Source organism: Hemitrygon akajei, unplaced genomic scaffold (genome assembly GCF_048418815.1).
Source record: "Hemitrygon akajei unplaced genomic scaffold, sHemAka1.3 Scf000033, whole genome shotgun sequence".
Classification (NCBI taxonomy): Eukaryota; Metazoa; Chordata; class Chondrichthyes; order Myliobatiformes; family Dasyatidae; genus Hemitrygon; species Hemitrygon akajei.
In genome coordinates this window covers 4,609,709-4,670,656 of record NW_027331919.1, presented here as the reverse complement: position 1 = coordinate 4,670,656, position 60,948 = coordinate 4,609,709, and the positions used below count along the sequence as shown (strand labels likewise).

The window sequence follows — 60,948 nt, the reverse complement described above, 5'->3', positions numbered from 1 at the left end:
TGGAACGGTGTGGAGGGAGATTCACTCTGTGTCTGACCCCGGGAGTGTGTGATGGGACGGTGTGGAGGGAGATTCACTCTGTGTCTGACCCCGGGAGTGTGTGATGGGATGGTGCGGAGGGAGCTTCACTCTGTGTCTGACCCCGGGAGTGTGTGATGGAACGGTGTGGAGGGAGATTCACTCTGTGTCTGACCCCGGGAGTGTGTGATGGAACGGTGTGGAGGGAGATTCACTCTGTGTCTGACCCCGGGAGTGTGTGATGGGACGGTGTGGAGGGAGATTCACTCTGTGTCTGGCCCCGGGAGTGTGTGATGGGACGGTGTGGAGGGAGCTTCACTCTGTGTTTCACGCCGGTATTCCATCCTCCATCCGTCTTGTACTCGGGACCTCAGTGAATAACGTCTGATATTCCAGCCGATATTAACTGTCTGCGGGGTACAGGAGGGGGACGGTTAGCCAGGAAGGGGGTTAATTTGAGACGAGATCCTGGGCACCCAGACTCTGCCAGCCCGACCTCCCTCAGCCTGGAGCTGAGACGCTACTGTGTCAGTGTGAGGAGCTCCGACCCACTGTTACAGTGCACAGGGTGCGGGGGGCAGCGGAAACCTCAAACAAACTCAAGTCCGACCCCAAGGCAGGAAGTTACAGCGGTTTATTGATTTAATCATGATAAATGTAAATTAAACTGTTTGTGAGCAGCTGACGTGCAGGAATAAATAAGCTGTTGTAGCGATGTACTACATACAGAGCTAGAGACAACGACACGCAGTCGGTAAGTCTCTTCCAGACTAGTTTATTCAAACTTCGCGGCGCTGGCGTTTCATCCCGAGCGTCCGCCCTCTCCGGGCGGAAATGACGTCAGACGTGCTCCGGCGCGCTGGCTATTTGTGAGCCGGTGTGCCTGCGCAGAAATTTCATCGCCACACTGTTCCCGACTCACTCACAGTCACACAGAATTAACTGACCGGCGACAACACGTGACAGGTAGATTAATCAGTCCCGTTTCTTACCGTCGCTCTGCATCGCGTAAGCGATGCTTATAAAATCACACTTCAGGGCCGTGTCCGGGATCGCTGCAGATCCAAGGTCATTGCCGAGGTATTTGTCAATTTAACTTCATTGTATCGGCCAGACTTCAGAATGCACCGTCCTCAGCAAAGGGAGCAAAAGGATTCTCCCGGGATAATCCCACCCCACGATACCGGTATCCCAGACTGAGCCCAGGCCCCCGGGCTCCTCCTGTCTTTGTAATTCCCCGGCGTCTCAGCGGGAGAGTCTCGAACCCGCATATCCGGAGGAAGCTGCGCCGCTGGACAACAGACGGAAATACGTCACTGCGGGAACGCTTCCGATATCACCGAGCTCGAGACTGGAGCCAGTTACATTAAAACCGTTGCGAATTACCCCCTGCGCGCGGCCATTAATGGTAAGGGCGGGAGTTAAAGGGGAGGACGAGGAATCTGCCAAAATGTCCCCATCCCGCGGTCGGGGATGTTCAGACATTCAGATGTTCACACGGCCACTCTCAGTCCGGGTCTGACTCCCCGCAGAGATCTCAGTTCCTTCCTCCCGGTCTCACTGAACCGATTCCCGTCCAGACTGAAACAGATGGGAGAAAAAAGATGAAATAAACAGATTACACAACAATGTCAGTAACAGGGGAGTGGGGTTAATGCTTCAACAACATTCACAGATCAATATCACCAGAAAACCCCCGGGTCCGCTGACATTTTATCGCATTGAACATGCACACAAACACACACCAGATCAGCTCCAGACTCGGGAGGGTCGGAATGAGGCGGCGGAGAACGGGGACCGATCGGTCTTTCAGCGAGTTTGATCTCAGGTTCAGCTCCGTCAGTGATGGGTTTGTACTGAGAGCGGAGACGAGATCCTCGGCCCCAGAATCTCTGAGACCGACATCGTTCAGCCTGGAGATGAGAGAGTGTGAGGGTGAAGGACACATAGAGACAGGAGACGGTACAAATCCCCAGTGTTTATCAGAAACACAATTACTGATCACATTAATGTTCAGTGTCAGACACCCAGTGACTGTAAACACAATCTCCCACAGTCTTGTACTTACCCCAGTTTCTGTATTTTACACTCCGGGTTCCTCAGAGTCGCAGACACCAGTTTCACTCCTGAATCTCCCAGTTTATTACCACTCAGGTCCAGATCCGTGAGTGATCGGTTTATAATCAGATTGCTGGCGAAATCCTCGGCACCAGAATCTGTGAGACCGACACAGTCCAGCCTGGAGATGAGAGAGAGTGAGGGTGAAGGACACAGAGAGACAGGAGACGGTACAAATCCCCAGTGTTTATCAGTAACACTATTACTGATCACATTAATGTTCAGTGTCAGACACCCAGTGACTGTAAACACAATCTCCCACAGTCTGGTACTTACTCCAGTTTCTGTATTTTACACTCCGAGTTCCTCAGGGCCGCAGACACTAGTTTCACTCCTGAATCTCCCAGTTTATTACCACTCAGGTCCAGCTCCGTCAGTGATGGGTTTGTACTGAGAGCGGAGACGAGATCCTCGGCACCAGAATCTGTGAGACCGACATCGAACAGCCTGGAGATGAGAGAGAGTGAGGGGGAAGGACACAGAGAGACAGGAGACGGTGCAAATTTCCAGTGTTTATCAGTAACACAATTACCGATCACATTAATGTTTTATGTCAGACACCCAGTGACTGTAAACACAATCTCCCACAGTCTGGTACTTACCGCAATTTCTGTATTTTACACTCCGCGTTCCTCAGAGCTGCAAACAAAAGTCTCACTCCTGAATCTCCCAGTTCATTCCCACTGAGACTCAGACCCGTCAGTGATGGGTTTGTACTGAGAGCGGAGACGAGATCCTCGGCACCAGAATCTGTGAGACCGACATCGTTCAGCCTGGAGATGAGAAAGAGTGAGGGTGAAAGACGCAGAGAGACAGGAGACGATACAAATCCCTAGTGTTTATCAGTAACACAATTACTTATCACATTAATGTTCAGTGTCAGACACCCAGTGACTGTAAACAGAATCTCCCACAGTCTGGTACTTACTCCAGATCCTGTATTTTACACTCCGGGTTCCTCAGAGTCGCAGACACCAGTTTCACTCCTGAATCTCCCAGTTTATTCTTCCCAAGTCTAAACACAGACAAAGTGATGAACAAAGTGATTCAAACCGTGGGACTGAGGGAATTTCTCTCACTTGGATATTTCAGGAAACATTAAACCCTTCGGGAAATGACTGATCGGAGTTTCCATCACTGTCAATGTCCCTCACTGCCCAGCACCAGGGTATTCACCCAATGTCAGTCATTTAGTCTGTCGGAGTGACACTGTAAACTCCACGTATTCTGTCTCATTCCCTGAATGTTAGAAAAGTGTTCCTGACCTGAGAGGGTCGGAAGGAGCAGTGTTGAAGGGTGGGAGGAAGTCCCACAGTGTGAAAGATTTGTGTCGATGGGAGACGGTGGGGGAGATCCCACCTGAGGTAAAGGGATGTGAAGTCTGAAGCTGCAGAAGGAAGGGGGATGAAGTAGAGTGATCCCACAGAAGAAAGGAAAACACATCCGACAGAAGGAAGAGGGATGAAGTAGAGTGATCCCACAGAAGAAAGGAAAGCACATCCTACAGAAGGAAGGGGGATGAAGTAGAGTGATCCCACAGAAGAAAGGAAAACACATCCGACAGAAGGAAGGGGGATGAAGTAGAGTGATCCCACAGAAGAAAGGAAAGCACATCCTACAGAAGGAAGGGGGATGAAGTAGAGTGATCCCACAGAAGAAAGGAAAACACATCCGACAGAAGGAAGGGGGATGAAGTAGAGTGATCCCACAGAAGAAAGGAAAGCACATCCTACAGAAGGAAGGGGGATGAAGTAGAGTGATCCCACAGAAGAAAGGAAAACACATCCGACAGAAGGAAGGGGGATGAAGTAGAGTGATCCCACAGAAGAAAGGAAAACTCATCCGACAGAAGGAAGGGGGATGAAGTAGAGTGATCCCACAGAAGAAAGGAAAACACATCCGACAGAAGGAAGAGGGATGAAGTAGAGTGATCCCACAGAAGAAAGGAAAGCACATCCTACAGAAGGAAGGGGGATGAAGTAGAGTGATCCCACAGAAGAAAGGAAAACACATCCGACAGAAGGAAGGGGGATGAAGTAGAGTGATCCCACAGAAGAAAGGAAAACACATCCGACAGAAGGAAGGGGGATGAAGTAGAGTGATCCCACAGAAGAAAGGAAAACTCATCCGACAGAAGGAAGGGGGATGAAGTAGAGTGATCCCACAGAAGAAAGGAAAACACATCCGATAGAAGGAAGGGGGATCTGGAAGAGATCCCAGAGGATGATGTCGATGGGAAAAGATATTCCGACAAAACGAGCGATTCACAAATAGATTTCACGGGAGGGGTGGGTCTGAACTGAGCTCCACAATCGGCAGAGGAGTTACCCGAATGGGATCTGGGTATCTGCTAGTGAGCCGTCACACGGTTAGACTGATGGTTTGAGTCACACAAGGAAAGGGTGGGGGAGGATAAACTCTCAATGGTATTTCTTTCCTTCTCACCGGGGCAGTCTGCTGATGGTCTCTTGTTCCTGACAGTGAAGGCTGTGTGAATCTCTGACCCATCTGCTGCAGTCCGTGTCGGTCTGGGTGTCAGTAACAGTGAGAAGGAAGATTGTCAATGGACGTGTCACAGGCAGGGAGAAACAGGGCCATTCCTGTTATTTACTACCATTAAACAAACGGCCGTTATTCACTGAAGTCACCAACAAAGCCTATTTATCCTTGGGTAATTACAGACCCAATTACAGTAGTTATTTGTCACATTATTTGATTTACTGCAATTTATATATAACCGTCTAACAATTACAGCACGGAAACAGCCATCTGGGCCATTCTAGTCCGTGCCGAACACTTACTCTCACCTAGTCCCACTGACCGCATTCAGCCCATTAACCTCCATTCCTTTCCTGTCCATATACATATCCAATGTTGCTTTAAATAAAAATACCGACCCTGCCTCTACCACTTCTACTGGAAGATTGTTCCACACAGCTAATGCTCTCTGAGTAAAGAAATTCCCCCTCGTGTACCCTTAAACTTTTGTCCCGTAACTCCGCTTGTTTGAATCTCCCCACTCTCAATGTAAAAAGCCTATCCACATCAACTCTATCTATCTATCCCCCTCCTAATTTTAAATACCTCTATCAAGTCCCCCCTCAACCTTCTACGCTCCAGAGAGTAAAGACCTAACTTGTTCAACCTTTCCCTGTAACTTAGGTGCTGAAACCCAGGTAACATTCTAGTAAATATTCTCTGTACTCTCTCTATTTTGTTGTTATCTTTCTTATAGTTCGGTGACCAGAACTGTACACGATACTCCAAATTCGGCCTTACTAATGCCTTGTACAATTTTAACATGATATCCCAACTCCTATACTCAATGCTCAGATTTATAAAGGCCAACATAACAAAAGCTTTCTTCACCACCCTACCCACAATTTTACCAAATTTGAAACAACACAATAGAACATTTTCATAGTTCAGAGTGAGAGATAAATCAAGTTACCTCAACTCCTGGCACTTGTGCAGCCCGGGTCCCAGCCGCTGTATTCCTTCACACTGAATGTTGCATTTCTCCAGGTCGAGGTGTTTTATTGTATCACAGAGTCCGATGGCATGAGACAGGACCGCGCAGTCAATCGGGGTCAGTGTCATTCCACTGAATGAAAGTGTGTCCACGGTTTCCAGTGCGGCCTGAGCCAGTCCACGATTCTGAGACTCAAACAGGTAGTGCAATGTGTTCAGGAGTCTCCTTCTACCAGTGTCACCCGTGTTTCTACTCTGGCGTGTAACCTCCTCCTTCACCCAGTCAATCACCCGGCAGGTTGTTTGATGAAGAAATGGACCCAGAAACTCCTCCAGGCCCCGAGCTGTCATTGGGTTGGAGAGACCAGCAACAAAACGGAGAAATACCTCAAATCGCCCATCTGTCGTGTTGTGGGCTTCAGTGAGGAATTTCAGGATATCCCCAGGATGTGGATTCAGGAATTGTGCGACTGCCGCTAGAAACTCTTGGATGGTGAGGTGTGGGAATGTGTACACCACGCTCCGGGCAGAATCCTCTCTCTCCAAAAGCTCCATCAGGAACCCGGACAGGAACTGGGAAGGCTGCAGATTGCAGTTCATCAAATCTCCATCTGTAAACACAATCTTCTTCTCGGACACTCCTCTGAAGGCCATTCCACCCACCCTGAGTAACACATCACGGGGGCTCTCAATCTCACGGCCGTGGTTTTTCAGGATGTTGTAAATATAGTAGGAGTACAGTTGAGTGATGGTCTTGGGAACTCTCTGCGGGTCCCTGACTCTTTGTGTGAAGAAGGGACCCAGTGCCAGAGCGAGGATCCAGCAGTAGGAAGGATTGTAGCTCATGGTGTACAGGATTTTGTTCTCCTGCACGTGTTTGAAAACAGCTTCCGCCACCGTCTGATCTTCAAAATACCTGATGAAATATTCCTTCCGTTCCTCACCAACAAATCCCAGGATTTCAGTCCAAACACTGATCTCAGCCTTTTCCAATAAATGTAACGCAGCGGGACGGGAGGTCAGCAGCACTGAACACCCTGGGAGCAGCTTGTGCTGGATTAAACTGTACACTATGTCAGACACTTCACACCGCCACTCGGGATCTGGGCACTGGTGCCTGGGTTCTGTGCCTCTCCGACTGTCCGCAAAATCGATTCTGTGCTTGAATTCATCCAAACCATCGAATATAAACAGCAATCCCTCTGGGTTCTTCCAGACCTTTCTCAGTGAATTCCCAAAGTATGGATACTGTTCCAGTATTAGTTCCCTCAGGTTTATTCTGCAGTCAATGGAGTTTAAATCTCGGAATTTAAAACAGAAGACAAAGTGGAATTGTTGGTATATTTTCCCTGTGGCCCAGTCATAAACAATCTTTTGTACCAGTGTCGTTTTCCCGATCCCCGGGACTCCGGCCATTGCTACCGAGCATCCCGAAGTTAATCGTGTGAAGAATCTTTTCATTTTGTCCCGAAAACTATGTGAGTAACTATTATGAAATAGATTAGCAATGTGGATTTTCTCCAGCTCTTTACGGAGATGTTTCTGTCTCCACTCCTCGTGGTCTCTGCCTCTTGCCAGCAGCTCATGTTCCACCAGTCTCCGATCTCGAACAGTAGAAATGATCGTGAGCTCAGCGTATCGATCAACCAGCTGGAATACCTTCACCTTCTCCCTCATCAGGATCGTGTTCACTCTGAGTGTTTCAGTCTGTGTCCGCAGACTCTCCATGTGTTTCTGTCGAACATCTGAGGACGGACAGAAGTAGGTGGTCAAAGCGTGATCTGATGAACACGGAACACCCACTTATTTCCCCTAATTTAAAAAAAAAAGCATTGTTTGGGTGAAATCGGGAAATCAGAGATAAGAGTGTGTGAAAATGAACGATGTCCCAGAAACGTCTCTGATCCCATTCAGATCCGCTGTTCGTGTTTGCAGGTTCCCCGGTGTTCCAGCGAGCACCAAGTGGATACGTGATTCTGGAGAGGAGAGTGTTGTGTGGAGTTGGTGGTTTCACTGCTTTGACTGCTCAGCTTCTGCTGTACTCTGCAACACCGCAGACGGTAGCAGTGGGTGCGGGGGGGGGGGGGCGTACCGTTTTGGATACTGTTTGTGGGGATGACCTACCAGCTACAAGTTGCAGTGGTTGCGGCTCTGGCACCGAGACTGGATCCTCAGCTCAGAAGGGAAGGAGGGAAAAGAGGAGAGGGTGAGTAGCCGGTTGTCGTGGTCCAAGTAGGGACCAATGACGTGGATAGGAAGAAGGTGGAGGTCCCGCAAAGAGGGTTTAAGGATGTAGCTGCAAAATTGAAGGACAGGACTTTCAGGGATGCAATCTCAGGATTAGCGTGCTACGTACTAGTGAGGCTAGAAATAGGGAGATAATGCAGCTAAATACGTGGCTAAGGAGTTGCTGTAGGAGGGAGGGCTTCATTTTTCTGAAAGATTGGGCCTTGTTCCAGCGAAGGTGGGTCCTGTTTCGACGGGACGTGTTGCACCTGAACAGGAGGGGGACTAGCATCCTTGCGGCAAGGTTTGCTATTGCTGCTCAGAGGATTTGGACGATACTTTCAGGGGGAGGATAACCAGAGTGTCAGAGCACATCCTGAGGTGGAAGAGGATACTGGTCATGCGAAAGCTGCAAATATAGTGCATGGTGTAAAGCCAGATCTAACATATAGAGGCTTTGATAAAGAGAAGCAGGATAAAGTGTATAAAGGTAGCAAGGCAGAAGGGCTAAAGTGCGGGTATTTCTTTGCAAGAAGCATGAGGAGCAAAGGTGATGAACTGTGAGCTTGGATACACACATGGAATTATGATGCAGTGGCCATTACAGAGACTTAGCTGGCACCAGAGCAGGAATTGTTTCTCAATATTCCCAGATTCCAGTGCTTTATAAGGGATACGGGGGGTGCGGGGAAGAGGGGTGGCATTATTGGTCCGGGATACTATTACAGCTACAGAAAGTTTGGGTGATGTAGCAGGAATCGCTTTTGAGTCAGTATGGGCGGAAGGCAGGAACAGGAAGGCAGCAGTTACTCTATTGGGAGTATTCTGTAGGCCCCCTAGTAGCAGCAGAGATACCGAGGAGCAGATTGGGGTGCAGATTTTGGAACCGTGCAATAATAACAGGGTGTTATCATGGATGACTTTAACTGCTCGAGTACTGATTGACACTGATTAGTTCCGATGGTTTAGATGGGGCAGCCTTTTTTAAGTGTGTCCAGGACGGATTCCTGTCACAGTGTGTTGACAGGCCGACTAGCGTGAATACCATCCTAGATCTAGTATTAGGTAACGAACCGGGTCAAATCACAGATCTCTCAGTGGGTGAGCATCTGGGGACAGTGTACACCGATTCCCTGGCTTTTAGCATTATCATGAACAAGAATAAAAGCAGAGAGGGGAGGATTTTTTTTTAAATTGGGGAAGGACAAGTTATGAGGCTATAAAGCTAGAACTTGCGGGTGTGAATTGGGATGATTTTTTTTTTGCAGGGAAACGTACTAAGGACATGTGGTCGATGATCAGGGATATCTTGCAGGATGTTAGGGATAAATTTGTCCCGGTGAGGAAGATTAAGAATGGGAGTGTGAAGGAACCATGTGTGACAAGTGAGGTGGAGAAGCTAGACAGGTGCAAAAAGGCAGCATGGTTCAGGAAGCCACGATAAGATGGTTCTATAGGGGAACAGAGGGTAGCAAGAAAGGTGCTTAAGAAGGTGCTGAGGAGAGAAGAAGGGGACATGAGAAGACCTTGGCGAGGAGGGTAAAGGAAAACCCCAAGGCATTCTTCAATTATGTGTAGAACAAAAGGATGACAGGAGTGAAGGAAGGACCGGTTAGAAATAAGGTGGGAAGATAAGATTGGAGGCTGTGGAAGTGAGCGAGGCTCTCAATGAATACTTTTATTCGGTATTCACTAATGAGATAGAAACATGACGGTGAGGACAATATGAGTGAGGTTGATGTTCTGGAGCATGTTGATATTAAGGAAGCGGAGGTTTTGGAGTTGTTAAAATACATCAGGACGGGTAAGTCCCCGGGGTGTGACGGAATATTACCCACGCTGCTCCACGAGGAGAGGAAAGAGATTGCTGAACCTCTGGCTAGGATCTTTATGTCCTCGTTGTCCACAGGAATTGTACCGGAGGATTGGAGGGGGGCAAATGTTGTCCCCTTGTTCAAAAAAGGTTGTAGGGATAGTCCGGGTAATTATAGACCAGTGAGCCTTACGTCTGTGGTGGGAAAGCTGTTAGAAAAGATTCTTAGAGATAGGATCTATGGGCACTTCGAGAATCATGGTCTGATCAGGGGCAGTCAGCATGGCTTTGTGAAGGGCAGATCGTTCCTAAAAAGCCTGTTAGAGTTCTTTGAGGAGATGACCAGACATATAGAAAAGGGTAGTTCAGTGGATGTGATCTACATAGATTTTAGTAAGGCATTTAACAAGGTTCCACACGATAGGATTATTCAGAAAGTCAGAAGGCATGGGATCCAGGGGAGTTTGGCCAGGTGGATACAGAATTGGCTTTCCTGCAGAAAGTTGCGGTGGGGGGAGTACATTCAGATTAGAGGGTTGCGACTAGTGGTGTCCCACAATGATCTGTTCTGTGACCTCTATATTTCTCGATTTTTATTATCGACCTGGATGTTGGGGTAGAAGGTGGGTTGGCAAGTTTGCAGACGACACAAAGGTTGGTGGTGTTGTAGATAGTGTAGAGGATTGTCGAAGATTGCAGAGAGACATTGATAGGATGCAGAAGTGGGCTGAGCATTGGCAGATGGAGTTCAACCCGGAGAAGTGTGAGGTGGTATACTTTTGAAGGACAAATTCCAAGGCAGAGTATAAAGTAACTGGCAGGATTATTGGTAGTGTTGAGGAGAAGATGGATCTGGGGATACATGTCCACAGATCCATGAAAGTTGTCTCACAGGTAGATAGGGTACTTAACAAAGCTTATGTGGTGTTAGCTTTCATAACTGGAGGGATAGAGTTTAAGAGACGCGATGTAATGATGCAACTCTATAAAACTCTAGTTAGGCCACACTTGGAATACTGTGTCCAGTTCTGGTCGCCTCACTATAGGAGGCATGTGGAAGCATTGGAAAGGGTACAGAGGAGATTTACAAGGATGCTGCCTGTTTTAGAGAGTATCGATTATGATCAGAGATTAAGGGAGCTAGGGCTTTACTCTGGAGAGAAGGAGGATGAGAGGATACATGATAGAGGTGCACAATATATTAAGAGGAATAGACAGAGGGGACAGCCAGCGCCTCTTCCCCAGGGCACCACTGCTCAGTACAAGAGGACATGGCTTTAAGTTAAGGGGAGGGAAGTTCAAGGGGGATATTAGAGGAAGGTTTTTCACTCAGAGTGAGGTTGGTGCGTGGAATGCTCTGCCTGACTCAGTGGTGGAGTTGGGCACACTGGTGAAGTTTAAGAGACTACTAGACAGATATATGGAGGAATTTAAGGTTGGGGTTTATATGTGAGGCAGGGTTTGAGGGTCAGCACAACATTGTGGGCCGAAGCGCCTGTTACGTGCTGTACTATTATAGTTTCTATGTTCAAATCTCCCTCTTGAACCCACTCTCCCCTCTTACCAATCACCAGCACATCAGCATTCTTGTAGTCTTGAACAGTGTGTCTGTCTCAGAGATAATATGTATGTGTGAGATCAGAGGTAGAACAGAGGAAGGAGGGGGAAGGGAGGGAGACGCTATTGAATTTGAAGTCACTGGGAGGAAGAGGTCTGAAACCACACGACAGGCCTGCACGCACAAAGAATTAGAAAATCTCAAAAGCGAGAGATAGATATCCGGTTTAAGTGAGTAGAAATAACACCAACGGTGTGGAGGAAGATTCACTCTGTGTCTGACCCTGGGAGTGTGTGATGGGACAGTATGACCATTCGCCGCACAATTATGAGCCGACCCTTAACCCTGCCTCCCATATAGACCCCCACCTTAAACTCCTCCATACACCTGTTTAGTAGTCTCTGAAATTTGACCAGTTAATCTGCATCCACCACTGACTCTGGCAGTGCATTCCATGCACCAAACACTCTCTAAGTAAAAAACCTTCATCTGATATCGCCCTTGTACTTTCCAACCCTTACCTTAAAGCCATGTGCTCTTGTATGGAACAGTGGTGCTCGGAAGAGGCGCTGGCTGTCCACTCTATCTATTCCTCGTAAAATCTTGTATACTTCTATCATGTCTCCTCTCATCATCCTTCTCTCCAAAGAGTAAAGTCCCAGCTCCCTTAATCTCTGATCATAATGCAAACTCTCTAAACCAGGCAGCATCCAGGTAAATCTCCTCTGTACCCTTTCCAATGCTTCCACATCCTTCCTATAGTGAGGCGACCAGAACTGGACACAGTACTCCAAGTGTGGCCTAAACAAGGTTTTACACAGCTGCATCATTACTCCGCGACTTTTGAAATCTATCCCTCGACTTCTGAATACTACAACTTTATAAGATTTCTTAACTTCCCTATCTACCTGTGAGGCAACTTTCAGAGGTCAGTGGACATATACCCCTGGCACACCCTGCTCCTCCACACTTCCAATTTTCCTGCTATTTACTTTGTACTCTGCCTTGGAGTTTGTCCTTCCAATGAGTACCAACTCACATTTCACCGGGTTGAACACCATCTGCCTCTTCTCAGCCCAGTTCTGCATCCTATCAATGTCTCTTTGCAATCTGAGGCAATCCTTTACACTATCCACAACACCACCAAACTTTGTCGTCTGCAAACTTGCCAAACCACCTTTCTACCCCCAAATCCAGTTCGTTAAAAAAAATCACCAAAGGTAGTGATCCCAGAAACGATCCTTGAGGGACACCTCTAGTCACAACCTTCCAATCTTAAATGCACTCATTCCACAACGACCCACGGCTTTCTGCAAGCAAGCCAATTCTGAATTTACCTGGCCAAACTTCCTTGGATTACATGCCCGCTGACTTTCCGAATAAGGCTACTCTGTGGAACCTTGTCAAATAGATAGATAGATAGATAGATAGATAGATAGATAGATAGATAGATAGATAGATAGATAGATAGATAGATAGATAGATAGATAGATAGATAGATAGATAGATAGATAGATAGATAGATAGATACTTTATTCATCGCCATGGGGAAATACAACTTTTTTTTCCAATGTCCCATACACTTGTTGTAGCAAAACTAATTACATACAATACTTAACTCAGTAAAAAATATGATATGCATCTAAATCACTATCTCAAAAAGCATTAATAATAGCTTTTAAAAAGTTCTTAAGTAGTTTACTTAGATACTTTAAATACAATCAACCCCGGCACTTTAACATATCATACTCCTGGCGGTTGAATTGTAAAGCCTAATGGCATTGGGGAGTATTGACCTCTTCATCCTGTCTGAGGAGCACTGCATCGATAGCAACCTGTCGCTGAAACTGACGGAACATTCCCCACGAGGCCAGCAAAGATATTGCGTAGTGTCTGGCGAGGATCTTTATGTACTCGTTATCGACGGGAATGGTACCGGAGGATTGCAGGGTGGCGAATGTTATCCCCTTGTTCAAAAAAGCTAGTAGGGATAGTCCAGGTAATTATAGACCAATTAGTCTTATGTCTGTGGTGGGAAAACTGTTGGAAAAGATTCTTACAGATAGGATCTATGGGCATTTAGAGATTTATGGTCTGATCAGGGACAGTCAGCATGGCTTTGTGAAGTGCAAATCGTGCCTAACAAGCCTTATATAGTTCTTTGAGGAGATGTCCCGTCATATAGATGAGGATAGTACAGTGGATATGATCTACATGGATTTTAGTAAGGCATTTGTCAAGGTTCCACACGGTAGGCTTATTCAGAAAGTCAGAAGGCATGGGATCCAGGGAAGTTTGTCCATGTGGATTCAGAATTGGCTTGCCTGCAGAAAGCAGAGTGTCATGGTGGAGGGAGTACATTCGGTGTGGAGGTTTGTGACTAGTGGTGTCCCTCATGGATCGGTCTGGGACCTGTACTTTTCTTCATTTTTATTAACAAATTGGATGTTGGGTTAGAAGTGTGGTTTGGCAAGTTTGCAGACGACACCACCTTGGTGGTGTTGTGAATAGTATAGAGGACTGTCGCAGAGAGACATTGATAGGATACAGAAGTGGGCTGAGAAGTGGCAGATGCAGTTCAACCCGGCGAAGTGTGAGGTGGTACACTTTGGAAGGACAAACTTCAAGACAGAGTACAACTTAAATTGCAGGATACTTGGTAGAGTGGAGGAGCAGAGTGATCTGGGGGTACATGTCCACAGATCCCTGAAAGTTGCCGCACAGGTAGATAGGGTAGTTAAGAAAGCTTATGACGTGTTAGCTTTTATAAATCGAGGTACAGAGTTTAAGAATCGCGATGTAATGATTCAGCTCTGGTTAGGCAACACTTGGAGTACTGTGTCCAGTTCTGGTCGCCTCACCCAGGAAGGATGTGGAAGCATTGGAAAGGGTACAGAGGAGATTTACCAGGATGCTGCCTGGTTCAGAGAGCATGGATTATGATCAGAGGTTAAGGGAGCTAGGGCTTTACTCTCTGGAGAGAAGGAGGATGAGTGGGGACATGATAGAGGTGTACAAGATATTAAGATGAATAGACAGAGTGCACAGCCAGCGCCTCTTCCCCAGGGCACCACTGTTCAGCACAAGAGGACATGGCTTTAATGTAAGGGGTGGGGAGTTCAAGGGGGATATTAGAGGAAGATTTTTTACTCAGAGAGTGGTTGGTGCATGGAATGCGCTGCCTGAGTCAGTGGTGGAGGCAGATACACAAGTGAAATTTAAGAGACAACCTGGCAGGTATATGGGGTAATTTAAGGTGGGGGGATGTTACATGGGTGGTAAGGTTTAAAAGTCAGCACAATATTATTGACCGAAGGGCCTGACAGTTGTGTACTATTCTGTGTTCTATTTTCTATGCTTCTTCTTTGACTGACGGGAATATCTGTTTAGCAAACTCATAGATTTCTCCAGGTGCACAGCCGAAGACCCGGACGGTAAAATGGTGTTCTGAAAAAAAGCAAATGGTATTCCGTCTGCCAGCCACAGCACAAGGAGTGTCGCCTGAACTCCGACCGTCGCGAAACATGCCTCTAAAGAAGGTATTTAGGCTCTCAGTCTCATGGTCCGGTCCGTGAAATCAGCATTCCGGTTCACGGTCCGGTCCCGTTCCTTATTCCAGGTTTTCCGGGCATCTCCAGTTTCTGTTGAGGCAGCTTATTCTCGCTTGGTCTGGCCTCATAAATAGCTTCAGGATTTAGCCTCTCGCTGCTGGATTGTTCCTGTCCAAAGTCCCCGTCTGTATCCTTTTCTTTAACCTTCCTGCTTGGAGCCTTTCCTTGCCTCGCCAGTGTCTGGAGCCTTGCTTCATCTCGCCTCTCCCTGGAGCTTTGCTTCGTCTTGTCTCTGCCTGGAGCCTTGCCTCGTCTTACCTGTGTCTGGAGCCCTAACTCGCCTTGCCTGTGTCTGGAGCCTCGCCCTGTTTTGAACTGTCTGTCTATGTCCACACCTTCGCTAGGTAGTTTCGGCCGATTTGCGGCTAACTCGCGTTGGGACTCTGCCTCTCAATGTTCACGCCTTCGCTAGGTAGGTTCGGCCGATTTACCACTACCTAGCGTTGGGAACAGTCGCGTCGTGTTCACCGTTCTGCGTAATGAGTCCCGGCCTTGCGTCCTGTACCCAAGGAGGGGTCCAGGCTCTGTGCTTTGTGTAATGAGTCCTGGCCCTGCGTCCTGTACCCAAGGAGGGGTCCAGGCTCTGTGTTTTATGTAATGAGTCCCGGCCCTGCGTCCTGTACCCAAGGAGGGGACCTGCTCTGTGTGCTGTGTGATGAGTCTCGGCCCTACGTCCCGTACCCAAGGAGGGGACCTGCTCTGTGTTCTGTGTGATGAGTCCGGCTCTACGTCCTGTAACCAAGGAGGGGATCTGCTCTGTGTTCTGTGTGATGAGTCCCGGCCCTACGTCCTGTATCCGAGGAGTGGATCTGCACTGTGTTCTGTGTGATGAGTCCGGCTCTATGTCCTGTACCCAAAGAGGGGATCTGCTCTGTATTCTGTGTTATGAGTACCGGCCCTACGCCCTGTACCCAAGGAGGTGTCCCGGCTCGGTGTTCTGTGTTCCTGTCTCTTCCTCGACTAAGGCTCTTGGTTCTTGTCATATCCATGTGCCAACAAACAACCTTGCCAAGCCCGGTGCTGGGGTTCCCTTGTCCATGAGTCTCACGTCCAGTCATGTTTCTCCATCGACCAAGGTTCTGGGTTCTCATCACGTCATATGCCTCGCTCAGCACAAGAGTACCTTGCCCAGCCCTGTGCTAGGATTCTTTCGTCCTGTGCTAAGGTTCCCTTGCCCCGTCCAAGAGTCTCAGGTTCCGTCCTGTGCCTCTCCTCGTCCTGTAGCCTCGGCTTGCCCTCGCCTTGTTTTGGAGTCCGAGCCCGAGGCAAGATCCAGGTTCTGGGTCCTTGTCCAGTCTCTGGCTCGGAGTCCAAGGCCAGGCTCCTAGTTCCCAGTTTCATGTCCTGGTTCCACTAAGATTGTCAAGTCCTAACCCAGGCCCGGAATCGTTTTCTCGTCCGGGGCCTGTGTCTTGTCCAGCGTCCTTTCTGCCCCATTGGCTTTGCTTCCTTCTCACACCTAGTCCTGTTCCTGGTAGTTCAGTGTCTGTGTCTTGCTTTTGGGCCTACTCCCAATGCGCCCCCCCCCCCCCCGTATTTCTCAGAGCGAAATAAAGACTTTGAAATGTCCGCTCCATCGCTTACCTTTCAGATGCTTGGGCACTTCAGATAAACCCCGCTCAGTGTCCATGTAGGCGAACTGGCCGTCACCTGTGCAAACAGATTAAACTGCATGAGGTCTGTAACTGTGTAATACTGTAAATTCAGTAGGATTTACATCTGTAACACACAGTGTATTGTTCACCGTACCACGTTCCCGTATTTCATTCAGTATTCTGCTCAGCTTCGGTAAATGGTGATGTAGTTTCACAAAGGATTCCCACATCACCCTCTGGGCCCCCGAGCCCTTCTCCATCACCAGTTCCAGGAGGAGTTTGGAAGCGCCCGCTCGGTTTCCCTTCTCCGCCAGCTCAGTCACGCTCTGTAATGAACAATGTGGAATATGTTGAGTAGCGGAGGGGTGGGTACAAATCAACCCTGAACATGGACTGACCCACCACATTCTACTCACTGTAGATCACTCACAACCATTGAAGTGTTCATAGCGGGGTAAAGATTTTAAAAGATGCGAGCGGGGTCAGTCAGGAGTTCATGCACGCAACAGATGGCGGGGTAATTATCCACTTGACGGGTTTTAAGAAGAGCACACATAGCGTGAGTGAGCCAGAAATAGAGTGGGGATTTGAGGTTTTGTGTCAGAGAGGGTTCAGTGCGGAGAGGCGGAGGCTTTAGGTAGATATTGGGTAATACTTTACCTCTTTTTCATGATTAGAACAGTGGGAATGCCAGGCAGAATAGTGGAATGCTCTTCCTACAGGGTGCAGCAAGACAGGGGTAGCCCGACAACTGCCCCTTCAGGCATTTCGTCCAGCTGCAGCTTCTTACAGACTGTGCTGAGGAATTGGAGCTGGAGCCGGATGAACCCGGGATCACTCAGAATGCTAAGAGGTTGACTGACAGACTGTTCAGGGACGGAGATATACCCAAGGCGCAGTCCGTAGGTAATTGGGTGACTGTCAGGAGGGGGGGAAGGGGATAGGCAACCACCACCGAAAACTCCTCTCTAACAGGTATACAGCTTTTTGCTTCGGGGTATTGCCCAGCAGAGGAAAGCCACTGCGTTTATGCTTCTGGCACAGAGTTTGGTTTTGCGACTCAGAAAGGATGAGAAGTGGTGAGCTGCACTGACAGGGGGAGTTCAATGGTTAGGAGAACAGACTGGAGATTTTATTTACTAGAACGAGATTTTCGACTGGTGTCTTGTCAATGTCAGGGATATCTTCCGTCGAGTCTGACACATTCTTAGGGGCAGGATGAGTTGCCAGAGGTCGTGGTCCACGATGGCACCAATGACAAGAGTAGGAAATGTGATGAGGTCCTGCAAAGTGAGCTCATGTTGTTAGATGCTAAGCGAAAGGGCAGGAACTCCAGTGTTGTGTTTTCAGGATTGCACGTGCGAGTGAGGTCTGAAGTAGCACGATAATACAGTCTAACGTGTGGCTGATCAGATGTTGCATTATGGAGGGCTTCAGGTGGAGTGGCTGTGTAGGAAAAATGTTGTTAAGCCATTTTCCAGAGTCAGGACATTAAAGGGTGAACATGATGAAACTAATGTTCCGATTTGCGTATTATTTCAATTCAAGGATTATTTTAGGAAAGGCAGATGAGCTTAGAGCGTTGATTAGCACATTGAATTACAACATTGTAACCATTGATGTGATTTGGTAGGAAGAGGTGCAGGTCTGACTGATCAGCATTCCAGCTTTCCTTTGCGTTAGACATGATTCAATAGAGCGGGAAGAATTAAAGAAGGAATTGAAAGATTCTTTGCTGGCTACAGAAAGAGTTTACAAGCTGTGATACTTGCCAGAAGGGGTGTGACTAAGTACTGACCATGCAGGGTGCCCAGAATTTTGCATGGCACTGTATCTATTCAGGATATACACAGAGTTTTTGGAGTGAGCCAATATCGCAGTTAAATCATGGACGCTATATAAATTACAGATAAGGAGGTGTTTGCTGTCTTGAGGCAAATTAGGGTGGATAAATCCCCGGGGTTTTCCTTCGCATCTTGTCTGAGGCTAGTGCAGAGACCGCAGGAGCTCCAGCAAAGAAATTTAAAACGTCCGATGCGAAAGTGTTGAGGGATAGATAATGTTCTGCTGCTTGAGAAGGCTGTAGGAATAAGCCAGGGAATTACAGGTCGGTGAACCTGACACCAGTGGTGGTAAAGTTATTGGAAGGTATTCTAAGAGACTCGATATGAGTATTTGGATGGACAAGGATTGAATAGGAATTGTCATAACTGATATGTACCTGGTAGATCCTGTCTAACCAATCTTATAGATTCTCGGGTCAGTTACCAAGCAAGTAAAGAAAACAAGTCAGTGGATGTTGTCCACATGAACTGCAGCAAGGTCTTTAGCAAGTCCATCATAGGAGCCTGGTCAGTACGATAAGTCGCTTGGCATTCATGACATGGCAGCAAGTTAGTTTAGATATTGGGTTTGTGAGAGAAGCTAAGACAGGTAGTGGAGGTTTGCTTTCTGACTGGAGGCTTATGAGTAAGTGGTGTGCTTCGGGGACCTGTGCTGTGTCTGATGGTGTCTGTCATTTATATCATATACCAACACTCTGGATGATAATGTGGTAAAGAGGGTCAGCAAATCTGTGGATGACACCAAAGTAGGGATAGCGAGGATGGTTATCAAAGCTTCCAGCGGGACTTAGAACATCTGGAAAAGGGTGGATTAAAATTGTCAGAAAGAATTTAATGAGGACAAGTGTGAGGTGTTGCATTTTTTGTGGACAAACCACGACAGCACGAATACATTTATTGGTAGGGCATTGAGCAGTTTGGTAAAAACAAGGTATCAGAATACGTTCGAGGTCACTTTGAAATTTGTGAAATAGAATTTAAATTCCAATCTGTCGGTATTTCAGTGGAATAAAGGAAATTGCAATGGCATGAATGGGGAACTGGCTAAAATTGACTGGAAATAAACACTAGCTGGAAGGACAGCAGAGCAGCAGTGGCTGGGGTTTCCGCGAAAAAAAGGAGGGAAAGGCAAGACAGCTATATTCCAAACAAGAAAAAATAATTTCGAAAGGAAGAAGGAGTCTACCGTGGCCGGAAAGTGAAGTCAGAGCCAAAGTAAAAGCAAAAGAAAAGGCACACAAGGAAGCCAGAGCAGGTGGGGAGATTGGGAAGCTTTTAAAAGCTTGCAGAAGAAAACTAAAAAGGATATTTGGCAGGAAAAGATCAATTATGAAAGGAAGCTGGCGACTAATGTCTAAGAAGATACCTAAAGTTTTTTTTTTAAGTATGTAACGTGTAATGAGAGCTGTGGGTAGATATGGGACCAATAGAAAATGACATTGTAAATATTGTAATGAGACACGCAGAGATGGCAGAGGAACTGTATGTGTATTTTGCTTCGGTCTTCACAGTGGAAGAAGTCTGCAGTATACCGGACATTCAAGAGTGTCAGGGAAGTGAAGAATGTGCAGTTTAAATTACGACTGGGAAGGAGCTCAGGAAGCTTAATGGTCCGAGGGTGGATAAATCTCTTGGAACCGATGGAATGCACCCTCAGGTTTTGAAGGAAGTAGCTGGAGACATTGCGGAGACATTGACAATGGTTTTTCAATAGTCGATAGATTCTGGCATTGTCCACGATGACTGGAAAATTGCAAATGTTACTGCTCTATTTAAGAAGGGTGGACGACAGCAGAAAGGAAGCTATAGACCTGTTAGCCTGACATCAGTGGTTGGGAAGTTGTTGGAATCGATTGTTAGGGATGAGATTACGGAGTAGCTGGAGGCACAGAAAAAGTTAGGTAAGTGAGGACTAGATGGGCCAAAGAGCCTGTTGCTGTACAGTGGAGTTCAATGACTACGACTAGGTCGAAGTATGAGAGGGTCGTTGTTGATTTTCCCCGGGGTAACTGTTGATGAACCACAGAAGGTTCACACTTCACTGCCAGGCTCCATGAGTGGTCCGCTGTCAACCGACAGCTGGGAATTGGCAGTGAGGAGCCGACAGCAAATTCTGGACTTCTGTGCACGTGTGCTAATGTTGAGTAACAAGTTGGGATTGAAATTGTCGGCTGTCTCATGTGGAATGTCGGGATTGGTGTGGTCTGGGTGGCAAAAGGTGAATGCACTCCAGTAGCACAAGAACCACTGGAAAGCTGTTTATTTGTGATTCTGTGTTAGCTGCAGATGCTTGGAAAAATTCCGGTGATACTGATTTTGCACTTTTCAGTGTTTATAGTATATGCGATGGTAGTTACAAACTCAGATTGGAACAGTCACAAGGATCAGAAGGTAACGGAACCATGAGGCATGTTGGGATATTAACCAACAAAACGGTTCAGCAGTTTAACAGAGTCGAGATTCAGCTCTGCCTGGTCAATTGATGATGGGGTTTAAGGTAGACTCGAGAAATAAGCTGAGAAATTAATCACGATAATTTTGATTTGTGAGAAACCCGGGAGTTATCAAGAGAATACAGACTAATGAATGGCCCTTAAGTTCGAGCATTGGGAGCATAATGTGATGTCAGACAGAGAGGGGTAAAGAGGTTCTCTGTCCACTTGCAATGTCCGTCCAGTGTCACACACTAAAGTCACCTGTCAATCATTGTCTGTATCCTAACCTGTCCAAAACTGAATGTGTTCGGAAAACTGGTCAGAGGCTTGTAGTGGTGAATAAAGGCTCAATGTATTCCCAAACGAAAACTCTTTTCTTGATGTTGACCACAGACATTGAAGGATTTTCATAGCCCAGAGGTGCCGTTACACCGGTTCTGTTGGTCTATGATAAATTCAGTAGAATCTACACTCAGTGTACTTCCCTGTCACTTACGTGATACTCTGGCCCGGTGAAGTGATCATCGCCCATTAACATGAAGCCGACTCCCTCCACACCCTCCTCAATCGCCTGCTCCAGTCTCTCCTTGTAGAATCTCGTCAACCGGAACAGATGGTGATCATCACAATTTGACAGGAAGGCGGAGGTGACCGAGTTCAGATCTGTAGTCAGTCATAGAATATAAAACAGTAGATGTACCATGCGCATGCAGACACAATGCCAATTTAAACCAATCCTTTCTTCAGGAACATGGTCAATATCCCTCCGTTCCCGGCCTACGCATGAGTTCAAACGCTTCTTAGATGCTGCCGAGTATCCGTTTCCAGTCCCTCCCTCGGCAGCACATTCCAGAAACTGATCTATCTCTGAAGACAAAATTCTTCCCAGATCCCTTTTGACCTTTCCCTTCTATCCTTAAGCCTATTCGCTCTGGTATTTAACATTTGCCACGAGTTACAGACTATCTAACTTAGCTATGCCTATCATGAATTCACACATTTCTCTGAGAAAATGTCTCAGTGTCCACCGGTTCAGAGAAAGCAACCCAAGGTTGTTCGACCTCTCTCGGAAGCAAATATTCTGTATTCATTGCGAAACACATCTGCACCCTCTCCGGACACCCCACATGATTCTCGTGATGTGCTTATCAGATCAGTGCACAATACTGATTTTTTTTCTTAACCAACGTTTATCCAGCTACAACACAATTTTCAGAAATACATACTCACACCACCACTTGTCGTTGCACGCTACCAATTGTGTTGCCAATTTCAGGAAACTATACACATCCATCACAAGGCCCGTCCGTACATCAATCTTCCTAACGGTCCCAGCATACATTGTGCACATTGCTCGCGAACTTCACCTCCCAAAGTTCAACTCCTCATATTTGCCCTAATTAATTGTACCTGGTGACTGTCTGTTCATATTTATAATTGGATGTTGAACATTTCGACAACAGTCTCAAATAATTTACAAGACACCGCCAATTTATGTAAATCGACGTATCAGTCCACCCATGTGATTATGTAATCGTTTTGCGTAATGCATAGTTTAATACTAATTTATTTACATCACACACGACGCATGGCGAAGCTGTGTCCCTTGCGGACACGGCTAGTCACAGACCTTCACCCAGAGGAATGCTCCTCCAGTCCTGACTCTATTTCAGCAAGACATCTTTGAAATCAATGTACAAAGTCTCTGCTTAACATTCCTCAACCGGAAATGTCGATTGTTGATTTCCCTCTAGAGATGCTGCCTGCCCTGCTGTCCGTCCAGCATTGTGTGCGTTGCCTTCTCTACTTACCCTCTTGTCTCAATTTTATCCCATTCACCATATATTAGTAGCGCACTCAGATTCCCTGTTTAAAATCTCTCCTGCTCGCTTTGTCCTGCACCCAGCCCATTCTCCCACAATATACCGTTCTTTAACTCGGCCACAGAAAACAGACTGTGGGAAACACCCCGCACCTCCACTGTCCGACAACCCAAAAATCCGGGGAGAATTTACCATTTCCCTTTTAAAAGAGAAAACGACATCTGTTTCTCTCACTGGCTGTCGGAGGCGTTTCCCACATCAGGGCGTACCAAATACTGACAGAAATTCCATCTGCTCCCTGGACTGTTACATTGCCCGCTGTTGTATTCCTGTCTGAGTTACCCACACCCACCTTATTCAAGAGCTCCTTCTCCTTTCAGTCAGGTGAAGATTAGCCTGGAGTTATTCAATTATTTCCGTTGTTAGGTCCCTGCGCTGGACCTGATGAATTGCTCCATTGCTCAAGGCCGCTTTACCAGTGCGATCAATGACCCCGTTTGTGCCTCTTTAGTGCCCACGTTTATTACTCTGAATTATTGATGATTTCACTAGACGTGTACCTTGATGACAGAGTTTTATTGAGAAAAAGCCCAGTGAGCATACCTGTGTCCATTCTGACTCTGACTGACGTTGGTCGCTTGTCGTCGGCTTGTCCGCCTTCCCGGTGGAAGAAAGCACCACCTGCTGGCGATTATCTGAATTACACATATAAAACAGAGTGAGTCAGTTACTCTGCCCTTCATAAATTAAAACACTTCTGTAAGGTCGCTGCTCAGTTTCCTGCATTCCAGGGAGTAAAGACATAGAGTAGCATCCTCTCCCCAGCACTGAGGCCTTCTGGCCCTGACAACACACTCGCAAATCTTCCCTGCACTACTTCCACTTTAATCAAGCCTTTTCAAACGGATGGCTGGAACTATAATTTGTACTGCAAACATAGTCTCACCAACGACTTATACAACGGACTTATAGTGGTTAACACAACTCTTTACAGTTGGAACTAGCCGGTTTCAATTTCTGAAAGTTTTTGAGAGTTTGCAGGTTCTCACCGTGATCGTTTGGTTTTCCTCCGGGTGATCCAGTTTCACCCCAGTCTTAAGACGTGCAGGTGGGCAGCTTGTAAATTGTCCTGTGACAAGACTAGGGTTAAATCAGGGGACTTACTGGGCAGCGCGGCTCATGTTATCTCAAAGAGAATAGTGTCCCAACTCCTGCACTCAGTACCCTGACTGCTGAAGGACAGCGTGGCAAACACCCCTTCACAGCCCCGTGTCGCCGCATCGAGTGAACTCATCAGTCCCTCTGGTCTCTGACAATCTCAGACCATGAGCTCCCAACTCCTGCACTCAGTACCCTGACTGCTGAAGGACAGCGTGGCAAACACCCCTTCACAGCCCCGTGTCGCCGCAGTGGGTGAACTCATCAGTCCCTCTGGTCTCTGACAATCTCAGACCAGGAGCTCCCAACTCCTGCACTCAGTACCCTGACTGCTGAAGGACAGCGTGGCAAACACCCCTTCACACCCCCGTGTCGCCGCATCGAGTGAACTCATCAGTCCCTCTGGTCTCTGACAATCTCAGACCAGGAGCTCCCAACTCCTGCACTCAGTACCCTGACTGCTGAAGGACAGCGTGGCAAACACCCCTTCACAGCCCCGTGTCGCCGCATTGAGTGAACTCATCAGTCTCTCTGGTCTCTGACAATCTCAGACCAGGAGCTCCTTGTTGCAATATTCAGAATGAAACTGAAGACCATCAGGAAAAGCTACGGACCAGAAGTTTGATGTTGATCGCATCGCTCAAGAACATGACGTGGAGGTGAAGAACAGATTCATGGATTAAACTTGGTGGAGAGAAAGCCAGAAGAACTATGGATAGAAGTAAGGATCATTATACAAGAGGTGCCAAAAAAAGTATTGCAAACACAATGGAGGCCGGGAAAGCAAATTGGCTTTCTGCGGAGGCTGAGCAGTGAAGAGACTTGAAGGCCAATGGAGATTGGAACAAATGCTTCCAACTGATCACAAAGTTAAAGAAGATATCAGGGAAAGATGCGGACACTTCCTCAAAGGAGCGATGCAAAAAAACTGAAGAAGCCAACATTAGAAAAAAAAACGAGATCTATTCAAGAAGATTTCAGAAATTAAAGGAACATTTCATGCAAGAATGAGTATAGGAAAATACAAAAAAAAGGAAGGACTATATCGAAGCAAAGATATCAAAAAGAAATGGCAGGAGCACATAGAAGAATTGTACAGGAAATATCCCAATAGCAAAGACACCTGCAGTGACTTCCTCGTCGATCCAGAGCCAGATATTCTGGAAAGTGAAGTCGAATTGAAAACTTTGCCAATAATAAGCCTGCAGGATGAAACAGGAGTCCAGTTGAATTGTTTAAAAATTTAAAAATGCTATGGTGTAAAAGTGCTGCGTGCAATTTGCATGCAATCTGGTAAACCTAAAAATGGCCTTTAGACTGGAAAAAAAAAACAGTTTATATCCCAATTCCCAAGAAGGGAAATGTAAAGGAATGTCATATTAACGAACAATTTCACTAATTTCACATGCTAGCAAGGTATTGTTTAAGATCATGCAAGCAAGCCTCCAGCAATACATGGAACGACAACTGCTGGATGTACCAGCTGGTTTTAGAAGAGTTAGAGGCAGTTGCGCTGTGCTCCAAATTGCTAACTTACGCTGGATAACAGAGAAATCGAGAGAATTCCAGAAAAGTATTTATCTGTGTTTTATTGACTATTTTAAAGCCTTCAACAGTGTGGACCACATAAACTGTGGCAATTCCTTAAATAAATGGGGATACCTGGACATCTGATGTGCCTTATGAGAAACTTGTACTGTTACGTATTCGGGCAACAATAATATAGATGAGTTAGGCAAGGGGTTTTATAACAAATAACACGTTTATTAAACACTGATAACAAACCCCCTTCATAAGTAAACAAACCCAAACAATGATCCGAGCTCAGCTGCTCAAACAGTTCTTAATAGCGTTGCAGTCCCAAACAGTCTTTAAAGCGGTATTGAAAAGAACTCAGTTCGTTAAAGCGATATGCCGAAAGAAAACAGTATTTTAAAACGATATGCCGACAGTTCAAAAGCTCACGGTACTTTTAAAAGGAGAGACTTTTTAAAGCGATGTAAATTCTCTTCCACGTCGATGTCCTTCGATTCCCAGCGTCGAACTCCCACGTCGAATTTTATTAAATATAACAACTTAAAGTGACTGACCTTCCTTCCACAATATTCTCAATCTCCCGCTTTTTCCAGCGGAGACTATCGTGAGAATAGTAAACGAAATCCTTCCGAATGAGGATCACACAAGGTCGAAGTCAATCCATCGAAAATCGATTTTTCTCAATTTGTCTTCCAAACTTCACTCTCCATCAGCAAAGAAACCGTTGGCTCTGACCTTTTAAACTTTAGGCATTATATAAAACTTCATTTTTATCTAAACTGCGTCATCACATTAAATCACACAGTGATATGAAGTCATCTTGGCCAATCCAGCCACGAACTGCCCCACCTGACAGGGTGGGTCTTCCTTTTATACCCTGTAGAAAAAACCTGTCACATGACCTCTACTGGCGGGAAAATGACATCACTCCACCATTACCTCATGTCCAGTATAACTTCAACCCCAGTCACGTGACAAGGGTACCACTGTCACGTGTCACGGGTACGTAACAGTACGAAGATCAATAAGCAACAGTCAGAACTGACCACGGAACAACAAACTGGTTCAGGATTGGGAAATGAGTGCGATAAGACTGCATGCAGCCACCCTGCTTGTTTTATTCCTATTCTCAACACATCATGAGAAATGCTGGCATCGAGGACTCAAAGTGTTGGAATCAACAGCCAGATAGACAGACAGACAGACATACTTTACTGACCTCGAGGGAAATTGGGATTCGTTGCAGTCGCACCAACCAAGAATAGTGTAGAACTATAGCAATATTTAAACCATAAATAATTAAATAACAGTAAGTGGAATAAGTGGAATTAGTCCAGGGCCAGCCTATGGGCTCAGGGTGCCGGGCACTCCGAGGGAGGAAATGTAAGACTGCCGGATGAAACATTAACAGCCTCAGACATGCGGGTGATGCGACTCCAATGGCTGAAAGTAAGAAGGATCTGCGGAAGCTTCTAATGAGCTTGAAAGAAGAAAGTGGAAAAGTTGACTTGTTCCTCAATATTAAGTATACCGGCCAGCCCTATCAACTTCGTGGTAATAAATGGAAAGGAAACGGAAACAGTAACAGATTTTGTCGGTTCAAAGATTTCTATAGCTGGTAACTGCAGCCACGAAATTAAATAGCTCTTGTTTCCGGACAGGGCAGCAATGGGAAATTTAGATAAAATTCTGAAACGCAGAGACATAACATCGTCTACGAAGAACCGTTGAGTCGGGTCCTTGGTATTTCCAGTTGCGATGTATGGCTGTGAGAGCTGGACTGTTAGTGAGGCTGAATACAAAATAATCGACGACTTTGAACTTGAATGCTGAAGGAAAGTGTTAAGAGTGCATTAGACAGCAAGAAGATCGGACAAGCCAATACTTGAAGAAATGGAGCCAGACTGCTGACGAGGAGGCTTGAAAAGCTCAAATGAGTTGGCCACGTGTAGTGCGCGCGAGGGCAGTGGGCGGGGCGGCGAGCTGGTGCGCGCGAGGGCAGTGGGCGGGTCGGTGAGCTGGTGCGCGTGGAGCAGTGGAGACTGTGGAGTCAGTAACGGGGAAGGAGGAGCGCGTCCCTCGGTCCAGGACCGTGCTGGCTAGCTCACTGAATTAGTCAAAATTTCGATACGTTAATACAGCTGGGGCACACATTTAACACACAAAGCTGAACGCAATTTTTTTCCAGTCAACGCAAGAAAACGCATAATTGGACCACCCGGCCCCTCGAAACTGCTGTGCAGATAATGAGATCACGGCTGAACTGATGTAACATTGCCTTACCTATGCCTCCATGTGCATTCCTGCAACACGTCAAGCCCGTTGTTTATCAAAAATCTCGGCCTTCAACAGAATTATGGTCTTTGCTTCCACTGGCCATTGAGGAGAAGAGTTCAAAACACCCTCAATCGACACAGGAACAATAGATGTGTTGGTCTGAAATAGGAAATTCCGGAAACAGAGAAGGTGCTTGCTGTTTGCATCTCGCACCCTTGCTTTGAAACTGGTGGAGGCTGATGTTAAACTTCACCTGACCGGTGGAAAATGTCACTCGTGCAAACAGAAAACAGCAGGAACACAAAGAGCACCAGCAGCAGAAGTAGCTTAGAAAACACAAATATCTCCTTGTTCGCTGATCCAAAGCACAGACAACTGGTTAGTAGGAATAAATATGGGAAATAAATATCACAAGTTGAATTGTTCTCAGGTTAATTCCCCAAGAACATACTGACAATGTGGGTACTGTGGGCCATTTCTTAGAATGGGCCCACCGCCCCACACGGAACTTCCGTAACCATGGCAACACACAGAATGCTGGAAGGAACTCAGCAGGTCAGGCAGCATCTATGGATAGGTGTAAACAGGCGGCATTACGGAACCAGACCCTTAATCAGGACTGGAATGGAAAGGGTAAGAGGGCAGATGATTGACTGATTTGGAAGGTGGGGCTTGTTGTTCTGTGAGACTCGGTGCTCAGGGTCTGTGTGTAAGCGGCTGCCCGTCAGTGCGCGTTCCTCAGAACAGGGAGCGGCCGTTCCGCTGAAATCAAATCCAACCGATTGGACAAGACACTGTGGTTCAAATGTGAAGGAAGTTTAATATTGTATTTAACCCTTTCTGCTGCAGGGAAGAGCGGTGGAACCAATGGTGGGATGTTAAGAACACTACCTGTGGCCTCCAAGGTGACTGTACCGTTTTTCCATAGATGCTTCCTGGCCTGCAGAGTTCCTCCAGCTTTGTGTGTGTGTTGCTCAGATTTCCAGCATCTGCTGTTTTCTCTTGTTCGAGAGAGATCGGTGACAGGTCGCTGCCCCGTGGGATATTTCATATGTTTCTACAAGGGTGAAAGATTCTTTCTGCTCGCACTCAGTATTACCCAGCTCGCGTCTTTTAATCCATCTGGACAATTGACTCGTTATCATGAACACGTCAGGACTCCCTTCTCCGACGAAATTCACTCCCGATCCCGAACAGAGCCTCGCCTCGCTGAATAGTTGTGCAGAATAATAGACAACACTTACCTCTGATATCGTAACCGGTTGGTGTTCAGTGTGGTCCCGGAAAAACACAGTCTGATATCCGGGTGTGACGGACAATGGTCCGGGAACCGGTTTGTTCTCCCTGTACGGAGAGTTGAGTCTATGCTGCTGCTCCCGAGGACATTCGGCTGTGAACCGATGGACAGGGCCGGGTGAGCCGGGGTAGAGCGGGACAGGCGTGGTCCGGGTCACAGCAACTCTCACCGGCTCAGGACGGGTCTGACTGCGGGAGGAGGCGGGAGTGGGATCAATGTAGCAACCATAAAGAGGAAAACAAACAGGCTGCGTTAACCTTTCTGTCGGATTTCCGCCTAGATCGCTCCTTTTTCTTTCATCGCAACCAGTGGGGCGGAGTTTCTCTGTTTAACCCAGCCAGTCCCAGGCTAAGAATTTGATCCAGCCCGGGTTCTGGGAGGGGCTGAGCTTCCGCCCCCTGTGTGTAAACAGGACTGCCCGGCGTAGGTAGTTTCAGCTCCAACGTCACTCACCTGTTCAGGTGCGGGGAGCCGCCTTTCTGCTGAAATTAATCCAAACACATCCGACTATATATATTCACACTCAACTGTAATAAATCTGGTCAAAGATTTCCTCAGCGCCTCTCGATTCAGGGGAATTGTTTAACTCTAACACTAGAGATTATTGCAGTTCCATGCGGACAACTATTATTACAAGGAACCCCGTCGCCCACGGTTAACAGCAGGTTTCTTTCCACAAGCAATGTTTGTTGGTTCACACCCCGCCGGTAATACCTGTGGAATTGGTTTCCGGCCATTCCAAATGGCCAGACGTTTTCCCGGGAAAGGTATCCTGGACCGGTTTATTTAAAAAAAAAATCCTTGAAGAATATTTTCAAGCCAACTGCAGATGGTTCGAGTTTGAGATAAACATAAGGTGCTGGAAACTGGCGGCAAACAGGGCAACAACTGTAACTGGTAATGTTGCGCGTTCGGGACCCTGGGTAAATCATGTTAGAGATTATCTCGCTCTTCCCTGCAGCAGAAAGGGTTAAGTACGATATTGAAGTGACTTTCTTTGCGCCTGCAGGAGGGTGTTTCTTTCTTCAGACCCGGTTGCATTTGATTTCTGGAGAGGGGCCGCTCCCTGTTCTGAGGAATGTGCGTGAACAGGCAGCAGCTCACACTCAGACCCTAAGCACTGAGTTTCACAGAACAACAACCCGAACCTTCAAATCAATCCATAATCTGTCCTCTTCCCCCTTCATTTCCAATTTCACTGATGGGTCTCTGCTTGAAGCATCGACATTGTCCAGTTCCATAGATGCTGATCCCTACATCCCCATTCTTGGCGTTATCTGTAAATCTGCTGAGCCAGTTGACCACGTTATCATCCAGATTGTTGGTTTTGATGACAAAGAACAGCCGAGCCGGCGCTGATCCCTGCAGCACTCCGTTGTTCACAGGCCTCCAGTCAGAGAGGCGACCATCTACGACCGCATCGCGGCTTCTCCCACCAAACCACTGTCCAGTTAAATTTACTGCCTTATTTTGAGTGTCCAGCAACTGAAACCTTTTGACTAAGCTCCCAAGTGGAACCTTGGCAAATGCCTTGCTAAAGTCCACGTCGGCAACATCCACTGTCTTGTCTTTTATAAGAACGCTGAGGCTCGACCTACCAGGCACAACGCCATGCTGACCATCCCGGATCAGTCAACGTCTATCCACATAGTCACAGATCTGGTCCCTTAGAATAGCTTTCAATAACTTTCCTACTACTTACATCAGGATCCCCGGCCTCCAATTTCCTGGTTTATATTTGGAGGTTTTCTGAATCAGTGGAACAACATTATGTATCTTCCAGTCTTCCGCTCCCTCACAAGTCGCAATGGATGATTTAAGATCTCTGCTCGGGCCCTGCAATTTCTGCGCTTGCCTCCAGACCATGCAGGGGAGGACCTTGTCAGGTCCTGCAGATTCATCGTCCCTAAGACAGCAAAAACTCCTTCTCTCTAATCTGTATGGGGTCCATCTATTACATCAAGTCATTTTACAGTATGGGCGTCCCAGTGCATATGAGAAAAGTTAAATTCACCTACCATCACAAGTTATGTTTCTACAACAGACTGCAATCTCTCAGCAAATCTGCTCCACTAAATCCCACAGAATGTTGGGCTGTCTGTAATATAGCCCCATTAATGTGGTCGTATCTTTCTTATTCCTCAGTTCTGCCCATAATGCCTCGCCAGAGGAGTTCTCCAGTCTTTCCTGACTGAGCACTGCCGGGACATTTTCCTGTCACCCCTCCCCCATTTCAAACAATGGAAACCCAGAGCAGCCAGTCATGCCCCTCCTGCAACCAAGCCTCACGAATGGCTACAATGTCATAATTCCACGTGTTGATCCATGCCCTGAGCCCATCGGCCTTTCCTTCAATACTTCAGGCACTGAAATGTACGCAGCTCAGAACATTATTCGCACCGTGGTTAACCTGCGATTCCTGACTTTGTCTGTGGTCCTAACAACATCTGTCTGAGAAACCTGGATAAGTACATGGATGGTAGGGGATGGAGAGCAGGTCAATGGGTCTTAGCAGACTAATAGTTTGACAGGAAGCCTGGGAACCCAGCTCAGCAAAAGGCCCGGTGTTGGATATGATGATTGTGAATCATGTACGGTAAAGCTCCCGGATTGGGATATGGTGATTGATAATAGCGCTTAACGAGATAGAGAGACCGGGAATCGTATCTGGTAATAGTCCCCATGTGTGCTACAGAGATTGGGAACCGTGCATGGTAAAACACCCGCTCGGGGATGGAGACGGGGAACAGTGGGCGGCAAAACTCCCCATGAGGAATCGCGAGACAGGGAATCGTAACCTCACTGTGGATTTCTTCAGTGATGTGTGATAGACCATGACTAACATCCGTGCCTCTGTGAATGGATGAATAGTTTGTCTGATAATTCTGACCAGACTCAGTGCCTCTCTCACTCATCCATGTCTCTCTCACTCTGGTCTCTTCTATATCCCTCTCCCTCTCCCCTCCTAACTCACCACCATTCACCCTCACCCCTGCTTGCTCGCCACCCGCTCGTACTCACCCTGCTTTCTGCACCACACACTTTCAGTCCTACCTCGAACCCCTTCCTCACCCCTCTTTCATTGGCGGCATTCTCACTCACCTATTTTTCTCCGCCGCCCGTCTCAGTCACCGTTCATCTTCACTGCATAGTCCACACCGCACACGCCTGTCAGCCATCTTACTCGTCCCTCTCTCCTCACCTCCCCAATCACTCAGCCCTTCGTGCTCACTACCCTGTCCGTCACCCATCCCACCACACTCCCACGTACTCAACAATCCTCCCTTACTCCCTCTCACCTCACAATCCTCAGCTCCACTCTCTAACTTACACAATGTCACTTCATCTTTACTCCTATCCCTCGCACTCTCCCTTGGGCTCACAGAGCACCTTACTCCTTCCTCTGTCTCCTCCACTCTCCCATTTCTTTCAATCTCCACACCTCTCTCCTCTTCTCACTCAACCACTCACCAACTGCCCACTCCATTTCTCTCCCTCTATTTCTCCTCCTCTCCAGCTCTCTCTCCCATCTCGCTATCTCCCTCTCCCTCCCCTTTTCTCTCTAACCCTCCCCCCTCTCTCTCCCTGCTGTCTCCCCTTACACTCACTTTCATCTTCAGCTTCCTGTTGATCCTGTTCACACCTCACTCTGCTCCTGCCCCTCACCCTCACCTCGACAGCACTGAAAGGATTCGGGGAATCTGTAACTGGGAACGCGGCAGGTTCCAGCTCCGAGGTGATGTCCTTCACATTAAGGGAAGTCGCGACTGGGAGAGTCATGGACTGATTTATTTAAAAGATCTTTGGAGATTATTTTAACCCAACTGCAGACGATGCGAGTCTGAGGTAAACACAAGATGCTGGAAAGTTGCAGCAAACAGGGCAGCAACTGTAAATGGTAACGTCACGGGTTCGAGACCCTAGGTAATGTTCTTTAAAACACGTTAAAGTTTCTAACACTCTACCCTGCAGCTGAAATGGTTAAATACAATATATAAAGTGACATTGTTCACACCCGAAGGAGAACGAGTTGGTAAACTGATTAGATTTTATTTCAGAAAAGAGCCCTTCCCTGTTCTGAGGAATGTGCCCGGGCCATCAGAGCGGGAACGCAGACCCTGAGCTCAGAACAACAACCCGCATCGTCCAGGTCAATGATCTGGTCTCTTCCCCCTTCCTTTCCAATTCCACAGAGGGATCTCAGCCCGAAACATCAAATTATTATTCAGTTTCATAGATGCTACTTGACCTGCTGTGTTTCTCCAGCATCTTGAGTGTGTTCCGTAGGTACGAAAGATCGGCGAGCGGGAGCGTGTGGTGGAGTGGGAAGGGCAGTGTCAAACGACTTCAAGCATATCTGCACTGTTTGAATATTCTTGGGGAATAAGGTGTGAATAATTAAACGTTTGATATTTATTCTGGGCCATCATTTAATCAGCCTGTTGTCTGCATTATGGATCGAAGATCAAGGAGTCAAAGAGTCATAGAACTGTACTGCACAGACACAGCGCTTCGGCCGAGGAATTTAAACTGCCTAATCTCACAGGTCTGAGTGTGGGCCACAGTCCACCATACCCCTACCCACCAAACGATCGCTTAAACAGCGACATCGTGTGCACATGCACTATCTTTGCTGGCCGCTCCTTCCATAACTGTCTGAGCGAAGAAGTTTCCGCTCATGTTCCTCTTAAACTTTTCATCTTTCACCCTTCACCCATGACCTCTGATTGCAGTCCCAGTGGAGAAAGCTTGCTTGCACTTACCATACCTATCTGCCTCATAATTTCGAATACCTCGATCAAATATCCTCTCAATCTTCCAACCTATTCAATTTGTCCTTTAACTCAGGTCACTCAGACCCGGCAACATCCAAATAACTACAGTGTCATGTAGATTGTTGCTTTCGATGACGAAGAACAACCGAGCCAGTGCTGATCTCTGCAGCTTTTCACTAGTCACAGGGCTCCAGTCAGAGAGGTAACCAGATGCTGCTACTCTCCGGTTTCTTCCACCAAGACAATGTCTCACCCAGTTTACTGAATGCCTTGTGACTGGACCGTCTTGAGAGTCCACCCATGCGAGACCTTGGCAATTCCTTTCTAAATTCAATGAAGATTATCTCCACTGGCTTGACTTCATCAACTTTTGTGGTAGCACCCTCAAAAGTATCTATAAGATAGCAGAGGCAAGACCAACCACTTACGACGCCATGCTGACTATCCATAATCAGTCAATGTCCATCAAATAATTCATATATCCTATCCCTTAGAATAGCTCCCAATATCTTTCCCACTACTGATATCAGACTCACCTGCCTATAATATTCTCACAGAGCTTTAGACCTTTTCTGAAACAGATGATCCGCTCTAATCCACATAGGATCCAGGACCTCACGACATATACACACTCTGTATCCTTGTCCCGAGTAAATTCAGATGCAGGAAATCCATTTCTTCCATCTCTTCATCTCCCCATTCTCCTTTGGCTGCATGTATGGTTTACTGTTCTGATCTTTCAGAGGACCAATACTGTCCCTTGCAATCCTTTTGTTCTGATCTGTATGATCCGTTAGTACTGGCCTTCACCCAAAGCGTTCATTTAGCACACTTGATTTCTTTCTAAGTGTTAACTTGCATTTCGTACACTCAATCATTACCTATCTGCCCATAACTACTGTGGTGGGTATGGTAAAATCTGTGGTACTGTATGGGTATGGTAAAATACTGCGGTAAAATCATCCTTTTATCGCGTAACCAGAGACTCAACATCTCTCTCTCAAAAAAAGTTTCCTCAAACCACTTACCTTTTATTCTGATAGGCACATATATACTTCATACTCTCAAAATTTTACCTTTGAATGTCCCCGCTTATTAGAACGGCTTTGCCGGAAAAAGGCCTGTCCTTTCCACAGTGTCATTTCTGATGCCATCAAAATTAACCTTTCCAAATTCTAATCTCAACCCACGCAGATAACCTTTTCCATATTTGCTTTGAATCTGTTGGCATTGTGATCACGAGATGCAAAGAGTACCCATACACACCCCTCTCTTCTTGCCGCCCACCTCACTCATTCCTCTCTCCTTGCCGCCCACCTCACTCATTCCTCTCTGGTTGCCGCCCACCTCACTCACCCCTCTCTCCTTGCCGCCCACCTCACTCATTCCTCTCTCCTTGCCGCCCACCTCACTCACCCCTCTCTCCTTGCCGCCCACCTCACTCACCCCTCTCTCCTTGCCGCCCACCTCACTCACCCCTCTCTACTTGCCGCCCACCTCACTCACTCCTCTCTCCTTGACGCCCAACTCACTCATTCCTCTCTCCTTGCCGCCCACCTCACTCATTCCTCTCTCTTTGCCGCCCACCTCACTCACCCCTCTCTCCTTGCCGCCCACCTCACTCATTTCTCTCTCCTTGCCGCCCACCTCACTCACCCCTCTCTCCTTGCCGCCCACCTCACTCATTCCTCTCTCCTTGCCGCTCACCTCACTCACTCCTCTCTCCTTGCCGCCCACCTCACTCATTCCTCTCTCCTTGCCGCCCACCTCACTCACCCCTCTCTCCTTGCTGCCCACCTCACTCACCCCTCTCTACTTGCCGCCCACCTCACTCACTCCTCTCTCCTTGCCGCCCAACTCACTTATTCCTCTCTCCTTGCCGCCCACCTCACTCACTCCTCTCTCCTTGCCGCCCACCTCACTCATTCCTCTCTCCTTGCCGCCCACCTCACTCATTCCTCTCTCCTTGCCGCCCACCTCACTCACCCCTCTCTCCTTGCCGCAAACCTCACTCACTCCTCTCTCCTTGCCGCCCACCTCACTCACTCCTCTCTCCTTGCCGCCCAACTCACTCATTCCTCTCTCCTTGCCGCCCACCTCACTCACTCCTCTCTCCTTGCCGCCCACCTCACTCACTCCTCTCTCCTTGCCGCCCAACTCACTCATTCCTCTCTCCTTGCCGCCCACCTCACTCACTCCTCTCTACTTGCCGCCCACCTCACTCATTCCTCTCTCCTTGCCGCCCACCTCACTCACTCCTCTCTCCTTGCCGCCCACCTCACTCACCCCTCTCTACTTGCCGCCCACCTCACTCATTCCTCTCTCCTTGCCGCCCACCTCACTCACCCCTCTCTCCTTGCCGCCCACCTCACTCATTCCTCTCTCTTTTCCGCCCACCTCACTCATTCCTCTCTCCTTGCCGCCCACCTCACTCACCCCTCTCTCCTTGCCGCCCACCTCACTCATTCCTCTCTCTTTTCCGCCCACCTCACTCACTCCCCTCTCCTTGCCGCCCACCTCACTCATTCCTCTCTCCTTGCCGCCCACCTCACTCACCCTTCTCTCCTTGCCGCCCACCTCACTCACCCCTCTCTACTTGCCACCCACCTCACTCATTCCTCTCTCCTTGCCGCCCACCTCACTCATTCCTCTCTCCTTGCCGCCCACCTCACTCACCCCTCTCTCCTTGCCGCCCACCTCACTCACCCCTCTCTACTTGCCGCCCACCTCACTCACCCCTCTCTCCTTGCCGCCCACCTCACTCACCCCTCTCTCCTTGCCGGCCACCTCACTCACCCCTCTCTACTTGCCGCCCACCTCACTCACTCCTCTCTCCTTGCCGCCCAACTCATTCATTCCTCTCTCCTTGCCGCCCACCTCACTCACTCCTCTCTCCTTGCCGCCCACCTCACTCATTCCTCTCTCCTTGCCGCCCACCTCACTCATTCCTCTCTCTTTTCCGCCCACCTCACTCACTCCCCTCTCCTTGCCGCCCACCTCACTCATTCCTCTCTCCTTGCCGCCCACCTCACTCATTCCTCTCTCCTTGCCGCCCACCTCACTCACCCCTCTCTCCTTGCCGCCCACCTCACTCATTCCTCTCTCCTTGCCGCCCACCTCACTCATTCCTCTCTCCTTGCCGCCCACCTCACTCACCCCTCTCTCCTTGCCGCAAACCTCACTCACTCCTCTCTCCTTGCCGCCCACCTCACTCACTCCTCTCTCCTTGCCGCCCAACTCACTCATTCCTCTCTCCTTGCCGCCCACCTCACTAACCCCTCTCTCCTTGCCGCCCACCTCATTCGTTCCTCTCTCCTTGCCGCCCACCTCACTCATTCCTCTCTCCTTGCCGCCCACCTCACTCACCCCTCTCTCCTTGCCGCCCACCTCACTCAGCCCTCTCTACTTGCCTCCCACCTTACTCATTCCTCTCTCCTTGCCGCCCACATCACTCACCCCTCTCTCCTTGCCGCCCACCTCACTTACTCCTCTCTCCTTGCCGCCCACCTCACTCATTCCTCTCTCCTTGCCGCCCACCTCACTCACCCCTCTCTCCTTGCCGCCCACCTCACTCACCCCTCTCTCCTTGCCGCCCACCTCACTCAGCCCTCTCTCCTTGCCGCCCACCTCACTCACCCCTCTCTACTTGCCGCCCACCTCACTCACTTCTCTCTCCTTGCTGCCCAACTCACTCATTCCTCTCTCCTTGCCGCCCACCTCACTCACTCCTCTCTCCTTGCCGCCCACCTCACTCATTCCTCTCTCCTTGCCGCCCACCTCACTCACCCCTCTCTCCTTGCCGCCCACCTCACTCATTCCTCTCTCCTTGCCGCCCACCTCACTCACCCCTCTCTCCTTGCCGCCCACCTCACTCACCCCTCTCTCCTTGCCGCCCACCTCACTCATTCCTCTCTCCTTGCCGCTCACCTCACTCACCCCTCTCTCCTTGCCGCCCACCTCACTCATTCCTCTCTCCTTGCCGCCCACCTCACTCATTCCTCTCTCCTTGCCGCCCACCTCACTCACCTCTCTCTCCTTGCCGCTCACCTCACTCACCCCTCTCTCCTTGCCGCCCACCTCACTCATTCCTCTCTCCTTGCCGCCCACCTCACTCACCCCTCTCTCCTTGCCGCCCACCTCACTCATTCCTCTCTCCTTGCCGCCCACCTCACTCACCCCTCTCTCCTTGCCGCCCACCTCACTCATTCCTCTCTCCTCTGCTTCCCAGTCACTCACCATTCTTGCTCACTGCAGTTCTCTCTCACCCCTCCCACTCGCCCGCCTCGTCCACAACCCTTCCTCTCCCTCACCCGACCCTCCTCCTTCCCCTCTCCAACTTCTAGGCTCTCATCCTGCCCCTCCTCCGCCTGCTTACTCCATCAAACCGCACTCTCCTCCTTTCCATCAGCCTCTCCCTCCCCCTTACCCTCAAGGTTACAGGGAATATTTAAAAATTACTGTCAACTGTAACTGGGAACATAGCCAAGTTAATGTTGCAGTAAGGAATGCCACGGACTAATTATTTGAAGGAATCCTGAAAAAACTTGTAGAATACTTGCAGATGATGCGAGTCCGAGGGGAACGTAAAATGCTGGAAACTCGCAGCAAACACTCGCAACACGGTAACGGGTAACGTTGCGGGTTCGAGACCCCAGGTTCTTAAGACAAATTAATGGTTCTATCGGCCCTCCCTGCAGCAGAAATTGTTAAATACATTATAAAAGTGAATGATTTCACACCTGAATGTCAGTGAGTAGTAGAACCGGTTGGATTTGGTTTCAGTAGAAAGGCCGCTCCCTGTTCCGAGGAATGTGTGGGTCCAGCAGATGAAAACGCACAGACCCTGAGCTCCGAGTTTCACAGAACAACCTCCCGCATCTTCTAAATCAGTCCATGATCTGCCGTCTTCACTCTTCCTTTCCAGTTCCCCACTGAAAGTCTTGGCCCGAAAGTTCGACATTTATCAGTTTCAAAGATAATACCGTTCCTGTTGAGTTCCTCCACAATTTTGTGCGTTACCATGGTTACGAAGATCAGCGTGTGGTGTAGCAAGAAGTGGCAGCTTGAAAAGACTTCAGAACATATACTAGTTCTTAGAATATTATTGGGGAATATAAGCTGTGAAAATTTTAATTTCTGCTAACTTTTTCTGATCTTTGTTTAATCAACCCGTTTTCCTTGTTTTGAATCAGAGATCAAGGAGACATAGGAACGTAGACGGGACTTGAGAAACTGAGTTACAGAGAAAGGATGAATAGGTAAGGACTTTATTCCCTGGGGCGTAGGAGAAAGAGGGGTGATTTGATAGAGGTGTATAAAATTATGATGGGTGTTGATAGAGTGAACGCAACCAGGCTTTTTCCACTGAGGCCAGGGGAGAAAAAAAAAACAGAGGTCATGACTTAAGGGTGAAGGGGCAAATCTTTAAAGGGAACGTGGGGGGGGGGGGCTTCTTCACGCAGAAAGTGGTGGGAGTGTGGAATGAGCTGCCAGATGAAGTGGTGAATGCGGGCTCACGTTTGACATTTAAGAAAAACTTGGATAGCTATATGGATTAGAGGGGTTTGAAGGGATATGGCCCAGGTGCAGATCAGTGGGACTAGGCAACAACATGTTTCGGCACAGCCAAGAAGGGCCAAAAGGCCTGTTTCTGAGCTGTAATGTTCTGTGGTTCAAGAACCAGGCCTTTCGGCTCAGTCACTTAAACTGCTTCATTCCTTCGAACTGTACCGGGCCAAAGTTCTCCTTTTCCCTTCCATCCAAACTATCTCTTCATGTTGAAATCGAACTCGCATGGACATGTGTAGCTGGAAGCTCGTTCCACACTCTCACGACCCGCCTAGTGAAGATGGTTCCTCTCATGGTCTCCTTAACCTTTTCATCTTCAACCATGACCTCTTGCTTGTAGCTCCACGCAACCTCAGTGGAAACCGACTGCTTGCATTTATGCTATCAACACCCCTCATTTTGACTACCTCTGTGAGATCTTCTTCATTCAGAGGAATGCAATTCGAATCTATTAAATAAATGCTTAAATACAATATTAAAGAGATTTTGTTCAGAGTCGAATGAGAGCGAATCGTCGAACAGGCTGGATTTGGTTTCAGCAGAAAGGCCGCTCCCTGTTCTGAAGAATGTGCAGGGCCAGACAGCTACTGACACACATACCTGAGCCCCGATTCTCACAGAAAAACAACCCGCATGTTCCAAATCAATCCATCATCTGGCCTCTTCCCAGATCGGCGAGAGGGAGCGGTTGGAGCAGTGGGCGGGGCAGTTTGTAATCACCTCAAAACATACCCGAGAATATCCGCCAATTTTCGTTTTGAATTTAGGTCCAATAATTGAACTTCTGAAATTTACTCTGTCCTTTGTGTGATCAACCTGTGGTCTGTTGTGAAACAGCGACCAAGGAATCAACGAGTCAGAGTTAAAGTGTCAGAGAAATGTACAGCACAGAATTAGGCCCTTCGGCCGAGCTATTTAAACTGCCTACTCCCATCGACCTGTACCGGGACCATACCGACCATACCCCTTCCTTCTAAACTATCTCTTAAACGTCGAGATCGAGCTCGCATGCACCACTCGTTCTGGCAGCTCATCCCACACTCTCATCACCCTCTGAGTGAAGAAGTTTCACATCGTCCCCCTTTATGTCTGCACCTTACACCGTAACCAAACACGCCTGGTTGTAGTCCAGCCCCATATGAGCGGACCAGACCTATCTTTTATGCATATTTACTTTGAGTCTAATGGCATTCGGATCACTGACTGGAAAGTGTCCCCTACGCAAACGTCTCTGATCAGATCTCTCTCGTTTCCTAAAAACAGATCAAGTATCGCGCACTCTCACGTTTGTGACTTCCAGGTACTGATGTACTAAACTATCCGGAACACATTCGACAAACTCTACTCTCCCCAGTCCTTTTACAGTGTGGGATTCCCAGTCAAAATCTGGAAAGTTAAAATCCACCTCTCATCACCTTTTGTTTCGTTCAACAGTTTGCGATCTCTACTAATTCATTCCTCGAAAACCTTTGGACTGGGAATAGCTCACTAGGCGAGTTCTCCAGTGATCTGGCAGTCCGATTCGCATTCCCCTGGTTATTAAAATTACACCACCTCTCCCCCCCCCCTTTACCTGGCGTCCAGCACTAACATACCTTGCCGCTGGGACATTACTCTCCTTTCAGTTCAGATGCAAGCCGTCTTTTCTGCACCAGTCCCACCGTCACTGAACCTATTCCGAGATATAACAAACGACTCCCCTGTATAATCCTCTATTTTACTTCCATTCATGTGTCGCCTAAACTCCCGTAATCTTTCAGCCAAGTACACCGGCTCTGGCAGCATGCGCGAAGCCCGGAGCATTCTCTGTGTAAGCAAAAGGAAAAAAAAAGCCTTACATCGGAAATCCCCTCTACAATTTCCTCCAGTTACCTTAATGTTATATCCCTCGTATTATCCATTTATGTCAGGCATGGTTTAATGGCCGGCAAAACATTGTCGGCCGAAGGGCCTGTACTGTGCTGTATTGTCCTATCCTCTATGATCATCATGACTGGATACAAAGAAAACCCTGCAAAAACCTCCGACACCTGACTTGTTTCAAGCCCTGGTAGGAGATTAAGCGTTGTTCTCTCTCATTGGGACTTCTACGTACTTATTACGGAATCTTCCCTGAACATGTTTGACAAACTCTGTCCCACTGGTCCTGTTTCAGTATGGGACTCAGTCAACAGGTGGAAAGCTGAAATCACCTCCTAACACAATCTTACTTTTCCTGCAACAGTCAGCAATCTCTCGACAGATTTTTTTCCTCTTCATCCAGCGGACTGTTGTCCGGTCTATAATGTAGCCCCATGATCACCGTCATACATTTCTTATTCTTCATTTCCACCGATAAAGCCTCACTGAGACGAGTTCTCTTGTCTGTTCTGACTGTGCACTGCGGTGACATTTTCTCAGCCCTGTAATGCCACCCCTCCTCCTGTAATTCCTTCACATTTCTCATGTCTAAAAACAGGGAATCCCGAAATATCGTGCTGTCCTGCTTGCTGCTCCTACACCCAATTCTCAATAATCGCTACAATGTCATAATTCAATGTGTTGATTCATTTCCCCAGCCCTTTCTTTAAAGCTTCTTGCCTTTAAATATACGCAGGTCAGGGCACCAGTCGCATCATGCTCAAACTTTTGATTCTTTCCGTTTTCTAGGACGGCCTCAATAGGGCGGGTAGGGCTGTTGTTCTTTCATTTAATTGCAAAATCCCTGATCTCACTTTGCAGAACCACCTTCCCATGCATACCGATTTCATTGGTACCTATATGGAACAGGACCTCGTGCTGCTCACTCACCCACATGAGAATCATAGAGAATGAATGGTGCGCTGAGAAAACAGGACGGAAGGGGAGGAGAGTACAGGCCATAGAAATGGGTCAGATTCAGCTTTTGGAGCAGAACGTGTAAGTTGCCATTTTCCTGCTCACTATCTCTGATTGGACTGATTAAAAGCCGAAACCCACTGAGCCATGACTAGGAGTCAGAGACAGAGCGATAATCCTTCCATACAATCCCATCACACACTCCTGGAAACATACAGTGAGTAACGCTCTATCCGCAACGATCCATCACGCACTGCCGGGATTAGACACAGAGTGCAGCGCCCTCCACACTGTACCAGCACTCACTCCGGGGTCATACACAGAGTGAAGCTCCACCCACACCGTCGCATCACAAACTTCCAGGGTCAGATAACCAGCAACGCTCCCCAAATATTATCCCATCACACTCCCGGGGTCAGACATGTGAAGTACCTCCCGCACCATCGCAGCACACTCCACTAGAATTCGAAAAAAGTACGAAACCCTCTCCCTCCTCCGGTCTCCCCACTCACCGATACCCAGCCTTTCTGCTTTCCAGTAGTCTTGAATTGTGTGTGTCACTCGGAGATGGTGTGTGTGTGTGTGAGCGGATTGTGTGCTGCCGTTAGATGAAGGAAGGGGAGGAGAGAGGAGGCCAGGGAATGGGAGGTGAAGTTGCAGACACTGATGCATGTGGTGTGGAACCATTCGACCGGCCTGTGCCTGTAACGTTGTGGAGAGGCTCAGATCCTGGTGATAGATATCCTGTGTAACGGGGGAGGTGTAACTCCAGACGTTAACTCTCCCTCATAATCCCCAGAACTGCCTGTGACAGAGTTCGCTCGGCAAAAGACAAAAGTGCCTGGAGGCTCAAGGTGTGTGTGTGTGTGTGTGTGTGTGTGTGTGTGTGTGTGTGTGTGTGTGTGTGTGTGTGTGTGTGTGTGTGTGTGTGTGTGTGTGTGTGTGTGTGTGTGTGTGTGTGTGTGTGTGTGTGTGTACATAATGCGTGAATGTACCTTAATGATATCTGCATATGAATGCTATCTTTCTATTTTATGCTTAACACGTACAGTTGACTGCAGAAGGCAGAAGGTTACATACACCATAGCCAAATACATTTGAACTCAGTTTTTTTTTTACAATTCCTGACATTTAATCCTAGAAAACATTCCCTTCCTTAGGTCTGTTAGGATCACTACTTTATTTTAAGAAAGTGAAATGTCAGAATAATAGTAGAGAGTATTATTTATTTCGCCTTTTATTTCTTTCACCACTTTCCCAGTGGGCCAGATGTTTACATACACTTTGTTAGTATTTGGTAGCATTGCCTTTAAATAGTTTAACTTGGATAAAACTTTTTGGGTGGTCTTCCATCGGCTTCTCACAATAGGTTGTTATTTTGTTCCATTCCTCCAGACAGAGCTGGTGTAACTGGATCAGGTTTGTAGGCCTCCTGCTTCGCACACAATTTTCAGTTCTGCCCACAAATTTTCTATCGGATTGAGGTGAGTGTTTTGTGATGTCCACTCGAATACCTTGACTTTGTTGTCCTGAAGCAATTTTGCCACAAATTTGGAGACGTGCTTGAAGTCATTGTCCATTTGGAAGACCCATTTTCCACCAAGATTTAACTCCCTGGCTGATGTCTTAAGATGTTGCTTCAACATATCCACATAATTTACCTTCCTCGTGATGCCACATATTTTGTGAAGTTCACCAGTCCCTCCTGTAGCAAAGCACCCCCACAACATGATGCTGTCACCCCCATGCCTCACGTTTGGGATGGTGTTCTTCGGCTTGCAAGTCTCACCCTTTATCCTCCAAACATAACGATGGTCATTATGGCCAAATAATTCAATTTTTCTTTCATAATACCACAGGACATTTCTCCAAAAAGTAAGTTCTTTGTCCCCACGTGCACTTGCAAACCGAAACCTGGATTTTAATGGCGGTTTTGGAGCGGTGGCTTCTTCCTTGTTGAGCATCCTTTCAGATTACGTCGTTTTACTTTGGATATAGACACTTGTCTACCTGTTTCCTCCACCATCTTCACAAGGTCTTTTGCTTTTGTTCTAGGATTGAACTGCACTTTTTGCGCCGAAGTACTTTAATCTTTAATCTGCAGGAAACAGAATGCGTCTCCTTCCTGAGCGGTATGACAGCTGCATGGTCCCATGGTGTTTATACTTGCCTTCGACTGTTTGTTCAAATGATCGAGGTACCTTCAGGCGTTTGGAATCAGACTTGTGGAGGTCTACATTTCGATTCTGACGTCTTGACTGCTTTATTTTGTTGTTTGTAAACTTCTGACCCACTGGAATTGTGATATAGTCAAAGAAAAGTGAAATAATCTGTCTGTAAACAATTGCTGGAAGAGTTACACATGTCATGCACAAAGCAAATGTTTTCAACGTTTTGCCTAAACTGTAGTATGCGAATATGAAATCTGTGGAGTGTTTAAGCAACAAGTTTTAATGACTTCACCCGAGGTGTATGTAAACTTGTAACCCACTGGGAATGTGAGGAAAGAAATAAAAGCTGAAATAAATCACTCTCTCTACCATTATTCTGACATTCTGCATTCTTAAAAAAGGGTAGTGATCCTAACAGACTTAATACAAGTGATATTTCCTAGGATTAAATATCAGGAGTTGTGAAAAACTGAGTATAAATACATTTGGCTAAGGTGTACGTGAACTTGTGACATCAACTGTGTGCTTTGTGCCGTGTGTGACTGTTTGTATTGTGCTCAGCAGCTTGATCCTGGCTGTATTCATGGGCATTTCTGTGTGACAGAATTATAATTAAACACATTGAGTTGAAACGAAATGTAATGAAACCGCCTCGTCGGTAGAGGTCGCACATTCCGTGGGAGAGAGTGCAGTGATACACATATATGAAGACCTCTTTATATATATTCACATATATAAAGACCTAACTCTTTAGCCACATGTTAAACTGAATGTTCTTTATGATTTTGGGCACGCCTGCACATACATAATTTGCAGAACCGGCTCACTCTTCCTTCATATATATCCTGGTGCCAAGATCATAGAAACATGGAAACATAGAAATCCTACAGCACAGCACAGGCCTTTCGGCCCACAAAGCTGTGCTGAACATGTCCTTATCTTAGATCTGCCTAGGATTTACCCATAGACCTTTATTATACCAGATCCTTGTACCTATCCAGGAGTATCACTAAAGCCCCTATCATTTCCGCCTCCACCACCGCCGCCGGCGGCCCATTCCACGCACTCACCACTCCTTGCGTACAACAATGATCCTCAGTCCTCCTTTGTACCTCTTTCCAAGCACAATAAAACAATGTTCTTTTGTGCTCACCATTTCAGCCCTCGGAGAAAGCCTCTGTCTATCCACACGATCAATGGCCTTCATTATCTTGCACACCTCTATCAGTTCACCACTCATCCTCCGTCGCTCCGAGGAGAAAAGGTCGCGTTCATGTCAATCTCATAAGGCATTCTCCCCAATCCGGGCCACAGCGTTGTAAATCTGGGTACCACATACCATCGAGAAATCTCCTTCTCGTCCACATACCTCTTTTCTGTTCCTCTAAAAAAGAACACTCTATCGATAAAGCTCACCACATCTCACACCATTCCTTTCTGAGCCACAGAACTATACTCAGTGCCAGAGACCTGACCGGTGAGACTTTCTCCTGCTTGGTCATTTGCACCTCTCTCCTCCCATCCGGAAGTATCCAAAGTGCGTTATCTGTAATTGAGCGGGTTGGCCACAAGGGGTCTCTGCACTGTCTCCGGCTGTTTAACCCCTTTCACCTACCTTTCTGTCACCCGGTTTCCTGGATCCTACACCTCGAGTGTAAATACCTCTCTATATGTCCTCCCTATCGCACCCTCAGCTTCCCGAATGATCCCGAGTTCATCCGGTTCCAGTTCCAACTCTGTAACGAAGAGTGATATAAGGTTCAGCTGAATGACCTTCTTACAGGTGAAGTTGTCAGGGACGCTGGAGGTCTCCATGCCCTCCCACAACCCGCAAGGCAAGCAGTCAACTCTCCTGCCAGGCATGCTTATTGCTCCTTCAAACTGCAATTATAAACGAAACAATAAATAAACTGAGAACAAATCTACCAACAGTTTTTTTTTTGGGCTTGCTCTGACCCGAGACTCTCCTCCTTATCGCATCAAATTGATAGCCCTCTATTTTTCACTCAGATTACTCTAACAATGGCTGCTGCGATTGTCCACCCCTTTACTCCGAGGTAAGCCCACTCTGCTCCGGTTCATCACACGGATACAGATTCAAACAATGAATGAAATTTACCCCACTCCGCCCCATCACCCAGACCGGGAGTCAGGCACAGATTGAAGCTCCCTCCCCCCTGTCCTTTCACACACTCCGGGGTTCAGAAGCTGCTTTTCTCTCCCCACCCCCAGCACTCCTCCGTTCTAGTAGTCCTTCATTGTGTGTCTGTCTCGGAGACTGTGCGTGTGTTTCTGTTCAGATGGTGAGCAGTGAAGAGCAGAGAAGTGGAAGAGGTTGAGGGGGAGGGGGTAGGGACGTGTTGTTGAGATAGTGGTCTCTGGGCGAAAGTGGTGTGGAACCGCCAGACCGGCCTGTCCACACAGAGCAGTGAACAGGATCAGAACCCAGAGATCGACATCCGGAGGAGGGGGTTGGGTATTGTAACACCAGACGTCACCTCTCCCCCTTCCTCCCCAGAATTCCAGATGAACCGAGGGGTGTAGAGGAGCGAGAGGGTTGATGGAACCGTGGAGAGTGTAGGGGACGGAACGGGTCAGGGAGACGGGAAGAGGAGATGGGGAAGGAGGAGTCAGTGTCTCTTTGAAGATTGTGTCGGTGTGTGTCTTTGTTCACGGCCTAAGCCTTCAGTGAATTGGTATTTCTCTCCGTTTGTCGATAAATCGTCGTGTTCTTTGTTCTACCCAACACATTGTTCTACCCACTCGATGAGCTCAAATAACTGTCCTCTTTCTACAGAGCAGAGAACGTAAATCACACAACAGAGCAGACCCTTCGGCCCAAGAGTTGTGATATACCAATTAAACTGAATTCCTTCTGCCGACACAACATCCGTCTCCCTACATTCCCTGCACACCCAGGTGCCTGTTAAAGAGCCAGTTAAGCGCCTTCATGGATTTTCCTCCACCACCAGCACGTTCTAGTCACCCGCCAATCTCTGTGACAGCTAATATCCCGCTAGGATATTAGTTCCACTCCGGTTCAGGTGTAAACTGAGAAAGTTGCTCGATGGCAGAGAAAATGAAGGAGCTGTACAACGTGGGGGCGGTGTGGTGCGGCCTCCAGTCAGGACTCTGTGCTGCCCCCCAGTGTTCGCTCGGCAGAAGAAAAGCTCTGCTGTTGTAGTTTGCATATTTCAGTGGCTTTTAAAGTGCCCAGGACCTTAAGCTGCTTATGTGTGTGTGTGTGTGTGTGTGTGTGTGTGTGTGTGTGTGTGTGTGTGTGTGTGTGTCTGGTTGTGTGTGGTTGTTTGTGTGTGGTTGTTTGTGTGTGTGTGTGTGTGTGTGTGTGTGTGTGTGTGTGTGTGTGTGTGTGTGTGTGTGTGTGTGTGTGTGTGTGTGTGTGTGTGCATAATGCACTACAGTATTTTATTGATATCCTACATATGCTGTATGTCTTCAATTTTATACATATTAAGCGTGCTTTCCACCTCCTGTGACAGTAGGTACTGTGTTTAGCAGTTCTAGCGGTCATGTGCGATGGAATTGCAATTGCACATAAAGTGAATTGAAGGGGAATGAAATGAAAAGGTCTCGCCTGTAGAGGGCGCACATTCGGAGGAAGGGAGCCCAGAGATATACATGTCTGAATACCTCATTCCAACCCTACCTTTATAACCACATTTTAAACTGAATGTTCTTTCTAATTTTGTCCACATTTGCACATACATAAGTTTGGAGAACCTGCTGCCTTTTCCTACCGATATACTGGGGACGATAACGAACGCATACCATCGAAGAATCTCCCTCTCGTCCACAGTACCACTTTCCGTTCCCCTAACAAAGACAACCCTATCGATACAGCTCGCCATATTTCATTCCCTTCTCTTCTGAGCCACAGAACCACAGTCAGTGCCAGAGACCTGACCGGTGAGACTTTCCCCTGCTTGGTCATTTGCACCTCTCTCCTCCTATATTAACATCGGTAGCTGAACGAAGGGCGCTGAGTAGGCTACGGTCAATTATGGATAATTCTGAACATCCTCTACATAGCACCATCCAGAGACAGAGAAGCAGTTTCAGTGACAGGTTACTATCGATGCAATGCTCCTCAGACAGGATGAAGAGGTCAATACTCCCCAATGTCATTAGGCTTTACAATTCTACCTCCAGGACTTAAGAACTTTTTAAAGCTATTAATGCTTTTTGAGACGGTGATTTAGATGCATATCATATTTTTTTTTTTTACTGAGTTAAGTATTGTATGTAATTAGTTTTGCTACAGCAAGTGTATGGGACATTGGAAAAAAAGTTGAATTTCCCCATGGGAATGAATAAAGTATCTATCTATCTATCTATCTATCAAAATGGTCTACCTGTTATCGAGAAGCTTGGCCACAAGGTGTCTCTGCACTAGCTCTGGCTGTTTAACCCCTTTCATCTTCCTGCCTGTCGCCCAGTTTCCTGTATCCTACACACTGGGTGCAAATGCAGCTCTATATGCCCTCCCTATCACAATCTCGGCTTCCTGAATGATCCCGAGTTCATCCAGTTCCAGTTCCAACTCTGTAACGCAGTGTGTTAGAAGGTGCAGCTGGATGACTTTCTTACAGGTTAGGTTGTCAGGAGCTCTTGAGGTTTCCCTGCCTTCGCACATCTCGCAAAGGATTATTGAACTCTCCTGCCAGACATTGCTACTGCTCTGACTTTGCGATTATAAAGAAAGAAACAATAGTTAAACTGAAAACAAATCAATCAACAGTTCTGTGACCTCTCTCACCCGAGAATCTCCTCCTTGAAGATTCAAAGAGATACACCCTCTGACTTCCACTCAAATCCAATTCCCGTCAGTTTTTCCCGCTTATCTGGCTCATCTCTCTCTCTCTCTCTCTCTCTCTCTCTCTCTCTCTCTCTCTCTCTCTCTCTCTCTCTCTCTCTCTTCTCTCTCTCTCTCTCTCTCTCTCTCTCTCTCTCTCACACACACACACACACACACACACACACACACACACACACACACACACACACACACACACACACACACACACACACACACACACACACACACACACACACGTCTTATCATACACGCCCGGGATCAGACACAGAGTGCATCTCGCTCCATACTATCATAACACACACTTCCAGGGTCAGACACTGAGTAAAGCTCCCTCCACATTATCTCATCACACACTTTTGTGTTCAGACACAGTGAAGCTCCCTCCACACAGTCGCATCACACTTTCCTGAAGTTAAACACTGGTGACGCATTCTCCGGAACGTCCTATCGGACACACCCGGGTTCAGACACAAATTGAAGCTCACTCCCCCTGGATCCCTTCAGAAACTCCGATATTGCGAAGCTCCTTCCCTATCACCAATCCCCAAAACTTCGGTGTTACGGCAAGGAGCGTGTCGGTGTCAACGTTTATGGTCTGACTCCACCCGGAGCCCGTTCCACTCACCGTGGATCGAGAGTCCGACTACTATCACGATGAGGGCGGACGTAACTAGGCAGAGTAGGCAGATCAGACCATATCGTCTATTTTCGATCTTCACGTTCGACTGTTGTTCATGCGCAGCTGTGAAGAGACCAAACGACCATAAAACAAGATATAGTAGCATAACGAGTCCATTCGGGCCATCGAGTCTGCTGCGCCATTCAATCATGGGCTGATCTAATCCTTCCAGTCATCCCCACTCCCCCTGCCTTCTCCCCATACCCTTCGATGCCCTGGCTAATCAAGAACACATCTTTCTCTGACGTAAATGCACCCAATGACTTGGCTTCCACAGCTGCTCGTGGTAACAAATTTCACAGATTTAACACCCTATGATTAAAGTAATTTCTCCGCATCTCTGCTCTAAAAGGACGTCCTTCAGTCCAGAGGACGTGCCCTCTTGTCCTAGAATTCCTTACCATGCGAAATAGCATTTCTAATCTGTTCAGTCCTTTCAACATTCGGAATTCTCTGTGAGATCCCCCCTCATTCTCCTGAACCCCAGGGAATACAGCCCAAGAACTGCCAGATGTTCCGGATACAACAACCCTCTTATACTCTCATCATTTTCGCGAATCGTCCCTAAAACTCTCTAATTTCAGTATATATAAGGAGCCCAAAACTGCACACAATACTCTCAGTGTGCTCTCACGAGTGTCTGTTGGTGCCTCAACATTACACCGCTGCTCTCATATTTCAAACCTCTAGAAATGAATGTCAACATCTCTTTCCCTTTCTACAGCACCGAATGAACCTGGACATTATCCTTATCTTGCACAAGTACTTCCTTTTGCATCTCTGCATTTTCGATTCTCTCACCATCTAAAGTCTGCTTCGTTATTTCATCCACCAACGTGCATGACTATACACATCCCAACACTTCATTTCATTTGCCAGTTCTTAGCTCCTTCCCCTGGGCTATCCAATTCTCTCTGCAGGCTCTCTGTTTCCTAAAAACTACCTGCTCCTCTACGTATCTTTCTATCATCGGCAACTGTTGCAACAAATCAACGAATCCCATGGCCCAACTCATTGACAAACATAATAAAAAGCAGCGGTCCCAACACTGACCCCTGTGGAACTCCACTGGTAACCGGCAGCCAGCCGGAATAGGATCCCTTTACTCCCATATCTGTTTTCTGCTGACCAGCCCATGATTCCAGCCATGCTAGTAACTTCCCTGTAATTCCACGGGTTCTGATATTGCAAAGCAAACTCATGTGCGACACTTTGCCAAAAGCCTTCTGAAAAATCCAAGTACAGCCCATCCACTGCAATTCCTTTGTCTCCTCTGCTTGTACTTTGCTCAAAAATTTGCAGTAGGTTTATCAGGCAGCATTTTCCTTTCAGGAAACCATGCCTAGTTTGAGATGAGCCTCCAGGTGTTCTCAACCTCTAATCTCAACCTTAATAATCGCTTTATAACAACTTCCCAACCACCAATGTCAGGCTAACAGGTCTATTGTTTCCTTTCTGCTGCCTCCCACCCTCCTTAAATACTGGAGTAACATTTGCAATTGTCCAGACATCAGGTACAATGCCAGAATCTTTGGATTTTTGAAAGATCAATCTCCTCGCCTTCTTCCTTCAGAACCCGAGGGTGTATTCTATGATGTCCAGGAGATTTAATCCCATAGTCCAAATCACTATCACTATTTAGCCTGTGGGTGAATTCAGCGTGTCCCCAATTTGGAGATCCTTTCATCAACCAACCCGCGAATTTTCCTTCCACTGCGATTAACCCCTCTCTCTCAGCATCAGTTGATCTTGAGGAGTCCAAATTCCTTAACTCGGCAAAGGCTGAGAAGGGTCTTTCTGAATCCAGAGGTGTTTTTTTCTCTCGTACGTGATGGAGTAAGTAGAGAGTCCTGGATGTTGTCCCCATGAACTTCATTTGGGAGTTTGACTGTGTCTCTCAGGGAAGGCTTATTCAGAAGTTGGTGATACATAGAATCAATGTGGAATTGCCCCTAGATTCAGAGTTTATTACTTTTCACAGTTGTATTATTGTTTGCCCGCTTTGTATTTTTCCACTCATCGGATACATGACGGACTAAACTCTACCATTCCTCCAACCGGATCTGGTGACTGATCTCTGACGCATTCATTTTTGTTTTCTGGCAGTTTTCAACATGATCCACAGAGCACCCATCTTCGCATCATGTGGAACTCACCAACACACCCATCTACAAATTCAACCCGATCATTTATACACATCACAGACAGGAGGCGGAACAGCTCCCAGAGAAGTGGTCGAGGCAGAGGCATTAGAAGATGAAATACTTGGGCAAATGACACCTGCGCTTCCAGAATGACGTCACTACTGTGAACTCTGACCTGTTTGTGCGGTAGTTGGCACTATTCTGGGTCCCGAGGCAATGGGAGGATCCTCGTCCTCATCGATGAGGGGAATCGTCTGTCCGGAAGTTCAGCTCTGAATAGAGGGAGATCAGACCATCTGGGAGAGAGAGTCGACAAGCAGGTCAGGGAGAGAATGAGACAGCGGTAAAGAATGAGGGTCAGAGTCGCGGAGAGAGAGAAGAAACAGCAGAAGAGAGAGAGGAGTAAGCGAGAGGGAGAGAGTGGCTGAGACAGAGCGACTAAATTGCCTGGGTGAGAGAGGAAACGAGAGATGGTGAAAGCGATAGACAGGGACGGGGAGGGCGCGATGTGGCCATGGGCGGGAAAACACGAGAGCAATGGGGAAAGCGAACGAGGTGATAAAGGGGAGAAAGAGTGAGAGACAAAGGGAGAGGGGAGAGTGTGCCGGGGGAAAGTGCAGACAGGACGGGGAACAGTGAGATGGGAGTGAAAGGTGCGAGAGAGAGTGAAAGGGAGGGTCATTGGGATGGAATAGTGTGCGGAGATCGATGGGAGAGGGATGGGGAAGAGAGAGAAGAGTTTATGTGTGAGAGAGAGGAAAGAGCGAGGGGAAGAGCATCGGTGAGAGGGACATAGAAGTGGATAGGGAGGAGCGGAAGGCGTGGGAGGGGAGATGAGCGGCAAATCTGGGGTGGAGGGAGGTGGGAAGAACGGGTGGAGCTCGGGGAGCGAATAGTGTGAGCGGAGAGAGCGAAAAATAAGGAGACAGTGGGAGACACCAGCGGAAAGAGTTTGAGAGAGGGGACACGTTGTATGGAGCAAGAAGGCTGCGAGTGAACTGCTGATTTTTCGGAGCGAAGGTGTTATTTTTACTGCTCGGGATACAGAAAGGCGAGACTGCGCAGGCGCAGTCGTCAGCCAACGGGGCGAGAAAGGTCTCAAAATAAGCTCCCCGTATCCAGCGAGCAGCGGAGTGAGAGGCTGCAGAGTGGCAGGGCTTTGGCTCAACGGGCTTATGCGGGTAACGGGACGAGGCGAGGTAGGAGGAGTGTGTGTGAGGGTCAGTTTTCTGTGCTCGGTGTCAGATATGGGGCGTCCTGGAGTCTGCCTGCTTCCCGGACGGCGATATCTGCACCAGAACAGGTCGTCCTTACGGGATGCAGCTCCTGAGGGACGGAGGTTACGGAACTGGAGATCCAGCTCATTGGCCTTCGCCTAGTCAGGGAGAGCGAGGAGGGTGATAGAGAGGAGTTATAGGCTGTTGGTCACATCGGGGCCACGGGACACAAACAAGTGGGTCACCGAGAGAAGAGGAAAGGGTATGAGTCAAGTACTAGAGAGTACCTCTGTGGCTGTATCTATCGACAATTTATCGACTCCTATTTGAGTACTGTTGGGGGGGGGGTACAACCTACCTGCGAGAAGCGGCAGTGGCCAGGCCTCTGGCACAGACTTTAGCCCTGTATTTCATAAGGGTAGAGAAGGGAAGAGAGAGGCAGTACTGATAAGTGACTCGATAGCTAGGGGGTCAGACAGGTGATACTGTGGACGCAGGAAAGTATCTCGGATTTTCCTACCAGTTCCAGGATCCGGGATGTTTCAGATGGTGTCCAAGATATCCTGCAGTGGGGGGGGGGGGAAGGGGGGGAGACCCGCCAGAGGTCGTGGTACAGTTACGTACCCGTGACACGTGACGCTGTGACTGGGGTTTAAGCTATACTGGACTTGAGGTAATGGTCTTGTGATGGTGGAGTGACGTAATTTTCCCACCAGTAGAGATCATGTGACAGGTTTTTTTTACAGAGTTTAAATGAGGAGGGGCAGTTCGTGGCTGGATTTGCCATGTTGACTTCATGCCACTATGAGATTTAATGTTATGACGCAGTTTAGTTGAAAGATGAAATTTTATCTAATGCCTAAAGTTTAAAAGGTCATTGCCAGCAGTTTCTTTACAATACTGCTAGTTGAGAATCAGTGGAGAGTGAAGATCGGAGTTCGGGAATTAAAGATCGAGGAGAATCGATTTCGACGGTGAAACGGGTTCGACCTTGTTTGATCCTTATTCTGAAAGAATTCGTTGACTGTTCTCGTGTTAATCGCTGCGAAATAGCAGAAAAGATTGAGGACAGTGCGGTAAAGGAAAGGTCAGTGCCTTTAAGCCGTTTCGTTTCGTAAAATTCTTCGTGGGAAGAGTTCGACTTCGGGGGACGGAAACAAAACGAATTGAAAGAGAATTTAAATCGTCTTAAAAAGTCTCTCCCTTAAATGGACTGTGAGCATTTTGAACTTTTGGTAATACTACTTTAAAAAACTGTTCTTGCAACATTGCTTTAAGAACTGTTCGAGCTGCATCGCTTTAAGAACTGTTCAAGCTGCCGCACAGCAGTTGATTTTCGGTTACGTTAGTGATTTGTTTACTTTTGGGGGGGGATTGTTTTCAGTGTTTAATAAACGTGTTATTTGTTATAAATACCCTTGCCTAACTCATATGTTTATTGTTGCCTGCATACGTAACTGTACCAACGACATAGGTAGGAAAAGGGAAGAGGTCCTGACCAAATACTACAGGGAGTTAGGAAGGAAGTTGAGAAACAGGCTCGCAAAGGTAGTAATCTCGGGGATACTGCCTATGCCAGGTGACAGTGAGAACAGGAATACAATGAAGTGGAAGATAAATACGTGACTGAGGGATTGCAGCGGGGGCAGAGATTCAGATTTCTGTATCATTGGTACCTTTGTTGATGCAGGTGTGACCTGTACAAAAAGGACGGGTTGCATTTGGATCCCAGGGGGACCAATATCCTCGCGGGGAGGTTTGCTAAAGCTACTGGGGGAGTTTAAACTAGAAGTGCTGGGGATTGGGAACCGAACTGAAGAGAGTGGGGAAGAGGAGGTTGGCTCACGAATATAGAAAGCTTGTAGACAGTGCGAGAGGGAGGATAGGCAGGTGGTAGAGAAGGACGCGCTCGCACCGAAGATTTGAGATCAGTCTAATTTAATATAAGGAGCGTTGTGAACAAGGCGATTATTCTTAGAGCGTGGATCAGTACTTGGAGATATTACAGAGACTTGGATGGCTCAGGGACAGGAATGGTTACTTCAAGTGCCGGGTTTTAGATGTTTCAGAGGGACAGGAAGGGAGGCAAAATGGTGGTGGGGCGTGGCACTGTTGATCACAGATACAGTGACGGCTGCAGAAAAGGTGGACGACGTGGAGGGATTGTCAACGGAGTCTCTGTTGGTGGAGAATAGATCGGGAAGGGGTGGATTACTTCACTGGGAGTTTTTTTATTGGCCGCCCGATAGTAACAGGGATATCAAGAAGCAGACAGGCAAACAGATCGTGGAAAGGTGTATAAAGACAGAGTTGTCGTGGTGGAAGATCTTAATTTCCCAAATATCGATTGGCATCTCCCCAGAGCAGCAGGATAAGATGGGGTTGAGTTCGTCATGTGTGTTCAGGAAGGTTTCTTGACACGTGATGTACATTAACCTACAAACGGAAAGGTCGCACATTATGTGGTATTGGGAAGTAAACCTAGTTAGATTTCAGATCTCTCACTGTGAGAGCATCTTGGAGATATTGATCTTAATTCTATCTCCTTTACAACAGCATTGGCGAGAGATAGGAACAGCAAGTTACAGAAGCGTTTAATTGCAGTAAGAGGAATTAAGAGGCAATCAGGCAGGAAATCGGAGTCTTTAATTGGAAATAGATGTTCTCAGGGAAATGCACGGAAGAAATGTCGCACATATTCAGAGGATATTTGTATGTAGTTACGTTCAGGAACGTTCCAATAAGATAGCGAAATTATGGTAGTGTACCGGAACCGTGGTGTAATAAATCTAGTCAAAAAGAAATGAAAAGCTTGCAGATGGTTTCAGAGAGCTCGGTAATGTTAGAGATCTAGATGATCAGAAGTCTAAGAGAAGGAGTTTAAGAAGGAAATTAGGAGAGCCAGCAGGGTCCATGTGAAGGGCTTGGCGGGCAGAATTAAGGAAAACCACATGGCATCTACAAGTATGTGAAGAGCAAGTGGATAAGACGGGAAAGAATAGGACATAGCAGGTGTGACAGTGTGAACGTGTGTATGGAACTGGAGAAACCGCAGAGGTACTTAATGAATATTTTACTTCAGTATTGTCTATAGAAAAGGATCTTGGTGATTTTAGTATTGACTCAACAGACTGAAAAGCTTCAGCATGTAGATATTAAGAAAGAGGATGTGCAGAGTTTTGGAAAGCATCAAGTTGGATAAGTCCGCGGGCACCGGCGCAATGTACCCCAGGTTACTGTGGGAGGTAAGAGAGGAAATCGCTGAGCATCTGTGACGAATATGTATCATCAATGGGGAGGGGAGAGTTTCCGGAGGATTGGAGGGTTGCATATGCTGTTCCTTTATTCAAGAACTGCTGGTGAGATAGCCCAGGAAAATTATAGACCAGTGGGTTTTACCTCGGTGGTTAAGTTAATGGAGAAGCTCCTGAGAGGTAGGATTTATGAACATTTGGAAAGGTATAATATGATTAGGACAGGTCAAGGACAGTTCGTGCTTTACAAACCTGATTGAAATTTTTGAGGACGTAACTAAAGACATTGATGAAGGAACAGCAGTATATGTAGTGTACATGGATTTCAGCAAGGCTCTTGATAAGTTACCCCATGAAAGGGTTATTCAGAAAGGAAGGAGGCGTGGTATCCAAGAGGACATTTCCTTGCCGATCCAGAACTGGCTTGCCCCCCAGAAGGTAAAAAGTGGTTTTAGATGGGTCATAAACTGCATGGAGGTCGGTCAGCAGTGGAGTGCCTCGGGGATCTGTTCTGGGACTCCTACTCTACGTGATTTTCATAAATGACCCGGATGAGGAAGTTGAGAGGAGCGGTAGTGAGTTTGTTGATGACGCAAAGATTAGAGCTGTTGTGGATAGTGTGGAGGGCTGTCAGACTTTACAGCGGGACATTGATAGGATCAGAACTGGGCTGAGAAGTGACAGATGGAGTTCAACACAGATATGTGTGTGGTAGTTCATTTTGGCTGGTCAAATATGACGGCAGAATATAGAATTAATGTCAAGACACTCGGCACTGTAGAAGATCATAGGACAATCAAAGCAGTTGCGCAGTTTGACTCTGTGGGTAGGAGGACACACAGTTTTATTGGCCTTCATGAATAGTGGGATTGACTTTAGGAGCTTTAGGTAATGTTACAGCTATATAGGACCCTGGTCAGACTCCACTTGGAGTACTGTGCTCAGTTCTGGTCGCCTCACTACAGGAAGGGAGTGGAAGCCATGGAAAGGGTACAGACGAGAGTTACAAAGATGTCGCCTATATTGGGAGCATGCCATATGAGAACAGTTTGAGTGAACTCGGAGTTTTGTCTATGGAACGACGGAGGTTAAGAGGTGACCTGAAAGAGCTGTACAAGACGATGAGAGGCATTGATCGTGTGGATAGTCAGAGGCTTTTTCCCAGGGCTGAAATGGTTGCCACACGAAGACACAGGTTTAAGGTCCTGGAGAGTGGATACAGAGGAGATGTCAGGGTTTTTTTTTTACTCAGAGATTGGTGAGTGTGTGGAATGGTCGGCTGGCAACGGTGGTGGAGGCGGATATGATAGGGTCTTTTAAGAGACTTTTGGATAGGAGCTTGTTAGGTAGGGGGGTTATAGGTAGGCCCAGTAATTTCTGAGGCAGGAGCATGTTTCGCAGAACGTGGCCAGAACATGTAGTGGGCCGAAGGGCCTGTATTGTGCTGTAGGGTTTTCTATGCTTCTATGTTTGCCGAGAGTTTGTTCCGTCTATGGAACGAGCTGCCGGAGGAAGTCTCATCAGATGCATTAGAGACTTGGAGACTCGTGAAACCCTCCAGAATGTCGTCATTACTACGACAACCTACCTGTCTGTGCAGTGATTGGCTGATCGCCGGGTCCGAGGCGGTGGGATGATCCTCGGACTCAGCGATGAGTTGTTCGTCTTTCGGAAAGTTCAGTTCTGAGTAGCTGGAGGTCAGACCTTCCGGGGGAGAGAGACAGAGAATGTGTGTGTGTGTGTGTTGTGAGAGAGAGAGAGAGAGAGAGAGAGAGAGAGAGAGAGAGAGAGAGAGGAGAGGAGGAGAGAGAGAGAGGAGGAGAGATGAGAGAGAGAGAGAGAGAGAGATGGAGAAGAGAGAGAGAGAGAGAGAGAGGAGAGACAGGGGAGACAGAGGGAAGAGGAGACGAGATAGGTTATGAGTGTGGGAGCACTGAGAGCATTGAGAGAGATATAAAAAGTGGGGGGAGGGAGGAGAAGGGGAAGAGACAAAGAGAGCGAGAGAGACAGTGAGGGAGGGGGGAAATGATAAGGTAAGAGAGACGGGAGAGAGGCGTGAGGGAGAAAGGCGGAAGGGGTGGATAGAGAAAAGGAGAGAGTGGAGTGGGGGTGAGTGGAAAATGGGGAAGCAAGAACGGGTAAACACGGAGACCGATTGAGAGACACAGCAGGGAGCGAGAGTTTGAGATGAAGCAAAGAGTATGCGGACAGCAAGGGAAAGACTTGTCCTGACAAAATACTACAGGGAGTGAGGAAGGAGGTTGAGAAACAGGCTCGCAAAGGTAGTAATCTCGGGGATACTGCCTATGCCAGGTGACAGTGAGAACAGGAATACAATGAAGTGGAAGATAAATACGTGACTGAGGGATTGCATCGGGGGGCAGAGATTCAGATTTCTGTATCATTTGGTACCTCTTTTGATGCAGGTGTGACCTGTACAAAAAGGACGGGTTGCATTTGAATCCCAGGGGGACCAATATCCTCGCGGGAAGGTTTGCTAAAGCTACTGGGGGGGAGTTTAATCTAGAAGTGTTGGGGATTGGGAACCGAACTGAAAAGACTGGGGAAGAGGAGGTTGGCTCACGGAACATAGAAACTTGTAGGACAGTGCGAGAGTTAGGATAGGCAGGTGGTAGAGAAGGGACGCGCCCCGACCGAAGATTTGAAATGTGTCTAATTTAATATATGGAGCGTTGTGAACAAGGCGATTATACTTGGAACGTGGATCAGTACTTAGAGATGTGATGTGGCGGCCATTACAGAGACTTGGATGGCTCAAGGACAGGAATGGTTACTTCAAGTGCCGGGTTGTAGATGTTTCAGAGGGGACAGGGAGGGAGCAAAATGGTGGTGGGGCGTGGCACTGTTGTTCACAGATACAGAGACGGCTGCAGAAAAGGGGGACGACGTGCAAGTATTGTCTACGGCGTCTCTGTTGGTGGAGATTAGGATCAGGAAGGGGTGAATAACTTCACTGAGTTTTTTTATTGGCCGCCCGAAAGTACCAGGGGTATCGAGAAGCAGACAGACAAACAGATCGTGGAAAGGTGTAATAAAAACAGAGTTGTCGTGCTGGAAGATTTTAATCACAAATATGGATTGGCATCTCCCCAGAGCAGCAGGTTAAGATGGGGTGGAGTTCGTCATGTGTGTTCAGGAAGGTTTCTTGACACGTTATGTGCATTAACCTACAAGAGGAAAGGTCGTACATTATGTGGTATTGGGAAGTAAGCCTGGTTAGGTTTCAGATCTCTCACTGAGAGAGCATCTTGGAGATATTGCTCTTAATTCTATCTTCTTTACAATAGCATTGGAGAGAGATAGGAACAGACAAGTTACAAATGCTTTTAATTGGAGTAAGAGGATTTAGAGGCAATCAGGAAGGAAATCGGAGTCTTTAATTGGAAATAGATGTTCTCAGGGAAGCGTACGGAAGAAATGTCGCAAATATTCAGAGGATATTTGTGTGTAGTTATGGTTTAGCAACATTCCAATAAGATAGGGAATTTATGGGTAGTGTACAGAACCGTGGTGTAATAAGTCTAGACAAAAAGAAATGAAAAGCTTGCAAAAGGTTCAGAGAGCTAGGTAATGTTAGAGATCTAACATGACAGCCAGCAGGGGCCATGTGAAGGCCTTGGCGGGCAGAATTAAGGAAAGCACATGGCATCTACAAGTATGTGAAGAGCAAGAGGATAGGACGTGAGAGAATAGGACATAGCAAGTGTGACAGTGTGAACGTGTGTATGGAACTGGAGAAACCGCAGAGGTACTTAACGAATATTTTACTTCAGTATTGTCTCTATAGAAAAGGATCTTGGTGATTTTAGTATTGACGCAGCCAGACTGAAAAGCTTCAGCATGTAGAGTATTAAGAAAGCGGATGCGCAGGAGCTTTTGGAAAGCAATCACGTTGGATAAGTCCCCGGGTACGGGTGAAATGTACCCCAGGTTACTGTGGGAGGTAAGAGAGGAAATTGCTGAGCATCTGGTGACGAATGGGGACGGGAGAGGTTCCGGAGGATTGGTGGGTTGCATATGCTGTTCCTTTATTCAAGAACTGCTGGTGAGATAGCCCAGGAAATTATAGACCAGTGGGTTTTTACTTCGGTGGTTAAGTTAATGGAGAAGCTCCTGAGAGGTAGGATTTCTGAACATTTGGAGAGGTATAATATGATTAGGACAGGTCAAGGACAGGTCGTGCCTAACGAGCCTGATTGAATATTTTGAGGATGTAACTAAAGACATTGATGAAGGAATAACAGTATATGTAGTGTACATGGATTTCAGCAAGGCTCCTGATAAGTTACCCAATGAAAGGCTTATTCAGAAAGTTAAGGAGGAGTGGTATCCCAAGGGGACATTTCCTTGCGGATCCAGAACTGGCTTGTCCACAGAAGGTAAAAAGTGGGTTTTTTGATGGGTCATATTCTGCATGGAGGTCGGTCAGCAGTGGAGTGCCTCGAGGATCTGTTCTGGGACTCTTACTCGTCGTGATTTTTATAAGTGACCTGGATGAGGAAGTTAACAGGTGCGGTAGTGAGTTTGTTGATGACGCAAAAAATGGAGGTGTTGTGGATAGTGTGGCGGGCTGTCAGAATTTACAGCGGGACAGTAATAGGATTCAAAACTGGGCTAGGAAGTGGCAGATGGAGTTCAACCCAGATATGTGTCAGGTGGCTCATTTGGTTGGTCAAATATGATGG

The 60,948-nt window shown here is 47.5% G+C and overlaps 1 protein-coding gene across 1 annotated transcript; it reads right to left on the bottom strand.

The window, feature by feature from the left end:
• Positions 1-657: 657 nt before the first annotated feature.
• LOC140719907 (NACHT, LRR and PYD domains-containing protein 3-like) lies at positions 658-28,918 on the bottom strand. Its single transcript, XM_073034833.1, has 11 exons — positions 28,728-28,918; positions 23,116-23,207; positions 21,186-21,352; positions 16,565-16,736; positions 16,400-16,465; positions 5,588-7,352; positions 3,065-3,151; positions 2,739-2,909; positions 2,087-2,257; positions 1,764-1,931; positions 658-1,599 (listed from the first exon to the last, which is right to left on the bottom strand). The coding sequence occupies exons 2-11, from the start codon at positions 23,123-23,125 to the stop codon at positions 1,512-1,514; spliced, it is 2,865 nt and encodes a 954-aa protein (XP_072890934.1). The 5' UTR covers positions 23,126-23,207; positions 28,728-28,918; the 3' UTR covers positions 658-1,511.
• Positions 28,919-60,948: the final 32,030 nt, after the last annotated feature.

Excerpts from the sequence above, each read along its gene's own strand:
- LOC140719907 (XM_073034833.1), bottom strand. Across the intron at positions 16,737-21,185 it reads TCACCGGGCCAGAGTATCAC|AGCGTGACTGAGCTGGCGGA; the intron begins GTAAGTGACAGG and ends TGTTCATTACAG. Across the intron at positions 2,258-2,738 it reads TGTAAAATACAGAAATTGCG|GCTGGACTGTGTCGGTCTCA; the intron begins GTAAGTACCAGA and ends TCTCATCTCCAG.